The following is a 71,640-nucleotide window of genomic DNA, read 5'->3' on the forward strand; positions in this document are numbered from 1 at the left end:
AGATATATAACATTTATTTGCCGAGACGGACTAAAGGTTTTATGTTACGCGTTGTTATTATAACCTCTAACGCACATTTACCTGTCACAAGGTTATAGATTAAGTCAAGCATTTGGACTGATTGATCAAATCACGTGACAGAAACCTAGTTTGCACTTACGGGACTTTCCCTTTGTCAAAACTAACTTCGACATTGTTAGGATGACTTTGCGTTTTAATTACTGAAAGCTTCCGATCAGAGAGGAGTACTTGCTCGTAAAAAACTTCAATAGCGCAACAACTATATTACATATCTTTTACTGCAGTTAAACTTCGACATGGATGTTGTCTCATTTGGTGATGTGTTATTAATGCTTACTGTTGAACGTGATGTTACAAAAGCCGAGGACAGTGAATATTCAGTTAAAAAAATCGATGATTTTCAAGGTGAATTCCGGGTTAACATAGAAAGTAGGTTAAATTACTTTCGCCAAGAACACGAGAAAAAAGGAAAACGACTAAATTTGGAAGGTTTTGAATATTTCAAAGTGGAAGTTGAAGAATTTGTTGGAAAGCATTTTCTTCACCTCCTCATATGGATTACAAACAGCACCACCCTAATGAAAAATGGAAATTGTTTCGTGTTTTTCGTAAACAACGAGCCAGACACAGCGCTGACTGTTTTGGACAATCGTTGTTGGATTGAGTTTCGCAGTGACGGCGAAAAGGCGGCAAATGAAAGAGGAACGTGGGCCAAAGCATTCGATGACAAGACCTTGGACAAACAAAGAAATTACAAGAAGTTTGTGGGAAGGGATAAAAAATCTGTGCAAGAGTTTCGTTCTGGCTTACGAATCCAGTTTAAAAAATTCATGCAAAATGTAATAATTGAGACAGAGGCAAGATACCGCCATTTGTTTTGTGGAATTATTTGGGAAATCGCAAAATGTCACATTGAAAGCTGGAGGGTTCACAAATATCTAAAAGATTTTCCGACTTCAGCTTTGATCAAACTGGCGATAGACAACGGATTAAGTGGAAAATTACAACCAGTTTTCAACGACCACGTATTGGGACAAAATGCTCCAAACGACGATGACGATGCCGCGAAATGGGACCAATACTACGCAGCTAAAGCTGAACTACGTAAAAAGGGAGCAAAGGAAATCATTGATCAGTAAGTAGTATGTGATCGTAAAACAATGGAAATACAAATGAAGTTATCAACGTATAACCGTAATTTATGTGGTTCCAAAAACAATGCAAAACTCCGTTGCAAGGTTTTATGCTGGTTTTGTGTTTTTCGAGTTTTCCTACCGACACCAGACGGGAAATACAATGAGGCTGATATAAAGAAAATGGCGAAAGACATCGAGAAATTTTATTTGTGATATGTTAAATGATGTTTTTCTAATTTTAGTCATTGCAATTTTTGTTGAGAAGTATTAAAAACCTTGTCTTCTTGCATGTTAATTGCTTTTGTGAATATGCGTTACCGATCAGATGCTCGTATCCTGGTTCTTACATAAACAACATATTAATATTTACTCGATAACACTATGTGCCACGTATTGACTCACTTCATATACATCGACATTGAACTGTGTATGTGTGCGTGGTTCAGAGACTTTATCTTTCGCAAGTAAGTTACTGGTTTTATGTGTATATCATGCAGAGATATCCTGCAAGTTCGACACGTTCGCTTGGAATTGAACAAATGTGGTTTCTTGTTTTGTGAAATGCGTTTGGTTTTAAAACTTTTCCCACGAGCACGAACTTGGACCTTCTGGGCTACCAAGCAATGGGGCATTGTAAATAAATGCGATGTTACAAGATATGTTGTGACCGTGTATCCTATAAACGAAAAACGTTAGTTAGCTTACTGTTGAAGTAGTGATGATACTGACTGTGTTCCGAGCTCCTGATAGCAATTGTGTCGTGGTGTTTGACGACACAATTCCAAATCAGTTTGTGATGCAAATTTCGAACGACTAAATCTGAAAAGAATTTCTTGATTCTGTTTGAATGTTTTTGCAATGTTAGTGACAGAATTATGTTTTGAGTTGTTATTTTTATTTACAGTTTTGTGACAATTGCCTGATACACTGCATTACTTGGAAAAAAGTGTTTCCAAGATCTGTTTTCCTTGCAACATCATTCCACTCATGCGAAAAAACAATATTGCCAAGAACTATCATTTAAACGTCAACACAAGCATTTGCCTAACTCTACATTTGTTGTTTGAAGGCTGTGTAAAATATGACATACGGTCACGGCTTTTGTCAATGCGACTAAATATGCCCCACTGCATACGGTTCAAGTTACAAATCCGATGAAGCATTTTAATCCAAATTCCGATATTGATATACAGTTTCACTTAATATGATGATTAGCTTACTACCCGGGCTGAACGTTGGTATCTTTGTATGACCGAACGCAGAACTCGTCACCATGCAGGATGTGGTTGGCTATAGCAAATCATCATAAATCAAGCACTTATTACCAAGGATCCTGCAATCAGCCATTCGATGACGATGTTAAGTTTGCCTCGACCTTCAGTGGTTTGCCCTGCCATTGTGGTGTTGTTTGACATTAGTCAAGTTAACAAACTAACTTTAAACAAACCTTTGCTTTGCTGAAATAAAATCCTGAAAAAGGTAATTCCGTTAATCAAACATTTTAGCAAATAACTTCCTATTAAAGCACTAATATATTATTCTATTAAAACTAAACTATTTTTTAGCTACATCTGCACTATGAAAGCCTTTTTGGAGCATTTCAAATTTACATCTCAACAAATGTATCAAAGGCATTTTCCGAGTCATTATTAGACCCTAACCTGAATCCCTTTAACTTGACGTCCACGTTCAGCTCATATTACAAATCCTGTGCAAACCGCTTTCAATCGATAATTTTATAAATATAGTCTGCGGTTCACGGAAATTCTCATTATTGGAGAATTAATTGCAACTGACAAAACATTTGGGATCGATCTATTGTCAAAAATATTTATCGGTTATTGATTATTAATTATAAAAAAATCCAATTTTAGTTATAAAGCTACTTCATCAATTCCCTGTGACTGCGATTTAGCACTGATATGCTTGAACCTATCAGGGGCCCGCTTAATGTTGATACTAATATTACTCTTCACGCCTTGAAAAACCGAAAATCAAATCATTTTCATTTTCTATTTCACGACACAAAGCGTGTTCGCTTTCACTGTTCTGTGTTTCCTCAGTTTAATAATTCTTTTCTTTACCCAATTTTCCATGTTATTACAGTATCAGAAAACCACGCAATTTGAAAACAGTCAATTTAACAGCACGCCCAGGTGACCAGTCACACTCCACGTGCTTTGCCACTGCGTGGTTACACAATGTCGCTCGTCAATCATTTTTAATTGCAGTGAGCGGTTGCAATCGATAAGCTGTCCGTCGGTAATGCTTAAAAGAATACAGTTAATAATGCCGCACTTATTGACCTGTGAAATGTGTTTCGCCTTCCTACGTTGATTGCAAAAAAGTCGAACATATTCCTATTTGCTATCTTAAACCGTTTCTTGTATTCTTGGGTTATAAAAAACAGGTTTAACAAGTATGCGTTTAGCTGATCCTCGAGATGCCCTTGAAATAATTCGCGAGTTTTGAATTGACCTTGAGTGAAATTTTGATATTGAGATAATATGCTATCTATTTTTATCAAACGTTTTTGAAGAAAACATTCAATGACGTGTAAAATTAACGTATCGGCCTCACACCGCACATTTTTGACGAATGGACACTGGTTGATTCCACGAAGCTTTTTCTTTTTAGAAAACATCGCTAGAATTAATTACCCTTATACTCACTACACAGGAATGGATCTTGGTTGTAAAGGTGTCGGTTTGGCTTTTTCTATGTTTAATTTATTAAGTGTTGTAATACTGATACGATTTTATCCTATTTTGTTGGAGTCGTTATGACAATAATCAAATAATCATATTTGCTGCAGTGTCAGACAAAACAGTAAAAGTTAAAATTGATAGCTGGAAGTGAAGAAAATTAGCTAAATTGATCAAATCTTTCAAGGAATATCCGCTGTATTATAAATGTTTAAAGTTGTACAAACTGTAGTCACGTCCTTCGCAGTTCGCTTCCGACCAGCACACGACATAGTACCTCTCATTATCATTCCTCGCATATGCTTTGGCATGTCACTTGCAGCGAAACCAGATTAAACTAGAGAATAAAGCGCCAGATTAAACCAATATGAGATCTTATCAGGTTTTACGGTCTTCCCTATGTTGGAACAGATCACGTGACAGCAACCCAGCTTCCATCCAAGGGAGTTCCCCATTGTCAAAACTTTCATCCTACGGTGGAATATGATTTTTAGCATACGTGAGCATAACTGAACGGTGAAACTGGTACCAGGTGGAATTTCATCGTTAATGCTCCCTAACACTGTGCCGACCTTTTACGCTCGACTGATGCATCCCTCTCAACAACACAACTTTGCTTTATGCCCTTGTTGTGTTGATGACTGTTTGCTCTGGATGAGAAAAGCTTTTAGCAAACATATAACGTATATTTAGTGCGTCACACGGTAAAGCAAGCATCATACTATTTGGACAAAAGGGCAATGAATGCTTCTATATCGGCTTCGAATAAAAGCAGTTAAAACGTTTTCAGAGGAACTCAGCTTTTTCATGATTGTTATGTTTTTGGCTGTAAATTTGAATTTTGCAGTGACATTACCAACTGGGGATCATTGAAAGGATTACGCATTTACTATAACCGTGTTGCGTATAACAACTAAAACTTTGAAACACAGAAGTCGGATTGTCAGATAAGAGCTTCTAGCACTCGGCTTTGGAAATTCGATCACATCTTTGCCGGGAAGCAATAGCACTGATTTTGTATGTCAGTGTTAAAGTATGGATGTTAAAGAAATCTCGTTTGATGAACTCTTGTCGGAACTCAGTATTAACATTGCGATTAAACTTGCTGATGGATGTTTGATAAAAATTCAAGAAATCAGTGATTTTGAAAGTGAATTTCGCGGTGAAATTGAAAGACGGTTGAATAAGTCTGTACGGATGCTAAAGAAAAAGAAAGGAAATCCATTGAAATTCAAGAGTTTGACCTATTTCAAAATTAGCATAGACCACCTAAATGGAAAACAACTATTACATTTACTCATATGGATTACCAACAGCACCAACTTAATGAAAGATGGAAATTGTTTTGTGTTTTTCTTAAACAACGAACCAGACACAGCCTTGACAGTATTGCGCAATGACAGTTGGATTGAGTTGCGCAGTTACGGCGAAAAGAAGGTAATCGAAAAAGGAATGTGGGCCAAAGCATTCGATGACAAGGTCCTGAACAAACAAAGTGTAGATAAAAGGTTTTTGGGGGTAGATACAGAAACTGTCCAGAAATTTCGTTCGAATCTCGCATCTTAGTTTGAAAATTTCATGCAAAATGCAATATTTGAAACAGAGGCAGTCTACCGCCATTTGTTTTGTGGAATTATTTGGTAAATCGCAAAATGTCACATTGAAAACTGGAGGGTTCACAAATATCTAAAAGATTTTCCAACTTCAGCTTTGATCAAACTGGCGATAGACAACGGATTAAGTGGAAAATTACAGCCAGTTTTTAACGACCACGGATTGGGACATGATGTTCCAAATGACGATAACGTTGACGCGAAATGGGACCAATACTACGCACCTAAAGCTGAACTACGTAAAAAGGGAGCTAAAGAAATCATTGATCAGTAAGTAGTATGTGTTAGCTAAACAATGTAAATACGAATAAAGTTACTAATATATAACCATAAAATGCGATTCCAATGTTCAATTGTGGCGTAATTATTTTAGAGTTTTCACTGCAAGCGCTGATGGCAAGTACAACATAAACGATGTAAAGAAAGTAGCTGAAGATATCAAGAAGTTTTATCTGTGAAGGAATCGATAATCATGGTGCAAAATATTCGCACCGTAAGCATCAGATGATCCAAGTAGAATTTAATTATTTTGCAACGTGCAAAATTGTCTTTTACCACAATATATATATACAAAATTTTTCAATTGTTGGCATATTTTCCATTTGTTGATTGGTCAGCGATCCCATATTTGTAAAATTCTCAGCAACATCACGGGTTTACAAGACATTTGCCGGATCTGTATAAGGTTTTTGTTTAGTTGTACCTTTGTGTTTATCATAACAAGTATATTTGTCATTGTGAATTGTTCCCGAAGCCGGGGTTATAAAGAACGATATTACGTTTGAATTTAAATCCTATTCATTAATCACTGCGTTTGTATATACCAATAAATGTACAATAAACTTAAAAGCTTTAAATTTGTAGTGCATGGTAAAAAAATATGTTGAAACATCCAAGCATGGTAAATACTCCTGCGCTGAAACATCCATTTAGGATTTTTTTTGATTCCGAATTTAATATTCCCGTTTCCCTTTATATGATGATTAGCTTACTCCCTGAGCAATACGTTAGTATCTTTGTATGACCGAACGCAGAACTCGTTACCACGCAGGATGTGGTTGTAAATGCTCATTACCAATCGTGCCGAACATTTACGATTGACTATATCAATAACAACAGGCAACATTTGCTCTAGGGCCCCGTTATCTGGATGGCTATTTGCTCTCGATAAAACATTCTAGCAAACAACTAAACTATATGTAATACGTCACACGGTAAACTTAGAGGTAAGTTTAGGTTTTGTGGTGCAAGGTTTGCGACACCATACACATTTCTAGTTGAAGTAGAACCGAGAAAACGTGAATCATAATAAACCTTTACGACGAGACCATACGTGCTATTACATTGGTTAAAGTTGTGATCATTCTGCACCGTCTCATACAGTGACAAGCGGGACGTATAATGACCATGGTAATAAATACTTTATATTTGACCAGAATCGTACGGATACAAACGTTGTAAGGCTTTTCAGGTTGCTGGAATAATCACGTGACAGTAACATGGCTTCCACTCACGGGAATGTCCCCTTTTCAAAACTTTGCTTTCGGAAAAGCCTGCTGGTAGAGAATGTCGTGATAGCAACCTAGCCTCCATTTATGGGGATTTTCCAGTTTTACAATGTTGACTCTTTTCTGTTGCCTGGTGTGGTCGCCTATTAACCTCCAGGACAACATCGTTATACGACGAATTGGTCTTGAGACCATTTGCTTTGTACTATATCGTGGTCAATTTTTCATGTTCTGTGACTTAAACAAAAGCACAAGGCCTGCACAAAAGAAATGTTTTCAATGAAGGAGGTTATTAAGCTGCATAATTTCAGCATCGAACCAACTCAAATGAATTTTACTGAACGTGTTCATGGTTTGCCAAATTTTAAGGGTGAATTTTAAGTCAAGTTTCAAAGAGGAGTTCACCGTTTTACAGCTTGTAAAAGGATATTTAAGATTGTCAAATATACCCCAAGGTGGAAATTGGTGATCCTAACGTCACTACTGCTTTCCAACATATATCTTTAACTTCCTTGCAGGCCATTACACGTCAACATTTACGTGCGTGACGAAATTTATTTGTTTCCTTAATATTTCATTGATTCAAATACGCCATCATTAATTCAAGCGTCATTAACTTTTGAGTAAATGTGCAACAAAATTTGTATCATCTTGTTCCAGATCCGCCACCGATATATGTAAATGTAAAAGGCTGGTTGTGAAGTTTTGTTAGTAGCGTAAATTTTCCTTCAAATTGGCATGAAGCCGTCGTATCGAATGTATATGAAAGTATTTCTCCACCAAGCGTTCTCAGTAGTCGGTATGGTTTGTATACACGCACTTCGAGATTGATTTACAGAATCTATTTTCGCGTTTTTAGAATAGGATTAATTCTACATTATCAGCGTGATTGCGACAATTCACAAAAGGAATTCATCGAATTTCTCTTGTATTAAATATCTAATTGCTCACTACATTTTTACACCTGTATGATAATAATTATAGTGGTAAGGAAAGCTGAAATGTTTTCATGGTGAAGACTGAAATTTCGCCCACGCTTCAAGCTTCGTTACTTAATGAACAAAATGCCATTTCTTGTTTTGTGAAACGCGTTTGGTATTTGAACTTTTCCCACGAGCACGAACTTGAACCTGCTGGGCTACCAAGCAATGGCAGCTGTATTTTCATTATGCTATCGTCTGTTTTTGTCGTTAAAGTAGTTTCCAAGCGACTGCTGTGTGTTTTGTGCTACGGTACGATAGCTTTATTCCTTTTGTTTAGATTTCTAATAATGCCCTGCCCAATTGAGCGAGAGGCAGATGGGGATCCAATTTTATAATCAAAAGTAACTACATAATCGCCCACTTGATCATTGTAAATATTAATTTGTGAAAGTTTGAATGCCCTATAACGTGTGTGTAGCGAATTAACCTATACCCTGAGGCATTGTAAATAAATGCGATGTTACAAGATATGTTGTGACCGTGTATCCTATAAACGAAAAGCCTTAGTTAGTTTACTGTTGCAGAAAGTTAGCTCACTATTTGGCAAACCAAGCAAGTATACAAATGCTCAAGTCTCATATGATTCGTTACCACTTAGCTACCCAAAAGATGGACGGTTATCCAGAAGGTACCATAATGTACACTGGACATATGTGTCTACCGCTAGTCCAATGTCACAGTCACCAGCTGCACTGATGAGTCCTTTTAGGTCGAAACAGTTTACAAGTGCCTGCAGCTTCCAAGTTACACTAGGTCTGTTTACATAGAATGGTTCGTGAAAGAACTTTCGCCGTTGAAACATCAAGATGTAACAGACCATAGCGAGAGAACTTCGAGACTCGATTTACAGGCGATGATGTTTATGAGAAATGCACAAAATGGCTATTGTAGTGACGATCTGGTTGCAAAAAGTGTATACTTTTGTTAGATCCTAGTCCAAAATTTTATCGTAAACTTTTTTGGCATTCATTTGTCTTCATGTTATTCAATTCAAATGCCCAATTCACAGTGCTTTTTAGAATGCCCTATAGCGTGTGTGTAGCGAAATAAACTAATGTGGGGCATTGTAAATAAATGTGATGTTACAAGATTCGTTGTGACCGTGTCCTATCAACGAAGAGCCTTAATTAACGTTCAGAAAAATAAAGTTAGCTTACTGTTTGGCAATACAAATTCACAAGTCTCATATAATTCGTCACCACTTGGCTATTAACCAGAAGGCACCCCAAAGTGGAAATATGTGTGCCTGCTTGTCTAAACGCTAGCCCAGTCCCACAGTCACCAGCTGCATTAATGAAACCTTACAGGTCGAAACAGTGTGCACCTGCTTGCAGCTCCCATGTTGCTCCTATAGTCCTATAACAAACACACGAAATAATGCACTTGCCGAGAAAATAACTGTCCCGGAATTATTTCGGCAACCCAACGCTGCCTCCCTAATTCAGAAAAGACACGGACCCTGTATTAACGGCTCACCACTACAGCGAAAATACCTCACACTGGTTTCACCAAATGGGCGTCTGAATTTTTTCAACGAACCACTGATAAAAACGAAGACAAAACGTACATACAATACCAGTAAACGCCACTAAACGCTTCAATAAAAACTACTTGTTTGAAAACACTAAAAACAACCGGACAGCGCGACGCCCATCTCAAGACTAACCGATCATACACACAGCACTCCTTGCACCGGCCATTCAACCAAACAACGCCTTATTAAGTCATGTTTATTTTGCGAAAAGAGCAACTACGCAAAGAACAATATAAAAGGAAATTAAAAGGCATGGGTACCGATAAAACCATAAAGGTTATCGAGTCAGGCGCCCATAAACCAATGGAGCGTTACGTGATATGGCAAACATACAAAAATACTATAGTGCGGAAATAAACCAAAGGGGAATTTGATAAAACGTGAGTGCCAGAAACAGATAAAAACAAAAGAAGGGTGCGATATGTTGTGCGCATCTCATGTAATAAGGAGTGTTTTAAATAAACAACACAGATGATAAAACAAAGCATAAAGAACAGCATTAAATGTGTCATTTTCACCACACAACTTTCAACAATCTTTCATTTTTATATATTTTTTCCGCACCGGAATTCGGACCCCGGTTATCCTGGCCCAAAATCCTATTCAGGTGTTCTCTATGGGTCGGGCGCCTAGACCAATTTACTATGGTTTTCTCTAAGCAGCTCTCGGGTTCAAGAAAGCGGTAAGTACTCTGCAACTTGGATTCCGTATGGTGGCGTGATGGGTATTGATCGTAACAGCTAAAGTGTTTACCTCCACATAACCCACATGGATAGGTTAATTAGGTAAGTCGATACACTCACCAAACCTATTGCACAGGTTATAAACCACGTGCAAAGAGTTTCATTAAGGGGAGTCCATGTACGTAGTAACAGCATAAACATGGTTGACGCCAAAAGGAATTAGCACGCCGCAGTGCAGATGCGGTTGTTTAACTTCAAACCAAGTTCTTTGCAGAATATTTGGTAAATCGATGCAGCTGAAGAAAGATAGGAAATATTGACAACCAATATTCCGAAGATAATCCATTCAGTGTTGATACTAACTGTGTCCCGAACTCCTGTTAATTTTGTTCCAAAACAGTTCCAAAACAATTTGCAATTTCGATTGCAATATTCGCACAACTAAACCTAAAATGAATTCCTTGATGTTATTTAATTGTCTTTGTGATGTTTTTTATTTTTAAGTTATTATTTTCCTTTCCTTTTAATTGACAGGAAACCGTCTTATCGAATGTACGCAAAGTATTTCCGCACCGCCAAGCGTTGTCAATAGGCGGATACGCTTGTTTACGCGCAGAGACTGTGTCGATGATCCGACAACGACGAACTGCTCTAATATTTGCACTCCATGTAAACACCTGAATTGCAATTCACTTGGGTAACGAAGGATGAAATGTTTTGATGGTGAAAACTAAAGTTTCGCCCTTCATGGTTCCGTGGCGGTCACGCTTTGTTTTTCTAGCTTCAATGAAAGATACCAACCCTTTGTTATGCCCCGTTCGTCTGAGGCCTGCCTGTAGCGTGGTGTGGCTGCCCAATAACCTCCAGGACAACATTGTTGTATGACACACTTGTCTTGTGACTATTGCTTTATATTTATTGGGGAAAATTTTGTATGTTTTTTGAGTTATACAAGAAATATACAAGAGAAATGTTATCAATTAAGAAGGTTATTAAGGCGCTTAATTTCACCATTGAGTCGATTAAAATGAGTTTTGCTCAACATGTTCAGGAATTTTATGGGAGAGTTTCGAGACAAGCTTAAAAAAGAGTTGGCCGTTTTACAACTAGCCACTTCATGAAAGTTGGAAATTGCTTTGTGTTTCATGTACACGACGTACCAGAAATAGCATTAATTGTGCTTTCCAACATATACGTTGAACTTCCTGACAGGTTACACGTCAACATTTACTCTCGATAGTGCGTGACGAAATTTATTTATTTGCTTAATTTTTCGTTGATTCAAATACGCCATCTTTAATTGAAGTTTAGTCAGTACCATTACCTTCCCTTCAAATTGGCAGGAAACCGAATGTATGAATGTATATGAAAGTATTTCTCCACCAAGCGTTCTCAGTAGTCGGTAACGTTTGTATACACCCACTAAGAGATTGATTTACAGAATCTGTTTTCGTGTTGTAAGAATAGGATTAGTTCTAAATTTATCCGTGTGAATTGCGACAATTCACAAAAGGAATTCTTCGAATTGCTCTAGTATTGAATATCGAATTGCTCACAACATTTTTACATCTGTATAGTTATAATTCAATTTGGCGGTAAGGAAAGCTGAAATGTTTTCATGGTGAAAACTGGAGTTTCACCCACGCTTCAAGCTTCGTTGCTTCATACCCCCCATTGTTGTGCCCCGTTCGTGTCAGTGTTGGTCTGCCCTTTCAAACGAGTTGAAGTGGAAATAGGTGGTGTTATGTACGGCAAAGTTCTGAGTTGAGATCTAAAGCAAATGCCATTTTTGTGTTCTACCAGATATTTTCCAGCATTATGCCAAGTATTAATATCACTACTATCAGTGTGAAATGTGGATAATAATTTTGATCTGCTCTTTGATAGACATATGTAACATTTATTTGCCGAGATTGGCTAAAGATTTTGTGTTACACGTTATCATTATGAACTCTAACGCACATTTACCTGTCACAAGGTTATTAATACGTTTTTTGATAAGTCAAAGAATTTGGACTGATTGATCAAATCACGTGAAGGCAACCCTGATTACACTTACCGGACTTGTCCTTTGCCAAGACTAACTTCGATATTGTTAGGTTGACTTCATTAATTAATTACTGAAAGCTTCCTATCTGAGAGGAGTACTTACTCGTAAAAAACTTACGAATAGCGGAACAAATTCCATATATTTTGCTGCAGTTAATCTTCGACATGGATGTTAAACAAATCTCATTTGATGATGTGTTATTAATGCTTACTGTTGAACGTGATGTTAAAAATACTGAGGACAGTGAATATTCAGTTGAAGAAATCAATGATTTTCAAGGTGAATTCCGAGTTAACATAGAAAGTAGGTTAAATTACTTTCGCCAGGAACAGGAGAAAAAAGGAAAACAACTAAGTTTGCAAGGTTTTAAATACTTCAAAGTAGAAGTTGACAAACTTAATGGAAAGCAATTTCTACGTCTCCTCATATGGATTACTAACAGCACCAACTTGATAAAAGATGGAAATTGTTTCGTGTTTTTCGTGAGTAATAAACCAGACACTGCGATGACAGTATTGCGCAGTTACTGTTGGATTGAGTTGCGCAATTATGGAGAAAAGGCGGTAGAGCCAGACACAGCGCCGACAGGTTTGGACAAACGTTGTTCGATTGAGTTGCGCAGTGACGACGAAAAGAAGTTAATTAAAAAAGGAATGTGGGCCAAAGCATTCGATGACAACACCCTGGAAAAACAAAGAAATAACAAGAAGTTTGTAGGAGTGGATAAAAAATCTGTTGAAGAGTTTCGTTCTGGTTTGGGAAACCAGTTCAAAAAATTCATGCAAAATGCTATAATTGAGACAGGGGAAATATACCGCCATATATTTTGTGGAATTATTTGGGAAATCGCAAAAGGTCACATTGAAAGCTGGAAGGTTCACAAATATCTAAAAGATTTTCCAACTTCAGCTTTGATCAAACTGGCGATAGACAACGGATTAAGTGGAAAATTACAGCCAGTTTTTAACGACCACGGATTGGGACATGATGTTCCAAAGGAGGATAACGATGACGATGACGCGAAATGGAATCAATACTTCGCACCTAAAGCTAAAAAGCGTGAAAAAGGAGCTAAAGTAATCATTGATCAGTAAGTAGTATGTGTTTGTAAAACAATGTAAACATGAATAAAGTTATCAACATATAACCGTAATTTTGTGGTTCCAAAAACTATGCAAAATTCTTTTGCAAGGTTTTATGCTAGTTGTGTGTTTTTTAGGGTTGTCCCACCGACCCCAGACGGAAAATACAATGAGGCTGTTATAAAGAAAATGGCGAAAGACACCCAGGAATTTTATTTGTGATATGTAAAATAATGTTTGTCTAATTTTAGTGCTTTTAGTCGTTTACAATTTTTCTCTTACAAAAAAAATAATCAAAAGATTTTGTTCAAACGCCTTGACTTGTGGCATGTAGTGTTTTTGTGAATATGCGTAACCGAAGAGACGCTCGTATCCTTGTTGTTACATAGACAACACATTCATATTTGCTCGATAACACCGTGTGCTACGTATTGACCCACTTCATGCACTTTACATGGGGGTTGAACTGTACACAATGCGGTTCCTTGTTGGTTTTAAAGAAAAACGGGTTTGGTTTTTAAATTTTGCCAACGAGCACGAACTTTTTTCCCTTTCTAATCGTACCTGTATTTTGATTAAGCTATCGTTTGTTTTTGTTGTATCAGTCGCCTCCAAGCGCCTGTTGAATCTTTATGTGTATACGTGTGTGTAGCGAATTAACCTATACCCTGAGGCATTGTAAATAAATGCGGTAAAACAAGATATGTTGTGACCGCATATCCTATAAACGAAAAGCCTTAGTTAGCTTACTGTTGAAGAAAGTTAGCTTAGTATTTGGCAAACCAAGCAAGTAAGTATACAAATGCACAAGTCTCATATGATTCGTTACCACTTGGTTATCCAAAGGATCGACGATTAACCAGAAGGTACCATAAAGTGGACATATGTGTCTACCGCTAGTCCAGTGTCACAGTCACCAGCTGCACTGATGGGTCCTTATAGGTCGAAACAGTGTACACGTGCCTGCAGCTTCCACGTTACACTAGACTTGTGATACATAAGAGAGAGCCTCCGCCGTTGAATCATTAAGAACTAACAGACCATAGCGAGCGAGCTTCGGGTTTTAATTTACAGGCCATGCTGTTTATGAGAAATGCAAAAAATGGATATTATAGTGAAACGACTGTCGTAGTTCATAATGATTAAATACGATCCAGTTGCAAAAAGTGTATGCTTTTGTTAGATCCTAGTCCAAAATTTTATTATGAACTTCTTTTGTATTCATTTGACTTCATGTAATTCAATTCAAATGCTGCAGTATTTGTTGCATTGCTAGATATGCTTTACCCAATTAAACTGGTTTTTGCACAGCAGGTAAGGACGAAATGTTTATTGCTACGGCGTTTTTAATTAAATAACCACGAGGCTCCACGTGCGGCCAAACTCCCGGTTACTACGTCACATTAATCGAATACCCATGATGGTGAACTAAACATTAAGTTGAACATTGGCGATAAACATAACAATATTTTGTGACAGGCAACATCCCTGCAGTTGCTGCTAATTCAGTTGCATGAAATCTACATACCTACTTTATAATTGAGAACATTACAGCACGAACCAATTGACTGTCATAAATCCTAAAGTTATCCATAATGTCATTTCTGTTAGTTTTTCGATATTAAGCGCGAAAATTTTTTATTTGCATGGTCATATCGTAAAGTCTTATAACAGCTACCAAACCGCAGCAAGTCGTGCAGTGCCAAATTGATTTTTACATTGACGATATATGCATTTGCCGAGAAAACAACTTTCAAGAATCTTTTATTTTGATATAACTTTTTCCACACCGGGATTCGAACCCTGGTCATCCTGGCCGGAAATACCACTCAGGATTTTTCCGTATATGGGGTGGCGCCTTGACCAAGTTACACTTTTTTTCCCAAGCTGCTCTCGGGTTCATCAAAGCGGTAAACACTCCGCACCTTGGATTCCGTATGGTGGCGTAATGCGTTCTGTTTTTGTGCAGATGTATATTAATGCCCTTAGTAAGCGAGAGGCCGGTGGATTTTTATTACCGAAAGTAGTTACTTAATCGCCTCGTTGATCATTTTTAAATGTAAATATATGTTTGAACGCCCTATAACGTGTGTGTAGCGAATTAACCTAATCTGAGGCATTGTAAATAAATGTGGTGTTACAATATATGTTGTGACCGAGTATTACTATTCAAGAAAAGACCTGGTAGAATTATTACAGTTTTGTGAAATAAAGTTAGCTTCGTGTTTAGCAAACCAAGCAAGCGAATATGCAAATGCACAAGAGTCATATAACAAGTTATAACTTGACTGCCCATCGGATCGACGATTGCACAGGTGAGTAAAACAAAGTTGTGTTCCTTCTTGACACCAGCTGCATTAGTGAGGCTCAGTGGGTCAAAACAGTTACCCCTGTCAGCAGCTCTCACATTACACTGGTCTTGTTTATGGTTCGCGACAGAGCTGCCGACGCTAAACCAAGAAGAAATAGCGACGATAACCAGCTAGCTTCGGGGCCAAATTCATATTTTTTTATTCGAAATGCGCAAAATGGGTAATGTAGTGAAAAAAAATATTCGTAGTTGACAATAAATAAAGAGATGCAAGTTAAGATAAGGTGATTCCTGTGACATCATAGTCCGTAATTTTATCATATATTTCTATTGCATTCAACTGTCTTCGGGTGATTTAATCCAAAAAGTCCAATTTCCAGTTGTTTTTCACATTCATTTTACTGATATTTTTAAAAATTAATTCGATCTTTTACTTTAAAATTAGAAAAAAATGAACCTATCCCTATTAAGCTACTTCTTTGAAATCGCTTCCGAATTAGCTTGGGTTATGATGCGTAACACTTTTACCGATAATTTCGGGAAGTGTGCTGTGAACCTGCTTTAGACGTCCAACTGTAATACCGCTAGAAGAAATTCGCAGAGATGTTTATTGCTTCGGCGTTATAAACTGAATAAGCACGAGGATTCACATAGGGCCAACACCGGGTTATTGCGTGTCACATAAAAATAAAACCCAATATGACTGAACTAAACACGAAGTTGCACATTGGCGGTAAACACAACAATACACAGCTCTGCAGTCGCCGCTAATGCAGTTGCATAAAATTTACAAACCTACTTTGTAATTGAGAACATTATACCACCGTCTGCTGGACCGTCGCAAATCCTAATGTTATCCATAATGTCCTTTCTTTATATTTTCGATGGCAAGAGCAATTTTTTATTACCATGGTCATCTCCTATAGTCTTATGACAATCACCGAAACGTGGGAAGTTATGCAGTGCCAATTTGTTTCATTACTTTGACGAAATAACGCCCTTGCCAAGAAAACAACTTTAGAGATTATTTTGAAATATTTTTTTACCATACCAGGATTCGAACCCTGTTAACGCTGGCCGGAAATCCCAATCAGGTGTTTACTCTATATTGGTAGGGCGCCTTGACCGATTAATTATGTTTTTTTTTAGCTACTCTCGGGTTCAATAAAGCGGTAAATACTCTGCAACTTGGATTCCGTTGGATGGCGTGTCGGGTATTGATCGTAACAGCAAAAATGTTTACCTCCACATGTAGGGCTAGCGATGTGTAACATAGCATTTCTGACGCAAAGTGCGCCTTTGATGACATACTGCGTAAAACAACATTCATATTTAATGCATTCGCCAGGTTAAACATAATCTGATTATGCCTAAAGCACGTATGTTAAGCGGTAATATCCTGAACATGATTTCAGACACCGCACTTGATTTGTTCAAATCTGCATTGTTTGCCTTTTCTTGTCGACAATGAATTTTACCAAATTTTATACATGCCTAATTTATGTTTGCCTTATTCAGCGCACAAGAAAACAAACAACTGAAAAGAATACGAAAAAAACACCACTATTATAACAGAATGTGAGCACATAATACATGGCATTAATGTTGCAAAAAGCATATAGATACTTTATTGTTCAATTAACCTGTTTCTTTTTTGTGTTTGTTACGGTGGTTTTAGCAATTACTTCATAAAATACATGATTTTCATTTCGCGGTGTTGATCGGTTTAAACACAATCATCTCCATCTTAGTGTTGGACGTATCTTCTTGTTTTGTGATGATATTTCCATGAACTGGACCAGACGTGATGCAGCTGACCTTCGAACTTCGTTTCAAATTGATCATCGCGAATGGAAACAGACGTTTTTTTCCATCGGGAAACGAAAACAATAGAGCTAGTATGTTTCCGACCGTGCAAAGTCTGTAAGTGCCACCGAATACCGGTTCGGTCAACCAACCCCAATCTATCACTTTAGACTTGAGATACAACAATATAATCAGTTTGGAAATGTCAAGTAAAAAACAGGCCACGGCATAACGGACACAACGTTTGTAGACTTTGTCGATGCCACTTAAATACCCGAAATAGTTGATCAACGGTAGAAAAAGCAGAATAATTAATCCAAGCTGGGCAACGAGAACGCCAACTGTGCACACTGTCCCAAGAGCCGCCAGACTATCGTCTTTCACGCAAAGATCCCTTTCCACAAATTCTGATCCTATCTGGAAAGTTCCAACAACTTGTAACAGAAGAAATATTGTTAGACCACCTAAAATGAGTTTGCCACTAATATTTGCCCGTTTAACCCAAGCGTCCTCGGATCCAACGTTGGCATAGGCATTATTTAGCCGCACCCACATGGATAGATAAATTAGGTAAGTCGATACACTCACCAAACCTATTGCACAGTTTGTGAACCACGTACAAAGAGTGTCATTGAGGGGAGTCCATGCAAGTTCCAAGAGCATAAACATGGTTGACGCCAAAAGGAAGAAGCACGCCGCAGTGCAAATGCGGTTGTTTAACTTCAAACCACGTTCTTTGCAGAATATTTGGTAAATCAACGCAGAGAAAGTTAGATAGGAAACACTTGCAACCAATGTTCCGCAGATAATCCATTCAGTGATGATACTAACTGTGTTCCGCACTCCTGTTAATAGTTCTGTCATGGTTTTTATCGACACGGTTCCAAAACAATTTGAAATTTCGATTGCAAATTTCGAACAATTAAATCTGAAAGGTTTTTCTTGAAGTTATTTATATGTCTAATACAATGTTAGCGACAGATTTAGTTTTTCAGTTGTTATTTTTATTCACACTGCATTACTTGGAAAAAAGTGTTTCCAAGATTTCCTTGCCTTGCAACAAGTACTTCTCTTATTCGAAATAACGATATTGTCAGTAGTTATCATTTAAATGTCCACACAACACCCGCATAACTGTTCTAGGGGTGTGTAAAATATGACATACGGTCACGGCTTTTGTCAGTGCTGCACAATATGTCCCACTGCATACGGTTCAAGTTACAAATCCACTGAAGCATTTAAACCCAAAGTTCGAATTCTGCTACAATCACCTAGTGGCAATGTATTCGTTTTCTGTTATGAGATTGCTCATTCAGCGCCTCACACACAAAGCTGGACTCAAATCAAATTTAAAATATAATGACTTGTTCCTTTAATTAAATCACTCGATGTGATTTTTGTGTTTTCTTCAGATTTTTTGTTCTTTCCGTACGCACTCTTGTCACCGTGAACACAATTATTAACCTGAAGCTTTATTTTTCAATTAATATCAATCTTGCCAGATTCTGTATCATAGGACCGCTTTGTAATCAAATAGGGCAACTTTTTGTGTGATTTGTCTACAGAAAACACAACCAATTATGTTCTTCACAAAATCTTACAAAAAGGATTTTGAGCACTCTTTCTCGAAATAATTTGCGAAGGTCAGCTGTTTCTGTATCAACAGAAATCAATTGAAAACGTGTTTTGTAAGATATATATTACTATATTATGGCACACGTATGCTTCTAGATAAAATATAGAGCCACGAGATGATAATCCGATTACAACGTGAATCACAAAGCGCGTTTTTAATGGGTAACAGTTGGTCCTGTTAAAATTATCACGGCTAATTTTGTAAACCTAAGCTTATTGTTTATTTGATGACGCCCCTGTAGGCCTTTCCCGTACTAAAATTTACAGATTATCGACCGATTTTTTCTTATACAGAGTTTATTCACACAATCTAAGATTAAAAAACCTGTTAGGCGCTTACTGATTCCTGTGGTGTGTTGTGTGCAAAGTTAAGATAGCCTTTTTCTTTTGTGCACATGTCTAATAATGCCTTGCCTAATAAGGGAGAGGCAGGTGGAGTTTTAATCCAATTTTATAATCAAAAGTAACTACTTAATCGCCTCGTTGATCATTGTTAATGTTAATTTGTGAAAGTTTGAACGCCCATAACGTGTGTGTAGCGAATTAATCTAATCTGAGGCATTGTAAATGAATGCGGTGATGCAAGATATGTTGTGACCGTGTATCCTATAAACGAAAAACGTTAGTTAGCTTACTGTTGAACTAAGCTTACTATTGGGCAAACCAAGCAAGTAAGTACACAAATGCACATGTGTCATATGATTCGTTATTACTTGGTTACCCAAAGGATCGACGATTAACCAGAAGGTACCACAAAGTGGACATATGTGTCTACCGCTAGTCCAGTGTCACAGTCACCAGCTGCACTGATGGGTTCTTATAGGTCGAAACAGTGTACACGTGCCTGCAGCTTCCACGTAACACTAGGCCTGTGATACATAAAATGGTTCGTAAGAGAGCCTCCGCCGTTGAATCATCAAGAACTTACAGACCATAGCGAGCGAACTTCGGGTCTCAATTTACAGGCGATGATGTTTATGAGAAATGCAAAAAATGGGTATTATAGTGAAACGACAGTCGTAGTTCATAATGATGAAAAACGATCCGGTTGCAAAAAGTGTATGCTTTTGTTAGATCCTAGTCCAAAATTTTATTATGAGCTTCTGTTGTTTTCATTTGACTTCATGTAATCCAATTCAAATGCTGCGGTCTTTGTTGCATTGCAAGATATGCTTTACCCAATTAAACTGGTTTTTGGACAGCAGGTATGGACGAAATGTTTATTGCTACGGCGTTTTTAATTAAATGAACACAAGGCTCCACGTGCGGCCAAACTCCAGGTTACTACGTCACAATAGACGAATACCCAATATGGTGAACTAAACATTAAGTTGCACATTGGCGACAAACATAACAATATTTTGTGACAGGCAACATCCCTGCAGTTGCTGCTAATACAATTGCATGAAATCTACAAACCTACTTTATAATTAAGAACATTATAGCACGAACCAATTGACAGTCATAAATCCTATCGTTATCCATAATGTCATTTTTGATAGTTTTTCGATATTAAGCGCGAAGTTTTTTTTGTTTCCATTGTCATATCGTAAAGGTTTTAACAGTTACCAAACCGTGGCAAGTCGTGCAGTGCCAAATTGGTTTTTACATTGACGAAATATGCATTTGCCAAGAAAACAACTTTCAAGAATCTTTTATTATGATATAATTTTTACCACACCGGGATTCGAACCCCGGTCATTCTGGCCGGAAATCCCATTCAGGTGTTTTCCTTATATGTTCGGGCGCCTTTACCAAGTTACGTTTTTTTTCTTCCAAGCTGCTCTCAGGTTCATCAACGCGGTAAACACTCCGCAACTTGGATTCCGTATGGTGGCGTGGTGCGTGTTGATCGTAATGGTAAAAATGTTTACCTCTACTACGTGGATAGATAAATATGTCGATACACTCACCAATCCTATTGCACAGTTTGTGAACCACGTACAAAGAGTGTCATTAAGAGCATAAACATGGTTGACACCAAAAGAAAGAAGAACGCCTCAGTTTACCTTCAAACCACGTTCTTTGCAGAAATCTGTGCGAATTTTGATGATTAGGCGTAAACAGGGCCACCGCCTGTTATTTTGTTTATAAATTTGAATTGAAATACACGAAATCGTAGCGTTAATATTCGCACAGATTTCTATATTACATAGGCTTATTTGTAGATCAAGTTTGGAAAAAACTTTGTGACCCGGTGTAAAAGTATCTTTCGTGTTGGTGACGCATCAATCGTAAACAAGCTTGTGACGTAGTAGAGTCAATTGTAAAGCATTCGACATCCATTGTTTATGATTCATTCTATGTTTGAGTGGCTACTGTGTGGACCTGTGATACTTCTCATTAAAAAGTTGACTTGACAATTTACCCGCGACAATTGGAAAACACGTAACAAATATGACATACGTTCACAGCTTTGGTCAGTGCTGCACAATATGCCCCACTGCATACGGTTCAAGTTACAAATCCACAAAAGCATTTTAACCCAAAGTTCAAATTCTGCCACAATCACCTAGTAGTCTTGAAATATGTTGTGAGACAATATCAGTTGTTGTTGACTTATCAGATTGCTCATTTAGAGCGTTACACACAAAGCTGGTCCAAAATCAAATTCTAAATATAATGACGTGTTTTTGTACCGGAAGCTTCAGAGAAAGACATGTCGAAGCATGCATTTGAGGATTTCTTTAATTCCGATATCAATATACAGTTTCACTTAATATGATGATTAGCTTACTCCCCGGACTGATTGTTGGTATCTTTGTATGACCAAACGCAGAACTCCATGTAGGATGTGGTTGTAAATGCTCATTACCAATCGTGCCAAACATTTACGATTGACTATATCAATAATAACATTGCAACATTTGCATTAGGAACCCCTCATCTGGATGACTTTTTGCTCTCGACAAAATATTCCAGCAAACATTCAAAGTTTATCCAATACGTCACACGGTAAATTTAGGGGTACGTTTCGCGTTGTCAGATTTATGACACCGTGCACATTTCTAGTTAATGTTGGACAACCTTTCACTTCCTTTATCAAAACCAAGATTTATTTTAAAAGTCCGCTTGAAGAGATCTCGTGACAGTAACCTAGCTTTCATGTATTGGAATTTCTAGCGATTTGACAAAAGATTTTGTGTCACGCGTTATTATTATGAACTCCAACGCACATTTAACAGTTACAGGGTTGCGAAATACGTCGCTTTTTGTGACAAATCAAAGCAAATGTTTTGAAGCATTCGGACTGGTGGAGCAAATCACGTGACCGAAACTCAGCTTAAACTTACGGAACTTTCCATTTGTCGAAACTAACTTCGATATTGTTAGGTTGACTTCGTGTTTTAATACTGCAAGTTTCTGATCTGAGAGCAGTACTTACTCGTGAAATAGTTCTGTTGCATATTCCATATATTTTACGGCAGTTAAACTACGACATGGATGTAGAAAAAATTTCGTTTGATGAGGTTTTATCAATTCTTAACAGTGTGGTGAGAAATGGTGATGACTGTAACTATATAGTTGAAGAAATCAGTGATTTTCAAGGTGAATTCCGGGTTGACATCGAAGGTAGATTACATTCCTTTCGACAAGAACACGAGAAAAAAGGAAAACAACTAAATTTACAACGTTTTGAATATTTGAAAGTAGAAGTTGACAAATTTAATGGGAAGCAATTTCTGCGTCTCCTCATATGGATTACAAACAGCACCACCTTAATGAAAGATGGAAATTGTTTTCTGTTTTTCGAAAGTAACAAAACAACCGCATCCTTGACTGTGTTGCGCAATCGATGATGGATTGAGTTGCGCAGTTACGGCGGAAAGAAGGCAAATGAAAGAGGAATGTGGGCCAAAGCATTCGATAACAAGACCCCGGAAAAACGTAGAATTGACAAGAAGTTTGTAGGAGTGGACAAAAAATCTGTGCAAGAGTTTCGTTCTGGCTTGAGAATCCAGTTTAAAAAATTCATGCAAAATGCAATAATAGAGACAGGGGCAAAATACCGCCACATATTCTGTGGAATTGTTTGGGAAATCGCAAAATGTCACATTGAAAGCTGGAGGGTTCACAAATATCTAAAAGACTTTCCAACTTCAGCTTTGATCAAACTGGCGATAGACAACGGATTAAGTGGAAAATTACAACCAGTTTTTAACGACCACGGATTGGGACATAAAAATGAAGATGACGATGACGATGACGCAAGTTGTAATAAATGCTACGCACCTAAAGCTGAACTACGTAAAAATGGAGCAAAGTAAATCATTGATCAGTAAGTAGTATGTGTTAGCTAAACAATGCAAATACCAATGAAGTTACCAACGTAAAACCATAATTTGAGTGGTTCCAAAAACAATGCAAAATTCTGTTGCAAGATTTTATGCTGGTTTTGTGTTTTTAGGGTTTTCCCACCGACACCAGACGGAAAATACAATGGGGCTGGTATAAAGAAAATGGCTGAAGACATCGAAAAATTTTATTTGTGATATGTTTGATAATATTCGGTCTAATTTCATTACAGTTTTAGTTAAAAAAAAGTCTTGAAAGCCTTGTCTCCTTGCATGTTAATTGCTTTTGTAAAGATGCGTTACCGAACAAACGCTCGTATCCTCGTACTAACATAGACAACATAATCATATTTACTCCATAATGCTGTTTTCTACGTATTGCATTGCTTCATACACTTTACATGGGCATTGATATGTACGTGTGCGTGGTTGGTGCCAGAGTCGTCACTTCGACTAGTTAGTTCTTTGGCTTACAGACATATCCTGCAAGTTCGACACAATCGCTTGGAACTAAACAAAATACGGTTTCTTGTTTGGGGAAATGCGTTTGGTTTTAAAACTTTTCCCACGAACACAAACTTGAACCTTTCTAGGCTACCAAGCAATGGCTGATGTATTTTGATTATGCTATCGTTTGTTTTATCAGTAGTTTCCAAGCGCCTGATGATTCTTTTTCTGTATATCGTGTGCAAAAGTACCATCAATTTTTTCTGCTTTGTGCAGACGTATATTAATGCTCTTCCTAAGTAAGCGAGAGGCCGGTGGATTTTTGTCACCAAAAGTAGTTACATCGCCTCGTTGATCACTTTTAAATGTAAATACATCTTTGAATGCCCTATAACGTGTGTGTAGCGAATTAACCTAATCTGAGGCATTGTGAATAAATGTGGTGTTACAATATATCTCGTGACCGAGTATTCCTATTAATGAAATGCCTGATAGAATTATTACAGTTCTGTGAAAGAAAGTTAGCTTCGTGTTTGGCAAACCAAGCAAGCGAATATGCGAAAGCACAAGAGTCATATAAGAAGTTACCACTTGACTGCACATCGGATCGACTATTGCACAGGTGAGTAGAACAAAGTTGTGTTCCTTCTAGGCACCAGCTGCATCAGTGAGGCTCAGTGGGTCGAAACAGTTACCCCTGTCAGTAGCTCTCACATTACACTGGTCTTGGTTGTGGTTCGCGACACAGCTGCCGACGCTAAACCAAGAAGAAATAGCGAACGATAACCAGCTAGCTTCGGGGCCAAATTTATAAGCTAGGATTTTTATTCGAAATGCGCAAAATGGGTAATGTAGTGATTCGTAGTTGATAATAAATAAAGAGTTAAGATAAGTTAAGATAAAGTGATTCGTGTGACATCATGGTCCGTAATTTTTTCATACATTTCTATTGCATTCAACTTCATTCGGGGGACGTGGCAAGTCATGCAATGCCAAATTGTTTCATTACTTTGGCGAAATAACGCCCTTGCCGAGAAAACAACTTTCGAGATTATTTTGATATTTTTTTTACCATACCAGGATACGAACCCCGTTTACACGAGCCTAAAATCCCAATCAGGTGTTTTTTCTACATTGGTAGCGCCTTGACCAATTCTCTTTTTTTTTTATTTGACCACACCGGGATTTGAACCCAGGACATCCTGGGCACGAATCCCGATCAGGTTTTATTCTTGGTATATAGGTCGGGCGCTTGATCAATGCTGCCAATCACGTTTTTTTTCTTAGCTACTCTCGGGTTCAACAAAGCGGTGAGTACTCTGCCACCTGGATTCCGTTTGATGGCGTGTCGGGTATTGATCTTAAAATCAAAAATGTTTACCTCCACATGTAGGGCTGGCGATGTGTAACATAACATTTCTGACGCAAAGTGCGCTTTTGATGACATACTGCATAAAACAACATTCATATATAATGCACTCGCCAGGTTGAACATAATCTGATTATGCCTATAAAGCACATATGTTTAGCGGAAATAAACTAAACATGATTTCAGAAACCGCACTTGATTTGTTTAAATCTGCATTGTTTGCCTTTTCTTGTCGACAATGAATTTTACCAAATTTTGTACAAGCCTAATTTATGTTTGCCTTATTCAGCGCACAAGAAAACAAACAACTGAAAAGAATACGAAAAAACACCACTATTATAACAGAATGTGAGCACATAATACATGGCATAAATGTTGCAGAAAGCATATAAATATTTTATTGTTCAATTAACCTGTTTCTTTTTGTGTTTGTTACGGTGGTTTTAGCAATTACTTCATTGATCGGTTTAAACACAATCATCTCCATCTTAGTGTTGGACGTATCTTCTTGTTTTGTGATGATATTTCCATGAACAGGACCACAAGTGATGCAACTGACCTTCGAACTTCGTTTCAAATTGATCATCGCGAATGGAAACAGACGTTTTTTTCCATCGGGAAACGAAAACAATAGAGCTAGTATGTTTCCGACCGTGCAAAGTCTGTAAGTGCCACCGAATACCGGTTCGGTCAACCAACCCCAATCTATCACTTTAGACTTCAGGTACGCCAATATAATCAGTTTGGAAATGTCAAGCAAAAAACAAGTCACGGCATAACGGACACAACGTTTGTAGACTTCGTCGATGCCACTTAAATGCCCGAAATAGTTGATCAACGGTAGAAAAAGCAGAATAATTAATCCAAGCTGAAGAAAAAGAGCGCCAACTGTGCACACTGTCCCAAGAGCCGCCAGACTATCGTCTTTCACGCAAAGATCCCTTTTAACAAATTCTGATCCTATCTGGAAGGTTCCAATAACTTGTATCAGAAGGAACATTGTTAGACCACCTAAAATGAGTTTGCCACTAATATTTGCCCGCTTAACCCACGTGTCCTCGGATCCAACGTTGGCATAGGCATTATTTAGTCGCACCCACATGGACAGATAAATTAGGTATGTCGATACACTCACCAAACCTATTGCACAATTTGTGAACCACGTACAAAGAGTGTCATTGAGGGGAGTCCAGGTAAGTGTTAAGAGCATAAACATGGTTGACGCCAATAGGAAGAAGCATGCCGCAGTGCAGATGCGGTTGTTTAACTTCAAACCACGTTCTTTGCAGAATATTTGCTAAATCAACGCAGACAAAGTTAGATAGGAAACACTTGCAACCAATGTTCCGCAGATAATCCATTCAGTGATGATACTAACTGTGTTCCGCACTCCTGTTAATAGTTCTGTCATGGTGTTTATCGCAATTTCGATTGCAAATTTCGAACAACTAAATCTGAAAGGTTTTCCTTGATGTTATTTATATGTCTAATACAATGTTAGCGACAGATTTAGTATTTCAGTTGTTATTTTGCTTCACACTTTTGTGGCAATTGCCTGATATACTGCATTACTTGGAAAAAAGTGTTTCCAATACCTCTTTACCTTGCAACAAGCAATTCTCTTATTTGAAATAACGCTATTGTCAATAACTATCATTTAAATGTCCACACAACACCCGCATAACTGTTCTAGGGGTGTGTAAAATGTGACATACGGTCACGCCTTTTGTCAGTGCTGCACAATATGCCCAACTGCATACGGTTCAAGTTACAAATCCACTGAAGCATTTTAACCCAAAGTTCAAATTCTGCTACAATCACCTGGGTTGTTAAACATTGGCGGTAAACATAACATAATTTTGTGACAGGCAACAGCCATGCAGTTACAAACCTACTTTATAATTGAGAACATTATAGGACCGTCTGCTGGACCGTCCCAAGTCCTAATGTTATCCATAAAGTCATTTATTTAAATTTTCAATACTAAGAGCATTTTTTTAATACCGTGGTCATCTCCTATAGTCCAATAACTATAACCGAAACGTGGCAGATCATGCAGTGCCAAATTGTTTCATTACTTTGACGAAATAACGCCCTTGCCGAGAAAACAACTTTCGAGATTATTTTGATATATTTTTTTACCATACCAGGATTCGAAACCCGTTTACGCTGGCCGAAAATCCCAATCAGGTGTTTTTTCTATTTTGGTAGGGCGCATTGACCAATTTATCATGTTTTTTTAACTACTCTCGGGTTCAACAAAGCGGTAAGTACTCTGCCACCTGGATTCCGTTTGATGGCGTGGGTATTGATCTTAAAATCAAAAATGTTTACCTCCACCTGTAGGGCTGGCGATGTGTTAAATAGCATTTCTGACGCAAAGTACGCTTTTGATGACATTTTGCGTAAAACATCGTTCATATTTAATGCACTCACCAGGTTGAACATAATCTGATTATGCCTAAAGCACATATGTTAAGCGGTAATATCCTGAACATGATTTCAGAAACCGCACTTGATTGGTTCAAATCCGCATTGTTTGCCTTTTCTTGTTGAATTTTTCTAAATTTTATACTTCCCTAATTTATGTTTGCCTTATTTAGCGCACAAGAATATAGCAAGTAGCGATTCCTTTAAAAAAACTTGCAAAAAAGATTTTGAACGCTCTTTTTCTAAATAATATGCGAAGGCCAGCTAAAATCGTATACCAACAGAAATCGATTTAAAACGTGTTTTGTAAGATATGCATAACTATATTGTGGCACGCGTATGCTTGCATTTAAAATATAGAGCCACGAGATGATAATCCGATTACAACGTGAATCGCAGTTGGTCCTGTTAAAATTATCACGGCTAATTGCTTCTCGTACGTAATATTTCTGCACTCACTAAAATTTAGTTTTTTTTTTTTGTTTAACAGCTTATCGACAGATTTTTGTCTTTTAAAGAGTTTATTCACACAATATGGTATTAAAAAAAACAGTTGACGGTAGAGCAAGTAGTCAATCAATAATAATACTGAATAATTTAGTAATATATCATTACAAACAGTGTGAAAGATAGCACTTTCTGAATTTAAAGACATCTTCAATTATTTCAAAATTTAAATATTATGTCAAAGTCTTCTCAAGGCATAATTGCAATATAAAATTATTTGGTAAACTCTCTATGGATTGCGCACACCTCCCACAGCAACCATTTTTACGTAACGGACAATACTTACATGGCAGATATGTGGCGAACAGTAACAAACTATTTAAATATTATTATCAATTGTTTTCTTTGTTTCATCGCTTTTTAAACTTTTCTGTATTTGTTAAACTTTATTGCACTTAAATTGAAGCACAAAGAAATCATGTTCGTAATATTACAACACAACATGGTATTTTAAATCTTCTACTTGGTAAACATATGACTACACCACACGATTATACAAGGTTTTGGAACAAAAATCCTGCTAGCCGACTGACTTCATTGGTGAGATGTCGAACCGGTAGCACTGTCTGCAATTGGTTCATTAGGATAGTTTTGATCCATTTCACGCACAGTCATCTCCAGCGGTGGATTGTTGACTGTTTTTTGGTTTGTGGCGATATTTACACCATCTGTAACAGAAGTAATACAGATGACCTTTGAATTTCTTTTGAAGTTGATTAACGTGAACGGAAAGAGGCGTTTTCTGTAGTCCGGAAACGAAAAAAACAGAGCCAATATGTTCCCGACAGTAAGAAATCTGTAAATACCACCCAAAATCGGCTCAGTCAACCAATTCCATTCTGTAACTTTTGCCTTGAGATACGTAATAACCAAGATTTTCAACATATTTACTATAAAACAAGCCGCTGCATAGCGGACACACCGTTTGTACACGTCATCGATTCCACTTATAAAATGAAAATACTTGAATAACGGCAGAAAGAGAAAAATCACCAACACAAGCTGGAAAAAATTCATCCCGACCGAGAAAAACGTTGTAAACCTTGTTACTGTGACATCGACCACGCAGAGATCCTGCGGTACATATTTTGTTTTTGTAAAAAGAGTTGCAATGATTTGTAAGATCAGGAACAGGGTTAATCCGCATAAAATGATTTTGCTACCAATCTTTGCCCGTTTTACCCACGCGGCTGTCGACCTGACGTTTGGATACGCAGCATGTTGCCGAACCCACAGAGACAGGAAAACTAAGTAAGCTGAAATGGTCATGGAAATGATTGCCAAGTGTGCGAACCACGTGCAAAGAGTGTCGTTTAATTGGTTCCAGGCAATAATTAAAAACATAGACACGACCGAAAGCAAAAGGAAGAAGCACGCTGCAGTGCAGATGCGGTTGTTTAAATTTAAACCATGATGACTGGAGCAGATTTGGTAAATCAAAGCAGCCAATGTGAGATACGAAAGAATTGCAAGCAGTGATCCTCCCAAAAACCATTCAGTGACGATACTAAATCTGTTGCGCAGTTCGACCGTTTCTTGTGTTATAGTAGTGTTGTTTGAGATGGCTTCCATTTTTCAAATGTTTACAGCTGCTATGGTTCTAAATACTTCTGGATAAACAAATGTTTGCGTCAACAATTCAAAATTTTTTGATTTGTAGGGTAAGTATATCGGCACTCATCTGTATACGTTTGATTGATTTATTTACATTGCCTTGCCATACACTGCTTGTAAACCTGTTTTAGGTGCGAGCCTAATATTTACAAAAAATACATATATCAAGTTTCAAAACTAATACAAGCCAAATCATTATTTGCTGATCAAACCAGTTTGGCATAATTCTAATGCAGCTGTTCTTTCAACGTTGCAATGCATATACACATAAGCATGCATGCTTCGTGTTGGCTTTGTCAGGGTGGCAAAATTATCGCCACCATCGGAAAGTAAGTTTGGCTCACATTACTAATCCTATAGACTTTTTACATTAAATATAAATTAGGTCTACCAATAGTCCACGAGGTACTGATGAGTGGAAAAACCTGGCCTGCGTATATGTGTGATGGTTTCGAATGCCAATATAATACATTGCAACAGTATACTGTATATATACATTTTAATATCAATCATATAAACTAAGATCACGTGATAAAAATCATTCGTTACCCTACGTATATGTTTAGTGAAAATGGCTGCAGATTACCAGCAGGAGGTGAACACATGGCAGGTGGCACGGTGACCTACCATTGCAACACTGGCTACAATGTCGACTCGACCGCACAAGGACTTTCAGCGAGGCACCTGTTCGCATGGCGTATGTTTACACCTTGCTATGTTTTATTTGAAATACATATTGAAGATCGTAACGCTAATGAATGCAGAAATCTGTCTCTTTTTCAATTGCATCGACAACGTAAGCAGATAAACGTAAGTTTTTCAAAATTGTTAAAAAAAAGGCACTAATGTAGCTTTAAACAACCCAAACGATTAATTTTGTCAGTTTGTGCTTTAAAACCAAGCGATATCTTTCATCCAAAATCAATATTGCATTATACGTGTATATATATTATCAAACGTGTTTTAATTTAACACCTCCAACAGCAGATCCTTTAGTGGCAGTGCCTCAAACGCAAAACCCAGTGGAGAACTTGATCGCAGTGCACAAGTACATTGAGGTCCGATACAAAGTGATGGAAAGTAAAATTTGTATCACCTGTTCTACGAACAGGAAGTCTTGTGTGGTCATTGGATGAAATATGGGTTAATTCAGGGCCTTTAGAAAAAAAGGTCATTTTTTCTTTGTTGACTTTGTACCTTTTTCCTTGACAGCTCGTAAAAGTCCTGCTCCTCCTATAATACCCATTGGATGGCATAAATTCTGAATCCAGGGCATACTATGACCTTGAAGTGGCGCAGTAGCAATGCCAGCAAGATTACATACTTGTGGGCGAAAGCAACAATCAGCAGTGCAATGAGGCTTTTGGACAAATGTTGTTTCAGCTTGTGTTCACGGTAACGTTGCAGAAAACTGAATCACACTGCATTTTATCATTTCAAAAGAGGAGTGGCCTACAAAAGTTGCCCGTTGCATAAGAACCGGGGACACAGTAGCACAAGCCGCGTCCGTGAAGCCTGGTTAAGGACAACAAATTCTTGTGACACTTTGGGGAGTGACCAAAAACTATTTGGTTGAATTTCTATTCTGTGAAGATGCTATTTTATTTATTATTTGACCACACCGGGGTTTAAACCCATGATATCCTGGACAAGAATCCCGATCAGGTTTTCTTTTTGTCGGGCGCTTGACCAATTTGTTAAGGTTGCGCAACACAGTGGTGCCACCACGTGGCATTAAGAAGTAATTTTTCTTTTATGGTCGCAACAGAAAGTAACATTGGTTGGCGTCATGACCATCTGAGGGATGTTTCTTGTAATAAAAATTTGGCCCATGAAATTGTGCTAAAATTAACATTACGAAATGTCAATTCCAAGCAGGTCACCATCTGACAGTGATGCGTCATCAACGTCATTATGCTATAAATTTTGTGCAGAAGATTTTTTTTACGCAATTAACTATGTAAGCAAACGTTGTAATAAAACCTCAAAGGTTATCGAGTCAGGCGTCGAAAATATTGCGAAGGCTAGGCAAGAAACTGAAATACCAGAAGCGGTGTACCGCAACACCTCAAATGCGTTGCAGCGAAGAGTGACGCTGTTTTCAGAACCAGCAAAGTAGATAAGAGACGGGAAATTTTCACCGACGTTTTTTTCACGGCTCTTGGCTTCAAGATTGATACAGATAACAGGAACTGTGTCATCGTATATTTGTGGTTTTCATTTTGTCATACATACAAAAGCTGTCATGAAGGGTTTGCGTTTGAAAGTGATTTCCTTTAAGTTAAGGTATGTTATTAAACACCAAGAATACTGCGAAAATTTTCGAATTAAATTCGGTGGATCACAATGAGACGACTTACAAAATATGGTGGTTGAGTCACAAACACCGTTGCGTTGCTATATTAATTCAGGCGACTATACGCTGCTGTCAAAATAGAGCAACGATTTCCAAGCTTTCTACGCTTGGTACATTTTGAAAACGATTAATGCCGGTAACTGTTTCATAAAATCGATAGAAGTCCTTGCTTTCGAAATGATATGACTCAAAGTCGGATGGCGGAGCCACCATCCCTTGCTAATATTTGTTTGTTAAATTGCAACGAGAGCGGGATGCATTGCATTGTTCCAAACATGGCTTTTAGGCAAATATTGCACTGCTAGTTCCCACCAAAATGTACGATACAACAGCTTAAATAATCATAGCCTGCCATTTCCCCGATAAGTTCGCTTTTGCATGAGATGATTGAAGGGAATTGATCACCATCAAGACTAAAACAAACCTGTAACTAAACATAACAAAAATCCAAAGCACAGTATTATGACTTTACCCATTGGATTGTCGGTCATGTTATTACAGAGACCTATGTATATGAAATAAGTCCCGACTGAAGAGGGGTAAGCTGTATTGAAACATTATCGATTCTTTTGGATTTGTGTGATTACAGCCATAATGAATGTATGTTGCACTAAACGTCGAATTCCAGACGATAAAGCAGTGGGCACTGAAATATCAGAAATTGTTTGCTCTCGAGATTGTTGCTGCAGCAATCAAATACGGTATAGGTGTTCAATTTCAAATATCCATAGCTGGAATTAGTTTATTGCCACTAAGCATGTCGACAAACGAAGCGCTGATATTGTTTTCAATGTTTTTGTAATGCTCAAAACTGTTTGTGTCCGTTTATTACCTAACTTTTGATTGCTTTTATCCGTATCACCATCATATCCGTACATGAACCGAAGCGGTCGGCAATTATATTATAGGATGCTCTGGGCCTGAGGATGCTTGACGGCATGAAAACGACCGCGGTTGCCTGTAGGCCAGTTGAGCGCAATCAACAACCAAATTTCCCCCTTTTTTCGCTAAGGGCACTCGATGAGCGATGTGCTGACAACAGCACGCAGTTTGCTGTTGTACGTTGCTTTGCGTGTTATTCAGATCGGTAGGTTTGTTGGTCAGTAAATTCAATGCAAACAAAAGCTTGCAACTTAGTTTGGAAACGAGATAAGTTAAAGTGAGTTGACGCACATGTGGCTGTATTTCTTAACAAAACTTGTTAGCTGTTTGGTTGAGTGAAACGTGTTTGGTTGAGTGAAATCGTAGTTGCCTCTTTAAAAAAGGCCAATGCTTTTGTACAGTTGAATTAAAATGGAGTTTATTGCTATATATATTTATATATTCTTGTGTATTTGCATAGTAAACTAACTTGTGATAACTAAGAAGCTTAAGCTAACCGTGTGGGACTGCCCGAACTAACTTAAGTTTTTATTCTAACAGTATTTTCTGCAAATAGCTGATATTTGTTAAGTGTTGACACAATCATTCAAGCTAAAATGACGAGCAAAGCTGTTTCCCAAAACCCTCGGCTTCTTAAACGCAACACGCTTAGGGAAGAAAAGTCACCAGCTGTCAGCAAAACAAATGAGGGTGCCTCCGATGGAGACGATGCCAATAAGCATGAAGCTATCATAAAATGTGAGGTGTCTACGCTTGGAGATAGGAAATTGGAACCTGTTTTGCAGGTAAGGTTTCGTTCTTATAAAAATTAGTTTAGTGGAAATCAATTTTCGGCTTGTTATAAAAAAGCTCAAAATGTATTTAAAACTGACAATCTATTTGAAAAACAATGAAGAATCGGCTTATTTTAAAGCGATATCGATCCGAAAGCGAATCGTATTAGTGACGGCGTCGGGATGCGCACTGCTATCTTATTTTCCGTACGCTTTGTGCAGGTTTACAATGAACTGAAGAGTAGGCGTTTTATTCTACCTTGGCGCAGCAAAAAATTTACATTTGAACGGCTTGAAATAAAATCTTGATTGCTCAACTGGTGAATAGACATACAGCCTATGTATAAGCCCAAGTGCGTCAGGTTCACGGCCGACAAAAGCGAGAGCATTAAAATTTAATTTTTGCTGTTCTTGCAAGAGGTTAACAATGGGACGATTGCAGTTAAAACGCAATAAATTATTGAGGAACGTAATTGTGTGGCGCTACATTAGATGGTCTCCAATCGTTGACTAATTACTGCAAAACGCGTTGTTTTTCATTGCAGAAAAAGTCGCCTGTGCAGTTGCAAAGAGAGGTATTTGACGGCATGCCAAATATTGCTCTATCGAAAGGTAAATCCCTTTTATTGCGTGTGTAAAGTGAACAACGTTTGATTTTTAAGACTTAAAATTTGTGAAACGCAACCGCAGCGCAAAATCTTAAAAAACATTTGTGTCTCGTATTGTTACAGGTATTGCTGCGATAAAACCAATTTTGTCGCAACTATTGTTGTCATACGCTAACTATGATTCATTCATAGATGCCCACAAAGGTTCACTTTTGAAACTGGCGTGTGAAAACGACATGCGCACTCGAACACCCCTTACCCTCCCGACTCCACAAACATCACCGCCCCAGTACCCGGCGAGGCCTGCCAGCACCGGGAGAATACTACCGCATATTGGTTACCGGGGGTTCAAAAAGACCCCCAACACCATATCTAGTTTGAAACCCGAGAGACAAACACTCGACGGCGCAAGAAACCCATCACAGCAGCCCGCAGTACCATCTCGTCGCCATCACGTGACGCAATGTACGATTGATGCCAACAACCTTCAAAACCTTACTGTGGGGGGACGTCTTTTGGCGACCCCCCCGTTAAAGTCAAGCCCTTCCAACTCATTTCCAACAAGGTCAGTCACCTTGCAAAGCGCCATGAAGCACAACAAACCGCCACCGGCTGCAGCTGGTGGAAAGTTCGATCCCGAGCCACCGGCACAGAGCCGAGTGTTGAGCGTCCATAATTTGGAGATGGACCAGCAGACGGGTCCCAGGCCACCGACAGGCGACCAGCACAGAGGCGGAATTAAACAGAGGGCGAAAACTTTTCACGGCGCCCGTCCGAACTCTACAAAACGTGACGTGAACGTACGGAACACTCATCCGCCTTTTCCAAGTCGGTCGGGGGTTGATTTAGCATTGCTGTCTCACGACCAAAGATAGTTGAATTTGTGGCTTAAATTAAGGTAATTTTTCGCAAACCTTCAAAGATGTCAGTAGATGTGTTCACTTTGTGTCAAGTAAACTAAATTATATTTTTTTTGTAAACGTTAGGCTACACTCAGGCGTATATTGCTGGTTGGGTACCATTGACTTGTAACTTTTCCTTTATTTGTCTTCTATCACTGTAACTTTCATGTCCGTGACTGCTTCTCGCTTTCATGTGGTGTGTGTTGTCTATCACAATGTAACCAACTTTTCGAGTGCGTTTTTGTTCTCTAGATTTACCTTAAATAAACCGGAGTGTTGTTTGTACTGCAATCGAAAACTTCACTTTGTCCGAAATTCAGTCCTTTGTAAGCAAAACCAGACATCTTTAAATCGCAAATAATTGAACACAATACAAGGTACTTAACAACTCGAAGGGTAAAGGGCACAAGCACGTTACAATTACAATAGCAGAAAAGGCACTTCATTAACCCTTTTTGCCAAGCTTAGTGCTCTTTAGTCTTGGACATTGCCAACTTGATAATTATACCTATCGATTGGTTAAGACAATGTATTTTAGCTTTTGCTCTTCTGTTTTTCCTGTTTACCCTTAAAATTGTCCGAAAAAACCTTAGATTTGACAACATTTAGGGCATCTGGTTCCCTAATCTTAGCTTAATCTTAACAAAGATATGTGTCAAAGTTATGGTAGTCAACTGTCCGTTACCCCATTGACGCAATTTCATTAGCCATGATTACGTTAAAATAATTGCACTTTCTTTGCTTTACGAATATTTTGTGGGAAAGAAAAAAATATAAAGAGATAATTTGAAAATTCACATACGTATCGTTGCAACACAAATTTTATGTAGACCTTTGCTTTTAAAGTATTTTTGTGGCAATCGACCAAGCGTGAAAAAAAACGCAACAGAGCGGAAAATCTTTTTTCTCGTCTGGAGGCGTCCTTAGCTACGCACGAGCGAACAAAAGGGTGATGTATCGTTTGTGATGTATAATTTTACACTCACTGGAACGTGTATAGGGTTAGTGTTCCCCTAATAGGTAACTCTGCACCGGTAAAGTTTTGTAACAGTTGCTTATGAAGAATGTCAGACACGCTGCTGGTTTAGTTTGAGTCTTATGATTGTCAATTAGTCTTGGATGTCCTATAGTGTCAGGCAAACAAAAGCAAAATAATCTTAAGTTGTTTTGTCTGGATAAAATCTATGTGGGGAAATGTTATAGGAGTCAACGTATACGTATGTAAATGTGGACTTCCTTTTTAACGCAAACAAACAGTGTGGGCAGTAGGGCATAAAATTAGTGAAAATCTTGCACAGGTGTTAAATCATTTCAGGCATTTTGCAACATCGATATTTTGCAGCATTCTAATGTCAGCAATGAACAAATGTAGTCAATGCTGGCTGAAAGAAGTTCAATCTACACTCGTATAACTTGGAAATCCCTGTGCTATTGATATAGTAGTGTAAACATGCCTGTGAGCGACGCCAGTCTGGCCGTCGAGCGAAGCAAGTTGGAGTGGGCGGCCCGACTTTCCGCTGTGCTACTGAACGACGCGACCGACGCAGTGAGATGGTTTCTGATGGAACACTCGCCTTTCATGGGCAATAGGATTGCCACCCTCACAGAGGTATTCATTATATAGCAGTGTTGTTTTTGCTAAAGAATCGTAAAAGGGGTATATAGTTCGTGGTGTTATGCTGGGTTGGAGTTGTCATGATTATTAAGTGTAAATATAATTAGACGCATTGTTAGATTCTACCTTGTTTTATTACTGTATTGAATGATCTTTTCGACTACTATCTGCTGTAACAAAAAGTATATGTAAGGAACCGGGTGTTTAGGAACTTAAATACGAATTAACTGAAACTCAATAAACCCCTAAATTGCTCACCACTCGCCATTGCCAGGTTTTGGAAGAGAATCGGCCACTTCTCAGCGCTCTTAGAGATGGAACCGATACGCGAAAGTTTATTAACAACGAAGTGTTCGATATTCTTTACCGCCCAGACGGAAAAGAAGTCGATCCCGCCGACCTGGAGCTCAGTGTTTTATTTATCCTGATCAGGTAAGTGTGACCAAACACTGGGTACGCTGTTTTTCGCACGTTTTTTTCTTTTCAACAGGTTCCTGTGCAAGATCAAGCATCCATCCTGGAAATATTGGGACGAAGAACCGGGAAACCACCAGGTACTTCCCCTGTTTGATGTCATTCGTCTTGTGCGCTTCAAGGACAGAATGAAAGGTGATGTCACTTTACTTTATTTAGGTTGAGGAACTTATTGACTATGAGCGGAATGTAAATCTGTAAATCGCAATAACTTGTTCCTCGTTTAACACCTCTGGGACCAAAGTGTTTTGAGACAACTTACTTTTAAATGGTCAGAGGAGAATATGGTTTTACTTGTTTATGCCCAGTTTAACAGCTTGTTGTAAAAATGGAAAGTTTTCAAACCTTTTGCATATATAGGCATTGTCCATTCCTACGAAGTAACTCAGCAATCATTTGCTGCTTCGTGGCGTTACATTACTACTGTGCTCGATCGCTTGCGGTGCTACCAAATTTCCACGCGACGCTGGATCGATGACGTAATAGCCGACCGGGAACCTCCGGAAGTCGAAGGCATGTTTCGGAAGTTCGTTGACGTCATGAGATGGCAGACAACGGAGTTGTGGGAAAGGGATAAGGTGTATCAAAATTTAAAGGAAAGCAGGGTGCTGAAACTACGTGAGGTATATCTAATCACCAAAATGTTGTAATTTAGTATTTGTGTAATAATACGTGATATATCAAATATATGTTCATGGGACAAATATCCATAAAATTTCGACATGTTCTCCCCAACTGTTTATTATTATCAAAAAGGAATTCCTCTTCCGGCACTTAAGTTTCAAAAGTATTGAAACCAACGTTTCGTCCACCATCCGGCGAGACTTGAGTGCCAGAAGAGCAATTCCTATTAATTACTATGCCTGGCAGCAAAAATAGCCTATAGAAGATATTATTGTTTGTTTTTTTATGTGGCGTTATAAGTTCACCACAAACAAAAAACCTATTTCTCAGTAGTTCCACTTTACGCAGAACAAGAAAGGCTTGGAAACCTGGGATCAATTCTTATCACGGTTTGGACAACATCGAAACCTAAAGCTTTCCGCTCTGAATAAACCGAAAGATTCTTACCAGCCGACCGTGGATGAAAAAGGGATATCAAAAAGTTCAATCAAATGGAGCTCCGCTCTTGAAATTAACTCAAAACATAGAGAAGCAGCCAAAGGTAAGAGTTAGGGTCGTGGGGAAGTAACCAATCCTTAAAGATTTATTGCCTAAAGGGCTTCGACCTTCTAAATGCGATGAATCACAAAGGAAACTTTGTGCAGAATGACATTATTTCTTAAATCGTACTGATGTTTACCGCGCATTAAATTGTACATTTAGTTGACCGCGCAAAAAAGTTTGGTCAGAAGAATAAGAGGGGACCGGTCAAAAACAGCATAGAACCACAGTTGAAATATTACGACGATTTGCTTGTTTTGGACAGGATTGACAATCGAGTTTACATCCATGGTAAGATTATGATAACCCCACATTTTCATAAAAACTTACTTTCATGATTATATTCTAAACAAAGAACAAGAAGACTTAGATTCAACACAAACCCTGAGAAGAGCGCTAAAGTCCCTCTACATTTCTAAACGAGGAAAAATTATTCCTCTGCCAACGAACCCTTCATACATCATACCGATGGATCGCACAGTCATCAACGTGTCACGACTCGATGAGTCTGATGACGTTGTTCTTCGCGTCAGTGACGTCACAGAAGCGCGGCCGGCAATGGTGCCGTTGGAGTCTTGGAGAGAGATGCTCGACTTTTCCACTTATAAGAGAAAGATTGTTTTTGGAAGTTGGTCGAGTGGAAAATCGGTGCTTCTGCACAAAATCGCTTACGATTGGGGGACCCAAAATCACCTGACATTGTCCTCACATCGGTTCGTGTTCAGTTTGGACCTTGAGCTGGTGAGATTGGAGCGCCCTTACACTCGACTTAGTGATGTTATTCTAGAGCAATGTGGTAAGTTTAATGTGTGTTGTTTGGAGTTGTATGTTATGGGTAATACAAGGATTTAGTATATCGATAACTTTGTCCTATACATATGTATTATATCTCAATCATTGTTGGATTGTGTTCAGTTAACAGATGTGTATTTTCAGTTCTTTCTAACGGCATTGAAGAACTCAATACTGTGACGTCAGACAACATCGAGTCTCTCTTTGCTAGTTCCAACGGTTCTGGTATCCTTTTGCTTTTGGACAACTTCGATCGCATGGCGTCCATCGATAATGAGCAGTTATCCGAAATCTATGACGTCATAAATGGTTACATTTGGCCAGACTGTTGCATTGTAATGACGTCATCTCACTTGCCTCGTGAGGCTCGAGAGGAAAAAGGTGCTCGCAATTTTCTTGCGTTGAACAACAGGGCAATACTCTGGGAGTATTTCGCAACAAACGGATTTAAGCAGCACGACGTAATCATGCATTCCAAACACTACATCTACCAAATGCTAGAAACGGAAAATGTGTCGGATTATATTGATTTCCTGAGGGTTTATCAAAGAGACGTTTGCCACGGTATAATGACGTCGCCCGTGATGACATACGTTCTATGCGATGCGTGGGGAGCCGTCCTGCAACGTAAGTGACGTGTTCGAGCTGCGAGTTATTTCTTATCGTCATGCAAAAAAATCTGAGCCTCGCACAAATTGTGTGTGACGTTGTAATTTAGACATTTGGAGTTTAAACTAATCGATTTCAAAATTGGCCTGGGGAAAGGCTTAAACCAAATGACCCGATATTAATTTACCCTATATAGACCTGATAGTAATGGCTTTTATGGTCTAACTCCAGTCGGAAAGAGTGTTTAGACACAAAACTTCGACACTATATATTGTATTTTCTACTTAAAAATACTTTTCATTGCGCAGGATCCGGGAAGGCGGTAAGTTGTCCAAGTATGGAAACTTTACACGACGTTTTGAAAATCTCAACACGCAGGTTGATTGATTATAAATGACTTCTTTTTTAAATATATGCATTAAACACATGTATATTTTATTCTGCAGATTCTTACCTTGTCTATCCAAAAACCACGACCCGAACAACGCGAGCTTCTCTCGTGAAGTTTTGTGCCGCAAAGTGAGAGGCGAATTTTGCAGCGTGTTCGACTGTGAAGTATTCGACTGTAACGTCATCAAAGTTATGGTGGAACACGGCATTGTGAAAAGCTATAAGTGTGTCGATAGAAACTCACAACATCCCAAACACTTCGTTAAGTTTTCTCACGTTTTCTTCGAGGACCTGTGCGCGGCAAGGTATGGGACGTTCCAGCCTGGAAAGTTTATTTATTTTTTATTTTTTGTGTTAAATGGAGAGAATCACAAAACCCATGTTCAGGGCTTTAATTTTTGCCATTACGTTGGTGAATTATCATAGCTTGCACTGGTTGCCTCTACTTTCTACGTCCTATGTGGGCTGTGCCATTTTTCCAAAAGCAAACTCATACTCACCTCATACTTTTTGGAGTGCAATATATGATACTTTGTATTACGACGACAAGTTTATAAACATTACATTAAAAGCCAGTACACATTCTAGGGCTGCTGTGGACGGAGAGGTGTTATCGCGCCAGAAGCTGCTTTCCTTGTTGCAAGAAGATGTTACAACATTACTAAAGGCCAACAAACTGCGTTACTTTTTCCAATTATGCTGCGCCTCCAGCGGTGATATTGTAAAGTTGCTGGTCCAGTTTTTGACAGATTTGCTTCATACACAATGCCGAAGGCTGACTCCTAGTGGTAAGAAAACGTATGCTTATTTGTAATAGCAGAATTTTTTATCGCAAATTAGGGTTCCGTAATGTTGTTTTACATAAAAAAAAACTTTTATATGTTTTTGGTGAATGTTTTGGTATTTGTATACCAGCAATTTAGTGTTTGTATTTCAACGTACAAGTTGTAATAATGTCGTTGAATTCACAGATCTTCGCGATACAAGTTTATTCGAGTCGATTAAACTCGTCATATTTCAATGTTTCTACGAGGCCAAATCCTCGCACGAGGATGTTGCTAAAATCTTAAGCTCAGCGAAAGAAAACTTCACATCGTTGGAGGTGGAATATCCAATACGAAATCTCATCAAGAACTTTAACGACGACCACAGGTGGCCCGAGAGGTTTCGGGGTCACCACTACAGGCAGGACGGCAGCAGTCTACGTTTTAAATACGCCGAGTGTTTTTCCAACAAAAGCCTACAGGCAATTCTGTTCCACGCCGACAGATGTAGGCCGCACTTGACCCCTTCGGGTTCCGTCAGGGCCAACATGACGTCATCACAGTATTGGTTACGCCATTTATGCTTAACAGGACTCCAAGGACAAAACATGCACTTCGTTGCCCTTGTTCTAGGGAAACTTCCTTTCTTAGAGGAACTTTATCTTCCGAACGCCAAACACGTGTGCAATGATCACGTGTCCGCTTTATGTCGTGGCTTCGACTCCAAGCCACTGAATCTACACGCTCTCCTGTTTACACTGGATACCTTGACGTCAAAGTTTAATATAGGTGACGTTGCAACCTACGCCGAAGTTGGCAGGGCATTGACGAACTTGCCGCATTTGGAATATTTGTATCTCAGTATAAACAACGAACCGGATTTATTTTTCTCGCTGTTTGAAGATCGCTCCACTTGCGTCGTTCCCTTGACAGAACTCAAACTTTCGTCTTGTGGTGTCGATACGCAACAGTGCGCACGTCTCACGCCTCTGCTCAAGCGTTTAATTTTTCTTCAAAGATTGGATCTGTCGCGAAACCCGCTGGAAAACGGCTTTGCTGAGATTTGTGAAGGCTTCCATTATTTTCGTGACTTGCAGGTATAATATTTCACAATAATCTGACAGTTATAAATGTTAAGTTGCTCTGTAGAGTAAGTTAAGGATAATAAAATATCGACCGTATCTTTTCAACACAAACCTTTTGCATTGAAACAGATTTTGACCCTCCAGCAAACATGTTTGAGACGCAAATCAATGTTAAGACTCTCTGTCGCCATCTCGCACACCAACTTAGCACATAGTTTGCGCCACTTGGATGTGCGCGAGAACTACTTACAGGACGAGGAGGCCATGAAGATTCTCGCCGAAAGTTTGAAGTCACTCGTTGCTTTGGAATATTTCGACGTCAGTCACAATTACGTTGGCGACAGAAACGCCTGCATAATGGCCAGGGCGTTTCAAGGTCATTCAAGATTGTGTTGTTTGCGCATGACTTGCGTCCAGATCGGCGAAGTCGCTCTCTCGGCACTCAAATATCATTTACGAGACTGTGCCGCTTTGGAAATTTTGGACTTGGGCGAGAATTATTTTGGAAGTGCCTGCTTGGATTTTGCGCAAGTTTTCAAGTCATTTGAAGGTGCGCATTGGCAAAGATTTTAATATGAATTAAATTTCCTTTTACGTTTAGAGCAAATGTGCAAAAACAGCAACGAAGGTTATTGTACAATTTATCTGTAGAATTTAACAAGGCTACACCAGTACTTGCCGGAAAAACTACCAATGCATGTGGACTAACTGCACTGCGAGATCTCGACTTATCTGGTAAGCTTAGTGCAACTGACATAAAACAAGTACGTTTACCAGGCAACCTAACTATTTACATTGCATTGACAGGGATCGGCGAGAGCATGGTTACGGAATGCAGCCCATCGTCGGTGACGTCATTCATCGAATGCATTGGAGTCCAAGGGAAACTGAGGCATCTGACTTTGCGGGATGTGAAACTGGATTTTGACAGTTTGGTTGTCCTACTTGACGCGTGTGAAAGTCTTTCGTCAATGCAAAGTGTCATGTAAGTTGTATATTTCAATCTGCTCTTTGTTCATGCGAATTATGAATGAGCTCAGAAAATCGAGCGTGATTTGTAAAAACGAATGTTTGTAGAAATATAGTCTAATAAGAAAAACTGCCAGAAAACTTAAATATGTCATTACAATGCATTTATAGGAAAAGAAATGGTTTGACTAATTCTGAAAAATATCTAAGTACATTTTTTTACAGATTCAGTAGAAGTTGCAACTCACTTTCAGAAAAACAATCTCAGAATTGGGCGTGTCTTAATCTTGTATAACCCACAACAGAAAAAATACTGTTTTGCTCTTTCAATATGCTGTTGTTTTCCTAAGTATGTTTATGATAATTGTTGTTGTTACACGAATCTTCTGTATTTATTGTGCTGTGGCGATGTTTAAAGCGCCAACAAGTAAATCTGACCGGACACTGCCACGAACAGCATAAAAACGAGACGCATGTCACGGTTCGGTGAAGACGTAGCAGTCGCTACAGTGCAATGATTTTGTTACAACTAGTGAAAAAGCACGGGTTTCTCACAAACCAAGATGTGATTCTTTTTAATTTCGCTCTGTATTGTCACTAGACACCCATACACTGGACCGATATGGAAACAGTTTTAATTTGTATTATAACATTTACAAGTATGCGTAAAATATACATCATTTATATAACGTGAAGAATGGGCGCTCTACTTTCAATATGCATTATACCACCTATGCAAAAAAACAAAATTACAAGCATGAATACATTTTTGCATTACTATGACAACATATAATCACACTATTTCTCATTGTAAAACGTTTTGTTTTCTTCAGCCGCCTCTTTCACTTTGGTTTCTCCATACTTTCCGTTACAATCGGGGGGAAAAATCCTAAAAACAAAAAAATAAATGAATACAAATGGTTAAGAATGTAATTGTAGTAAACACTCTCTAAACACCATAAGTTGCCTTACTTGTCAATAATTTCCTTGGCCCCTTCTGCACGGCGTTCAGCTTTTTTTTGGTGAATCTTCTTTCGAAATTCTTCAGAAGATTTAGCTTCCAATTGCCCGAAAACGCTGTGCATACCATGGTCATTGAAAACCTTTTGTAGATTACCGCTTAAGTTGTTGTCAATTGCCAGCTTAATCAAAGATGCAGTGGGAAAATTCTTCAGGTGTTCGTAAACCTTCCAGTCTTTAACGTGACGTTTTGCAATCTCCCAAACAATTCCAGTAAACAAACGACTGTAGTTTGGGTCTAAAGATGACAAACTTTGCGTCATGTATCTTTGATATTCTGAAGAAAGTGTTGATCGAAACCTCTGAACCGTTTGATCATCCACAAACATGACGAAAGTTGGGTCTGTACGCCTTTCCTCCAGAGTTTTGTCGTCGAATGCTCTTGTCCACATGCCTTTGTCTATATCCGAGTCCATCGGTTTGCCTTGAAATTCAAGGAAATGCTTGTAAAATACAAACAACGATGATTCTGGTTCGTTGTTTACATAAAAAACGAAGCAATTCCCATCTTGAATTAAGTTGCCGTTGTTTGAAATCCATATAAGCAAACTAAGAACTTGCTTCCCGTTAAGATCTCCAATTTCCACTTTGTGATATTTGACACTCTCAAACTCAAATTTCCATCCGCGAGATTTAAAGCGTTCCATTCTTTTTTCAAGTTTTTCTCGAAACTTTCCTCTAAAATCCAACATCACTTCAATACGATCAGCAAAGTTCATCTGCAATACTGTGATGTCGACATTTAGCAGCTCCAACACTTCCTCAATGGATAACATTTCGTCTCGATGTTTACCTTGTGAGTCACAATACGATACAAATTTACCACAATGAAGGCTAAAACAATAGATGGCAAAAATTATTGTCTACTCAGTTATAGCATTAGCTGAGAGGGCTTAAGTTAAATAAAAGTAACTTCATTATTGACGCTATTAACAGGGGGTTTTCCCGGAATTAATAGTCATGTGAAAAAAGGTTAAAAATATACATTATATTTCGAATAATGCTTCAGTCGAAAGCTTATTGGACCTGAAAGTTGGTTTTATACAATATTTGACAGGTTTTCCAGTTTATCAAATGAAACTGCTTGACCTTTTGAACGTTACAGCAAGGCATCCTTACCATCAGTAAGTAAAACATAATTAGTGCCAATCTTAAAAATTCAGCCAAACATGTAAGCTTTACGTATCAGGCAGTCTGAAATCCTGAAAACCATGCCTACCCTCTAAACGATTTCAATATCCCACAGCCCTATTCTCTAAAATCATACTCTAGTCTTCAACTCGGAAAACCCCACCTAATTCTGGCGACCCTGATATTCCTATTATTTCGTAATACCATCATTTCAGTAAATTAGAAATGAAATGTTTGGTCGCTTCGCAAAAACCATATTCTTTAAATTCATTGTTAAGCGCCTATCAGTTCCACGGATACTCCTACAAATAGCGTCAATAGTCGCAACTGCCAGTAGCTTCAAATGAGTCAATTGCGCAACAGGTGCAACGAAAAAGTCCCCAGATCGAAAGCTAGGTCGTTGTCAGATGGTTATTTGAAGAAGAAGATTTTCGTCAAACCAACACAAAATTGTCGTAAATTATAACTTTGCACAATAGTGCATGTGCGGTAGGATTCGTTTTATCATCGCGTAAAACTAAATAATCTATCAATTTAGGCAAAAAATTTTAGATCTACAACTCAACACCTTACTAAAGAAACCCTACTGTCAGTGATGTTGAATCTATGCTAAGCTTAATGTCAACAAGTTACATGGTCTCCCGAAATACAAAAAAATACGTCTGATTATGGCCAGAACCGCTTTTTGCTGTATGTAACCACATCTGTTACCACTACGCAATTTTAATTCATTAAAATGGTGGGTCGAAACGTACAAACATACCAAAGTGTGGAACCAAATGGCGTGACCGCGTTAGTGAACCGTGGATGGCGAAACCTAAGTTTGCATTGTGAAAAACTGATGCTGTGGATCGTAATAAAAATGTCTGGGTGAAACGGGGGTTGTGCTACCCATCTTGTTTTTGTTTTGTTTTGGAGTTTCGATGACGTATATCACAGTGAACTAATTGTAACATGTGTAAACGCTAAATATTACAACATAATATTTACCACGTTTCGGTACCTAAACATGTAATGGGTAAGTCTAAAATATAAACACCTGCAATTTTGTAAGATACAACACCCTAAAAGTTTCATTGTAATGCCCGCTTCAAAAAATATACTACCAAAGTGGCTAATGCTTTATTCAGGAAGTTACACGAAAGGCGATCAACACAAAAACGCATTTATAAAGTAGTAACTGCAACGCTTTGATACGCAGGTGAACAGTGCGGTCGCCACATGACTTCCTTCACAAGCGGATCACGCTGGATAACGTTGCGCCGCGGTGTTTCCCTGACTGGATAGACTGCAACCGGAACGGGAACTGTTAAATCGACATGAGTCGGTGATCGAGATCATTTGTGGACGACCTCCCTTGTCCAAAATGAAAGGTTTGTCCGACTCTAGAAATAAATGTCAAGAAGTTTAATAAATTATCGACCGTATCCTTTTCAACACAAACCTTTTGCATTCAAACAGATTATGACCTTCCAGCAAACATGTTTACGACGCAAATCACTGTTTAGCCTCTCTGTCGTCACCTCGCATTCCAACTTAGCACTTAATTTGCGACACTTGGATGTGCGCAAGAGTCCTTTCAGGACGAGGAGGCCATGACGGGTGATCGGCAGCATTGACCAAGCGCGCTACCCATATATCAAGAAAAAAACTTGATCGGGATTCGTGCCTAGGATACCAAGGGTTCAAATCCCGGCGTGGTTAAAAAAATCTCGTCGAAAGTTTAAATTCACTCGTTGCTTTGGAATATTTTGAAGTCAGTCACAATTACGTTGGCGACAGAAACGCCTACTTAATGGCCCGGGTTTTTCAAGGTCATTGAAGATTGTGTTGTTTGCGCATGGTAGCGTCCAGATCGGCGAAGTGGCTCTCTCAGCACTCAAATATCATTTACGCGACTGTGCTGCTTTGGAAATTTTGGACTTGGGCGAGAATTGTTATGGAAGTGCCTGTTTTAAGTCATTTGAAGGTGCGTACCCAGCTTTGGCAATTCTTATATGTAGTAAATTTCCTTTTACATATAGAGCAAATGTGCCAAAACAGCAATAAAGGTTATTGTACAATTTATATGTAGAGTTTAACAAGGCTACTCCAGTACTCGCCGCAAAAACTACCGATGCATGTGGACTAAGTGCACTACGAGATCTCGACTTGTCTGGTGAGCTTAGCGCAACTAACATATACCAAGTACGTTTACCAGGCAACCTAACTATTTACATTGCATTTACAGGGATTAGCGAGAGCATGGTTACGAAATGCAGCCCATCGTCGGTGACGTCATTCATCGAATGCATCGGAGTCCAAGGGAAACTGAGGTATCTGACTCTGCGGGATGTGAACCTGGATTTTGACAGTTTGGTTGTCCTACTTGACGCGTGTGAAAGTCTTTCGTCCATGCAAAGTGTCACGTAAGTTGTATATTTCATATATATGTTCATACGAATTGTGAATGAGGTCAGAAAATCGAGCGTGATTTGTAAAAACGAATGTTTGTAGAAATATAGTCTAATAAGAAAAACTGCCAGAAAACTTAAATATGTCATTACAGTGCATTTATAGGAAAAGAGCTGGTTTGACTAATTCTGAAAAATATCTAAGTACATTTTTTTACAGAATCAGTAGAAGTTGCAACTCACTTTCAGAAAAACAATCTCAGAATTGGGCGTGTCTTAATCTTGTATAATCCACAACAGAAAAAATACTGTTTTGCTCTTTCAATATGCTGTTGTTTTCTTAAGTATGTTTATGATAATTGTTGTTGTTACACGAATCTTCTGTATTTATTGTGCTGTGGCGATGTTTAAAGCGCCAACAAGTAAATCTGACCGGACACTGCCACGAACAGCATAAAAACGAGACGCATGTCACGGTTCGGTGAAGACGTAGCAGTCGCTACAGTGCAATGATTTTGTTACAACTAGTGAAAAAGCACGGGTTTCTCACAAACCCAGATGTGATTCTTTTTAATTTCGCTCTGTATTGTCACTAGACACCCATACACTGGACCGATATGGAAACAGTTTTAATTTGTATTATAACATTTACAAGTAGGCGTAAAATATACATCATTTATATAACGTGAAGAATGGGCGCTCTACTTTCAATATGCATTATACCACCTATGCAAAAGAACAAAATTACAAGCATGAATACATTTTTGCATTACTATGACAACATATAATCACACTATTTCTCATTGTAAAACGTTTTGTTTTCTTCAGCCGCCTCTTTCACTTTGGTTTCTCCATACTTTCCGTTACAATCGGGGGGAAAAATCCTAAAAACAAAAAAATAAATGAATACAAATGGTTAAGAATGTAATTGTAGTAAACACTCTCTAAACACCATAAGTTGCCTTACTTGTCAATAATTTCCTTGGTCCCTTCTGCACGGCGTTCAGCTTTTTTTTGGTGAATCTTCTTTCGAAATTCTTCAGAAGATTTAGCTTCCAATTGCCCGAAAACGCTGTTCATACCATGGTCATTGAAAACCTTTTGCAGATTACCCCTTAAGTTGTTGTCAATTGCCAGCTTAATCAAAGATGCAGTGGGAAAATTCTTCAGGTATTCGTAAACCTTCCAGTCTTTAACGTGACATTTTGCAATCTCCCAAACAATTCCAGTAAACAAACGACTGTAGTTTGGGTCTAAAGATGACAAACTTTGCGTCAAGTAATCTTTGATATCTTTGAAGAAAGTGTTAATCGAAAACTGTGAATCGTTTGCTCATTCACAAACATGAAGAAAGTTGGGTCTTTTTGCCTTTCCTTCAGTGTTTTGTCGTCGAATGCTCTTGTCCACATGCCTTTGTCTATATCCGAGTCCATCGGTTTGCCTTGAAATTCAAGGAAATGCTTGTAAAATACAAACAACGATGATTCTGGTTCGTTGTTTACATAAAAAACGAAGCAATTCCCATCTTGAATTAAGTTGCCGTTGTTTGAAATCCATATGAGCAAACTAAGAACTTGTTTCCCGTTAAGATCTCCAATTTCCACTTTGTGATATTTGACACTCTCAAACTGATTTCCGAAATTTTTTAAGCGTTCCACCCATTTTTTCAGTTTTTCTCGAAACTCTCCTCTAAAATCCAACATCACTTTAATACGATCAGCAAAGTTCATCTGCAATACTGTGATGTCGACATTTAGCAGTTCCAACACTTCCGCAATGGTCAGCATTTCGTCTCTACGTTTGCTTTGTATGTTAAAATACATTTACCACAATGTAGGCTAAAACAGTATATAGCAAAATTTATTGCCTACTCAGTTATGATGTCAGCTGAGCGGGCTTAAGATAAATAAAAGTAACTGCATTATTGACGATATTAACAGGGGTTTCCCTGGAGTCAACCGTCACATGAAATAAGTTCAAATATACGTTATTTTTCTCGTATAATGCTTCGGTCGAATTCTAGTTGTAATTGAAAAGTTGGTTTGATACAATAATTGACAGTTTTTTTAGGTTAGCAAGTGAAACTGCTTGACATTTTAAAGTTAGTTTAAAAGTAATTGTTTTGAACCAATTTAACACTTGCAGCCAAAACTAGGCTTGGAGGGTGCTATAAACGTTATACAGCAAGTTGTCCTTATCATCAGTAAGTAATACATAATTGGTGACAATCTTAAAAATTTAGCCAAACATTTAAACTTTGGGTGCCGGACAGTCTGAAATCCTGAAAACCATGCCTATCCTGTAAACGATTTCAATATCCCGTCGTTTCGCAAAAACAATCTTCTTTGAATTCATTGTTACACGCCTACCAGTTCCTCGGATACTCCTACAAATAGAGTCAATAGTCGTAACTGTCAGAAATTTCAAATACGTCAATTGCGCAACAGGGTCAACGTGAAAGTCCCCAGAGCGAAAGCTAGGTCGTTGTCAGATGATTAATTGAAGAAGATTTTTGTCAAACCAACACAAAATTAACGCAAATAATAACTTTGCACAATAGTACATGTGCAGTAGGATTCCTTATAACATCGCGTAAAACTATATAGTCTTTCAACTTAGGCAGATTTATAACTCAACACCATGCTTAAGAAACCCTACTGTCTGTGCAAAGATTAATGTCAGCAAATTACATGGTATCTCGGAATACAAAAAAATACGTCTGATTAAGGCCAGAACCGCTTTTTGCTGTATGTAACTACATCTATTACCATTCATTCAAATGGTAGGTCCAAACGTACAAACATAGCAAAGTGTGGAAAAAGATATGGCGTGACTGCGCTAGTGAACCGTGGATGGCGAAACCTGAGTTTGTATTGTAAAAAACTGATGCTGTGAGGGGCGCAATAAAAATGTCTGGGTGAAACAGAGGTTGTGCTACCCATTTTTTGTGTGTTTTGGGTTTCGATGACGTATATCACTGTAAACTGATTGTAACGGGTAAGTCTAAAATATAAACACCTGCAATTTTGTAAGATACAACACCCCAATATCATTCGTTGTAATGTCCGCTTCAATAAAAACACTATTAAAGTGGCTGATGCTTTCTTCAGGAAATTACACGAAGGTCAAACAACACAAAACACGCATCTATAAAGTAATAACTGCAACGCTTTGATGCGCAGGTGAACAGTGCGGTCGCCAAAGGACTTCCTTCAGAACCGGATCACGCTGGATAACGTTGCGCCGTGGTCTTTCCCTGGCTGGAGAAACCGCAACTACGACGAGCACTGTTAAATCGACATTAGTCGGTTTTAGGCGGTGATCGAGATCGTTTGTGGACGACCTCCTTTGTCCAAAGTGAAAGTCTTATCCGACGCTTGTAATAAATGTCAAGAAGTTTGTTAAATTACCGACCGTATCTTTTCAACACAGACCTTTTGCATTCAAACAGATTTTGTCCCTCCAGCAAACATGTTTGAGACGCAAATCAATGTTAAGCCACTATGTCGCCACCTCGCATACCAACTTAGCACTTAATTTGCGACACTTGGATGTGCGCAAGAGTTTCTTCAGGACGAGGAGGCCATGACGGGTGTTCGGCAGCATTGACCAAGCGCGCTACCCATATATTAAGAAAAAAACTTGATCGGGATTCGTGCCTAGGATACCAAGGGTTCAAATCCCGGCGTGGTTAAAAAACAATTCTCGTCGAAAGTTTAAATTCACTCGTTGCTTTAGAATATTTTGACGTCAGTCACAATTACGTTGGCGTCAGAAACGCTTCCATAATGGCCCGGGTATTTCAAGGTCATTCAAGATTGTGTTGTTTGCGCATGGCATGCGTCCAGATCGGCGAAGTGGCACTCTCGGTACTCAAATGTCATTTACGCGATTTTGCCGCTTTGGAAACTTTGGACTTGGGCGAGAATTATTTTGAAAGTGCCTGCTTGGATTTTGCGTAAGTTTTTAAGTCATTTGAAGGTGCGTACTAAGGTTTGGCAATGGCTTTTGTATCTAGTAAATTTTCTTTTACATCTAGAGCAAATGTGCCAAAACAGCAACAAAGGTTATTGTACAGATTGAAATATATGACATACGATTTTCGCAAGCGTCAAGAGTCCAAGGAAAACTAAGGCATCTGACTTTGCGGGATGTGAAACTGGATTTTGACAGTTTGTTTGTCCTACTAGATACTTGCGAAAATCTGTCGTCCATGTAAAGTGTAACGTAAGTCATTTATTTTAATCTGCTCTTTGTTCCTACAATTTATGCACGAATCAAGACTATCGAGCGTTATTTGTACAAACGTGTGTTTTAACATGTTTCACAAAAACCGCAAAATTAATGTAAAATTAGAAAAACTACTAAACACCTAAATACGTTTTTCCAACAAATTGGTGTAACTGACGCTGATATACCAGTAGCCAGTATGTCTTTTTACAGAATCAGCAGAATTTGCAACTCACTTTCGGAAAAGCAATCCCAGACTTGGGCGTGCCTTAATCTTGTATAATCGACAAAAACAATGTCGTATTGCTTTTCCTATTTAATATGCTTTTCACAAAGTCCCTTGTCCATTTCTGCACGAACTGCTGTTTCCTTTGTGCAATGTTTTTGTTGACATTAGTAAAAAGTATGTGGTTTCCCACGGTTTGATTCTTTCGCATTTTCAATCAGTAACGTCACTGGACACCCTTAATTGCATTAACCAATGTGGAAACAGTTCTCCTTGTATTTCACTATTTGCAAGTATATGATATATATACAGCAGTTATATAACATAAAGAATGGTCGCTCTCCATTTCATGTGCATCATATCACGCATGCATAAAGATAAATATTTTCAACCATGAATATATTTTTGCATCACTTCGTCGAAAAACAACCATAGCAATTTTAGTTGTAAAACGTTGTAATTTCGTCAACCACTTCTTTCACTTTGGTTTCGTCATACTCTCCATTACTATTGGGAGGGAAAATCCTTAAAACATATTATGAATAAATACAGATGGTCAAGTAAGTAATTTTAGTAAATACTCTCTAAGCACCACTGACTTACTTGTCAATAATTTCCTTGGCACCTTCTGCACGTCGTTCAGCTTTTAATTTATGCACTTTATCCAGTCTTTCTGCTCCAGAGAACTCGGCCTTCAGTTGGTTGATTTCTTCATCCATACCGTGTTCATTGAAAACCTTTTGTAGATTTCCGCTCATGTTCTTGTCAATTGCAAGCTTAATCAAAGATGCAGTGGGAAAATTCTTCAGGTGTTCGTAAACCTTCCAGCGTTCAACGTGACATTTTGCAATCTCCCAAACAATTCCAGTAAACAAACGACTGTATTTTGGGTCTAAAGTTGACAAACTTTGCGTCATGTATCTTTGATATTCTGAAGAAAGTGTTGATCGAAACCTCTGAACCGTTTGCTCATCCACAAACATGACGAAAGTTGGGTCTGTACGCCTTTCCTCCAGAGTTTTGTCGTCGAATGCTCTTGTCCACATGCCTTTGTCTATATCCGAGTCCATCGGTTTGCCTTGAAATTCAAGGAAATGCTTGTAAAATACAAACAACGATGATTCTGGTTCGTTGTTTACATAAAAAACGAAGCAATTCCCATCTTGAATTAAGTTGCCCTTGTTTGAAATCCATATAAGCAAACTAAGAACTTGTTTCCCGTTAAGATCTCCAATTTCCACTTTGTGATATTTGACACTCTCAAACTCAAATTTCCTTCCGCGAGATTTAAAGCGTTCCATTCTTTTTTCAAGTTTTTCTCGAAACTTTCCTCTAAAATCCAACATCACTTCAATACGATCAGCAAAGTTCATCTGCAATACTGTGATGTCGACATTTAGCAGCTCCAACACTTCCTCAATGGATAGCATTTCGTCTCGATGTTTACCTTGTGAGTCACAATACGATACAAATTTACCACAATGAAGGCTAAAACAATAGATGGCAAAAATTATTGTCTACTCAGTTATAGCATTAGCTGAGAGGGCTTAAGTTAAATAAAAGTAACTTCATTATTGACGCTATTAACAGGGGGTTTTCCCGGAATTAATAGTCATGTGAAAAAAGGTTAAAAATATACATTATATTTCGAATAATGCTTCAGTCGAAATCTTGTTGGACCTGAAAAGTTGGTTTTATAGAATATTTGACAGGTTTTCCAGTTTATCAAATGAAACTGCTTGACCTTTTAAACGTTACAGCAAGACATCCTTACCATCAGTAAGTAAAACATAATTAGTGCCAATCTTAAAAATTCAGCCAAACATGTAAGCTTCACGTATCAGGCAGTCTGAAATCCTGAAAACCATGCCTACCCTCTAAACGATTTCAATATCCCACAGCCCTATTGTCTAAAATCATACTCTAGTTTTGAACTCGGAAAACCCCACCTAATTTTGGCGACCCTGACATTCCTATTATTTTGTAATCCCATCATTTTAGTAAATTAGAAATGAAATGTTTGGTCGCTTCGCAAAAACCATATTCTTTAAATTCATTGTTAAGCGCCTATCAGTTCCACGGATACTCCTACAAATAGCGTCAATAGTCGCAACTGCCAGTAGCTTCAAATGAGTCAATTGCGCAACAGGGGCAACGAAAAAGTCCCCAGATCGAAAGCTAGGTCGTTGTCAGATGGTTATTTGAAGAAGAAGATTTTCGTCAAACCAACACAAAATTGTCGTAAATTATAACTTTGCACAATAGTGCATGTGCGGTAGGATTCGTTTTATCATCGCGTAAAACTAAATAATCTATCAATTTAGGCAAAAAATTTTAGATCTACAACTCAACACCTTACTAAAGAAACCCTACTGTCAGTGATGTTGAATCTATGCTAAGCTTAATGTCTACAAGCTACATGGTCTCCCGGAATACAAAAAAATACGTCAAAAAAGATTATGGACAGAACCGCTTTTTGCTGTATGTAACCACATCTATTACCACTACGCAATTTTAATTCATTCAAATGGTGGGTCGAATCGTACAAACATACCAAAGTGTGGAACCATGTGGCGTGACCGCGTTAGTGAACCGTGGATGGCGAAACCTAAGTTTGCATTGTGAAAAACTAATTCAGTGGATCGTAATAAAAATGTCTGGGTGAAACGGGGGTTGTGCTACCCATCTTGTTTTTGTTTTGTTTTGGAGTTTCGATGACGTATATCACAGTGAACTAATTGTAACATGTGTAAACGCTAAATATTACAACATAATGTTTACCACGTTTCGGTACCTAAACATGTAATGGGTAAGTCTAAAATATAAACACCTGCAATTTTGTAAGATACAACACCCTTAAAGTTTCATTGTAATGCCCGCTTCAAAAAATATACTACCAAAGTGGCTAATGCTTTATTCAGGAAGTTACGCGAAAGGCGATCAACACAAAACACGCATTTATAAAGTAATAACTGCAACGCTTTGATGCGCAGGTGAACAGTTCGGTCGCCACAGGACTTCCTTTAGAACCGGATCACGCTGGATAACGTTGCGCCGTGGTCTTTCCCTCGCTGGAGAAACTGCAGCTGGAACGAACACTGTTAAATCGCCATGAGTCGGTTTTGGGCGGTGATCGAGGTCGTTTGTGGACGACCTCCCTTGTCCAAAGTGAAAGTCTTATCCGACGCTTGTAATAAATGTCAAGAAGTTTGGTAAATTACCGACCGTATCTTTTCAACATAAACCTTTTGCATTCAAACAGATTTTGTGCCTCCAGCAAACATGTTTGAGACGCAAATCAATGTTTAGCCACTATGTCGCCACCTCGCATACCAACTTAGCACTTAATTTGCGACACTTGGATGTGCGCAAGAGTTCCTTCAGGACGAGGAGGCCATGACGGTTGTTCGGCAGCATTGACCAAGCGCGCTACCCATATATCAAGAAAAAAACTTGATCGGGATTCGTGCCTAGGATACCAAGGGTTCAAATCCCGGCTTGGTTAAAAAACAATTCTCGTCGAAAGTTTAAATTCACTCGTTGCTTGAGAATATTTTGACGTCAGTCACAATTACGTTGGCGACAGAAACGCTTACTTAATGGCCCGGGTTTTTCAAGGTCATTCAAGATTGTGTTGTTTGCGCATGGTAGGGTCCAGATCGGCGAAGTGGCTCTCTCAGCACTCAAATATGATTTACGCGACTGTGCTGCTTTGGAAATTTTGGACTTGGGCGAGAATTATTATGGAAGTGCCTGCTTGGATTTTGCGCAAGTTTTTAAGTCATTTGAAGGTGCGTACCCAGCTTTGGCAATTATTTTTATATGTATTAAATTTCCTTTTACATGTAGAGCAAATGTGCCAAAACAGCAACAAAGGTTATTGTACAATTTATATGTAGAATTTAACAAGGCTACACCAGTACTCGCCGGAAAAACTACCGATGCATGTGGACTACCTGCACTAAGAGATCTCGACTTGTCTGGTGAGCTTAGCGTAACTGACATATACCAAGTGCGTTTACCAGGCAACCTAACTATTTACATTGCATTGACAGGGATTAGCGAGAGCATGGTTACGGAATGCAGCCCATCGTCGGTGACGTCATTCATCGAATGCATCGGAGTCCAAGGGAAACTGAGGCATCTGACTTTGCTGGATGTGAAACTGGATTTTGACAGTTTGGTTGTCCTACTTGACGCGTGTGAAAGTCTTTCGTTCATGCAAAGTGTCACGTAAGTTATATATTTCAATCTGTTCTTTTTTCATACGAATTATGAATGAGGTCAGAAAATCGAGCGTGATTTGTACAGACGAATGTTTGTGGAAAAAAATCTTAAATATGTAATTACAATGAATTTACAGGAAAAGAAATGGTTCGACTAATTCTGAAAAATATCTAAGTACATTTTTTTCTTTACAGAATCAGTAGAAATTGCAACTCACTTTCAGAAAAACAATCTCAGAATTGGGCGTGTCTTAATCTTGTATAACCCACAACAGAAAAAATACTGTTTTGCTCTTTCAATATGCTGTTGTTTTCCTAAGTATGTTTATGATAATTGTTGTTGTTACACGAATCTTCTGTATTTATTGTGCTGTGGCGATGTTTAAAGCGCCAACAAGTAAATCTGACCGGACACTACCACGAACAGCATAAAAACGAGACGCATGTCACGGTTCAGTGAAGACGTACAGTCGCTACAGTGCAATGATTTTGTTACAACTAGTGAAAAAGCACGGGTTTCTCACAAACCAAGATGTGATTCTTTTTAATTTCGCTCTGTATTGTCACCAGACACCCATACACTGGACCGATATGGAAAGAGTTTTAATTTGTATTATAACATTTACAAGTATGCGTAAAATATACATCATTTATATAACGTGAAGAATGGTCGCTCTACTTTCAATATGCATTATAGCACCTATGCAAAAAAAAAAAAAAATTTCAAGCATGAATACATTTTTGCATTACTATGACAACATATAATCACACTATTTCTCATTGTAAAACGTTTTGTTTTCTTCAGCCGCCTCTTTCACTTTGGTTTCCCCATACTTTCCGTTACAATCGGGGGGAAAAATCCTAAAAACAAAAAAATAAATGAATACAAATGGTTAAGAATGTAATTCAAGTAAACACTCTCTAAACACCATAAGTTGCCTTACTTGTCAATAATTTCCTTGGCCCCTTCTGCACGGCGTTCAGCTTTTTTTTGGTGAATCTTCTTTCGAAATTCTTCAGAAGATTTAGCTTCCAATTGCCCGAAAACGCTGTCCATACCATGGTCATTGAAAATCTTTTGCAGATTACCGCTTAAATTGTTGTCAATTGCCAGCTTAATTAAAGATGCAGTGGGAAAATTCTTCAGGTATTCGTAAACCTCCCAGTCTTTAACGTGACATTTTGCAATCTCCCAAACAATTCCAGTAAACAAACGACTGTAGTTTGGGTCTAAAGATGACAAACTTTGCGTCAAGTATCTTTGATATTCTGAAGAAAGTGTTAATCGAAAACTGTGAATCGTTTGCTCATTCACAAACATGAAGAAAGTTGGGTCTTTTTGCCTTTCCTTCAGTGTTTTGTCGTCGAATGCTCTTGTCCACATGCCTTTGTCTATATCCGAGTCCATCGGTTTGCCTTGAAATTCAAGGAAATACTTGTAAAATACAAATAACGATGATTCTGGTTCGTTATTTACATAAAAAACGAAGCAATTCCCATCTTGAATTAAGTTGCCCTTGTTTGAAATCCATATCAGCAAACTAAGAACTTGTTTCCCGTTAAGATCTCCAATTTCTACTTTGTGATATTTGACACTCTCGAACTCAAATTTCCTTCCGCGAGATTTAAAGCGTTCCATTCTTTTTTCAAGTTTTTCTCGAAACTTTCCTCTAAAATCCAACATCACTTCAATACGATCAGCAAAGTTCATCTGCAATACTGTGATGTCGACATTTAGCAGCTCCAACACTTCCTCAATGGATAGCATTTCGTCTCGATGTTTACCTTGTGAGTTACAACACGATATAAATTTACCACAATGTAGGCTAAAACAATAGATGGCAAAATTTATTGTCTACTCAGTTATGGCATCAGCTGAGCGGACTTAAGATAAATAAAAGTAACTTCATTATTGACGCTATTGACAGGGGTTTTTCCCGGAATTAATAGTCATGTGAAATCATTTTAAATATACATTATATTTCAAATAATGCTTCAGTCGAAATTTTGTTGGACCTGAAAAGTTGTTTTTATACAATATTTGACAGGTTTTCCAGTTTATCAATGAAACTGCTTGACCTTTTAAACGTTACAGCAAGACATCCTTACCATCAGTAAGTAAAACATAATTAGTGCCAATCTTAAAAATTCAGCCAAACAAGTAAGCTTTACGTATCAGGCAGTCTGAAATCCTGAAAACCATGCCTACCCTCTAAACGATTTCAATATCCCACAACCCTATTGTCTAAAATCATACTCTAGTTTTCAACTCGGAAAACCCCACCTAATTTTGGCGACCCTGACATTCCTATTATTTTGTAATCCCATCATTTTAGTAAATTAGAAATGAAATGTTTGGTCGCTTCGCAAAAACCATATTCTTTAAATTCATTGTTAAGCGCCTATCAGTTCCCCGGATACTCCTACAAATAGCGTCAATAGTCGCAACTGCCAGTAGCTTCAAATGAGTCAATTGCGCAACAGGGGCAACGAAAAAGTCCCCAGATCGAAAGCTAGGTCGTTGTCAGATGGTTATTTGAAGAAGAAGATTTTCGTCAAACCAACACAAAATTGTCGTAAATTATAACTTTGCACAATTGTACATGTGCGGTAGGATTCGTTTTATCATCGCGTAAAACTAAATAATCTATCAATTTAGGCAAAAAATTTTAGATCTACAACTCAACACCTTACTAAAGAAACCCTACTGTCAGTGATGTTGAATCTATGCTAAGCTTAATGTCAACAAGTTACATGGTCTCCCGGAATACAAAAAAATACGTCAAAAAAGATTATGGACAGAACCGCTTTTTGCTGTATGTAACCACATCTATTACCACTACGCAATTTTAATTCATTCAAATGGTGGGTCGAATCGTACAAACATACCAAAGTGTGGAACCATGTGGCGTGACCGCGTTAGTGAACCGTGGATGGCGAAACCTAAGTTTGCATTGTGAAAAACTCATGCAGTGGATCGTAATAAAAATGTCTGGGTGAAACGGGGGTTGTGCTACCCATCTTGTTTTTGTTTTGTTTTGGAGTTTCGATGACGTATATCACAGTAAACTAATTGTAACATGTGTAAACACTACATATTACAACATAATGTTTACCACGTTTCGGCACCTAAACATGTAACGGGTAAGTCTAAAATATAAACACCTGCAATTTTGTAAGATACAACACCCTAAAAGTTTCATTGTAATGTCCGATTCAATAAATATACAACCAAAGTGGTTAATGCTTTGTTCGGGAAGTTACGCGAAAGACGAGCAACACAAAAAACGCATTTATAAAGTAGTAACTGCAACGCTTTGATGCGCAGGTGAACAGTGCGGTCACCACATGACTTCCTTCACAACCGGATCACGCTGGATAACGTTGCGCCGCGGTGTTTCCCTGACTAGATAAACTGCAGCTGGGAAGAGCACTGTTAAATCGACATGAGTCGGTTTAAAGTGCATATGACACGTAAAAATAAAACATGTTAATAATCAAACTAAGAAATGTTCATATCTTTAGAACATTTTTGGCGAAAAAAGTAGCTTGATACGGCGACTGGTTTCTGAGATAAAGCTGATCAAAGTCGCACTTTTGCCGCTGCGAACAAAATTGTGCGAAAGCGAGATATTGTTGCTTGACGTCATAGAAGGCGCTGCGGTCGTGCGTGAGTGCTGGCAGCAATCCTTATGCGTAGGAATGGAAAACATTGTAAAACTGGTTAAGCATTATATTGCATTAAACAGGGGACAAAATGTGAACAAGTGCAATAAACGGATTTTTATGTTAATTTAAGCTGAAGACAGATGGCCACTCTTCGACCTATTATGTCTTATTTAGTTGTGTAATAATTAAACAGTTACTGGGACAGGGTGTTCTTGTTGTTACAGCATTTATGATAGCTAACGTAATACATGAACTTTGGCCGACCAAATTAGCTGTTATTCTGTCGTAATACCACTTTTTGCCCGACAGTATGACGTTGCCGACGAGTTCGCGTCATAAATGATTTACTTACTAGTTCGAAACAAGAAATGTTGGAATCATCAAACTAAAGTCAACACAAAGGGGAGGTTAAAGTTATGACATCAGACCCAAAATGGCGTCATGTAATGTCACTCAGCAAAGAAACGCACCATTCCCGTCTTATCAGAGTACAGAGTAATGTCGTTTCTGCTATACAACCTATGGTCTTCCGTTAATTAGGGACAAATAAGCCTTTGGTTTGTGACGTCACAGCGACATATTTTTGTGTGATGCATAACCCTGTCCTGATCTTTAAGGTAAATTAAATTTTTAAATTATCCGATATCTGCAAAAAAAGGCGCCTTCTCCTAACTAAACAATGCATTATTTCGACGCGAGTCTCTTGTGTGATGTGCTTTTCTCCTCAGCGCTGAAGGTTTACGATTTTTGGTCGCCGTTACTTTTCGTGCAGTTTTCTACATTTTTTAGTTGGCGTAGAACCGTAAAACTTTGGATATATGTTTTTTGTAGATGTACCTTTGGTTTTACGCAAAGTTGCCATGGCCGTGGCATATGCACTTTAAGTCGATGATCGAGGTCGTTTGTGGACGACCTCCCTTGTCCAAAGTGAAAGCTTTGTCCGACGCTTGTAATAAATGTCATGAAGTTTAATAAATTATCGACCGTATCCTTTTCAACACAAACCTTTTGCATTCAAACAGATTTTGTCTCTCCAGCAAACATGTTTACGACGCAAATCAAAGTTTAGCTTCTCTGTCGCCATCTCGCATATCAACTTAGTACTTAATTTGCGACACTTGGATGTGCGCAAGAGTCCCTTCAGGACGAGGAGGCCATGACGGGTGATAGGCAGCATTGACCAAGCGCGCTACCCATATATCAAGAAAAAAACTTGATCGGGATTCGTGCCTAGGATACCAAGGGTTCAAATCCCGGCGTGGTTAAAAAAAAATTCTCGTCGAAAGTTTAAATTCACTCGTTGCTTTGGAATATTTTGACGTCAGTCACAATTACGTTGGCGACAGAAACGCCTACTTAATGGCCCGGGTTTGTCAAGGTCATTGAAGATTGTGTTGTTTGCGCATGGTAGCGTCCAGATCGGCGAAGTCGCTCTCTCAGCACTCAAATATCATTTACGCGACTGTGCTGCTTTGGAAATTTTGGACTTGGGCGAGAATTATTATGGAAGTGCCTGCTTAGATTTTGCGCAAGTTTTTAAGTCATTTGAAGGTGCGTACCCAGCTTTGTCAATTTTTATATCTAGTAAATTTCCTTTTACATGTAGAGCAAATGTGCCAAAACAGCAACAAAGGTTATTGTACAATTTATATGTAGAATTTAACAAGGCTACACCAGTACTCGCCGCAAAAACTACCGATGCATGTGGACCAAGTACGTTTACCAGGCAACCTAACTATTTACATTGCATTGACAGGGATTAGCGAGAGCATGGTTACGAAATGCAGCCCGTCGTCGGTGACGTCATTCATTGAATGCATCGGAGTCCAAGGGAAACTGAGGCATCTGACTTTGCTGCATGTGAAACTGGATTTTGACAGTTTGGTTGTCCTACTTGACGCGTGTGAAAGTCTTTCGTCCATGCAAAGTGTCACGTAAGTTATATATTTCAATCTGCTCTTTGTTCATACGAATTATGAATGAGGTCAGAAAATCGAGCGTGATTTGTGCAAACGAATGTTTGTGGAAATAAATGTTAAAAAAGAAAAACTTAAATATGTAATTACAATGAATTTACAGAAAAAGCAATGGTTTGACTAATTCTGAAATATATCTAAGTACATTTTTTTCTTTACAGAATCAGTAGAAGTTGCAACTCACTTTCGGAAAAACAATCTCAGAATTGGGCGTGTCTTAATCTTGTATAATCCACAACAAAAAAAAATACCTTATTGCCTTCCAATGTACTGTGGTTTTCTGTTTGTGATAATGTAAAAAAAGTCTATATTGTTGCACGAATCTTTGTATTTATTGTGCCGTGGCGATGTGTATACATGCGCTAACAAGTAGGTCTGACCGCACACTATACCACGGACAGCATAAAAATGAGACCCATGTAAATAAACGCCTGTCACGGTTCGGTGAAGACGTAGCAGTCGCTACAGTGCAATGATTTTGTTACAACTAGTGAAAAGGAACGGATTTCTCACTAACCAAGATGTGATTCTTTCACATTCCGCCCTGAAATGTCACAGGACATATACTTGCACTGGACCGAGATGGAAAGAGTTTTAATTTGTTTTGTTTTGGAGTTTCGATGACGTATATCACAGTAAACTAATTGTAACGGGTGTAAACACTAAATATTACAACATAATATTTACCACGTTTCGGCACCTAAACATGTAACGGGTAAGTCTAAAATATAAACACCTGCAATTTTATAAGATACAACACCCTAAAAGTTTTATTGTAATGCCCGCTTCAATAAATATACTACTAAAGTGGCTAATGCTTTATTCAGGAAGTTACGCGAAAGGCGATCAACACAAAACATGCATCTATAAAGTAATAACTGCAACGCTTTGATGCGCAGGTGAACAGTGCGGTCGCCACAGGACTTCCTTCAGAACCGGACATCACTGGATAACGTTGCGCCGTGGTCTTTCCCTGGCTGGAGAAACTGCAGCTGGGACGAGCAATGTTAAATCGACATGAGTCGATTTTAGGCTGTGATCGAGGTCGTTTGTGGACGACCTCCCTTGTCCAAAGTGAAAGCTTTATCCGACTCTAGAAATGAATGTCAAGAAGTTTATTAAATTATCGACCGTTCAATTTCAACACAAACCTTTTGCATTCAAACAGATTATGACCTTCCAGCAAACATGTTTTGTTTTAATATACATTTTTTTGACCGCATCGGGATTTGAACCCAGGACGTCCTGGGCACGAATACCGATCAGGTTTTCTTCTTGGTATATAGGCCGGGCGCTTGACCAATGCTGCTAATTAGTGATGTTCCCAGTTCCAAATTATCCGGCCCGGCCCGGCCTGATCCGGATAGTTATCACTCAAATCTGGTCGGATAATTTTGATCCGGCAGTTTGTTTACACCGATTCGTGTATTTTGTGGTTATGGAAAAAATGTTTAATTAATAATAATAATAATAATTTTGTTTTTTCCCGTCGTGATAGCAGTGTAATGCGCTGTAAACATGTGCAGTGAACTGACGAGAACCGAACAGCTTTGAACCGTAGGCGGTTATCGAGAAGCTGCCGGAAGAAGGTGGAGGTATTTTCATATTGAAACAAAATACAACACATAAACATACGCATGAAAAAGAAGAAAGCGCAAGGCAAAAACTTGCGTACACTAGAAAACCTGAAAACAGAAGGCGAAAACATTTGCGACCCAATCGTTGTGAAAGAAATATTAAGACATGTGCCATGTGAGCAAGTGCCCCTAGCAAAATGTAATTAGTTAGTTGATGAGGTGATTTTGACGCAAGCCCAAACAGACCGCGAGGAATGTTTACAAAAAAGCACGTGGCGTTACTTGGCGAGAAGATATTCTTTCACAGCATGTTTGAACCCGGTGATGCTAAAATTTTTGATGGTTTTGGGCAATTTATTCCACACAGCAACACAGTAATATTTTAATGACTGTTGTGCACGTTTGGTCCTAACGCGAGGAAGAATGAAACTGTGTGAAGTAAAACTTCGTGTATGGTGTTTGTGTACTGTAGATATGCTTGAAAAGTATTCATGAAATGTGTGAGGTAAGCGTTTGTTTGTGAACAGGTACATAAATTTTGCCAAATCAAATTCATGCATTTCAGCAATTTTTAATATCCTAGTTTGTTAGTAGAGATTTGCAGTGTTGCAGCGATAAGGACTGTTTGTAACTAGTTTCAGAGCTCTGTTTTGTAGGACTTGAAGATGATGGAGGTTCATCCTGTTGGCAAAACCCCATGAAAGTAATCCATATGACAAGTGAGGGTGAATTAGGGCATGATATACAGTTCTAAGTGTTTGCTGAGAGAGTTTGTGCATTAATTTAGCTAGGACACCAATGCCTTTGGCCACTTTGCTGCAGACCAAATCAATATGTTTTTTCCAGGTGAGATCGTGATCTATCATGGATTCCAAGATATTTGGTGAATTGTACTTGTTCCAATTGATGACCATTGAGTGTTAGATGAAAGGTAGGTGTGGATTTGTGATGGTTTCCAAACAACATGTACTTTGTTTTGAGAAAATTTAGAGAAAGTTTATTTGTATCAAGCCAATTTTTCACTTCCTTTATTTCCTTGTTTACAGATTCTTGCAGGGTATGTAGGGTTTTGGCTGAGACAAGTGTCATCCGCAAATAATCTGGTGTTGAATGAAGTGGAGTTCGGCAGGTCATTTATGTATATTAAGAAAAGCAGGGGACCAAGGATTGAACCCTGTGGGCGGCCACATGAGATGTCTTGCAACGTTGATCTTTCTTGATGCACCATCGTATACTGTTTTCTTTGTTGCAGGTAGCTTTGAAGAAAATGGCAAGTTGTCCCTCGAAAACCATAGAACTGTAATTTTTGAAGTATGGTGTGGTTTACTGTGTCGAATGCTTTGGCTAGGTCTAGGAAAATTGTGCATGTTACATAATTTTTATCATTGGCTTCAATAATATTCTCATGTATTTCAGCTACAGTCATGCTGGTGGAGTGGGATGACCTAAATCCGTTTTGAAATTTTGACAATACCTGATATTTCTCCAGGTAGTTTACCATTCGTTTGTATATGAGTTTTTGAAAAATGTTTGCAAGTATTGGAAGAATGGAGATTGGTCGATAGTTACTTTTTGTTTGCATATCACCCCCTTTGTGTAGGGGCAGCACTTTTGCCACTTTTAAACAGTCGGGAAAAGTACATCTGGCTATGCAGGTATTGTAAAGATTACATAAAATTGGTGTCAGTGTCGGAGCTGCTAGTTTTATGAGCTTTATTGGGAGGTCATATGGACCAGTAGCCTTATTTGTGTGTAGCATTGAAATTGTGTTGAAAACTTCGTTCTCCTCTATGTCCATAAAGACAAAGGAATTTGATGTAGAGTTCTTTAAGTAGTTAAGTGGTGACAGAAGTGTAGGTTGGATTGATGATGCCATGTCATTTCCAATACTTGCAAAATAATTGTTAAATGTAAATGTAATTGCCAAACAGAATGCTATGTTAAGGTTAGCTTATCATAAGTGGAACAACAAAAACGTGGCCATTTATTAATATGTTATAATACGTCACAAAACACCTTTATAACAAACAACAGAAAAATCGGAAGCCGGCGAGTATCACAGACTGGGTCCCAAAAACAAGTAATTTGCGAAATGTTTGTGCGTTTTTAAGGCAAAAATGCTTTTCCAACTATCCGGTAAAATTAAGTGCAATATCCGGCCGGGTCCGGGTACCCGGATCCGGTGCAAGACATCACTACTGCTAATCACGCACGGCTCCAGCAAACATGTTTGAGACACAAATCAATGTTTAGCTTCTCTGTCGCCATCTCGCACACCAATTTAGCACATAGTTTGCGCCACTTGAATGTGCGCGAGAGCTACTTACAGGACGAGGAGGCCATGAAGAATTTTGACGAAAGTCTAAAATCACTGGTTGCTTTAGAATATTTTGACGTCAGTCACAATTACGTTGGCGACAGAAACGCCTGCATAATGGCCCTGGCGTTTCTAGGTCATTGAAGATTTTGTTGTTTGCGAATGGCTTGCGTCCAAATCGACGTAGTCGCTCTCTCGGCACTCAAATAGCATTTACGCGACTGTGCCGCTTTGGAAATTTTGGACTTGGGCTAAAAATTATTTTGGAAGTGCCTGCTTGGATTTTACGCGTTTTTCAAGTCATTTGTTTGGGAAATGATTGTGATATATTGTAAATTCCGATTTACATTCAGAGCAAACATGCAACAAAGATATGCTAAAACAGCCATAAAGATACGCATGTTTAAGATATTTGGTCCGGTTTTACTAGATAAGGCCTTGCTTAAAAATGCCAATTGGTGCTGGAAATGGACAAAACATAGGAGACCACATCTCTGCAATGAGTAGACCACAATATCATATTGAAAATAATCACTCCGAAGCTGCACTGATCAGACCTATTAGGTTTGTACCAGTGGCTCCGTCTGTAGGTCACAAGTAAAGGAAATAGTTACTACCACACAAACATTTTTGGGACAATCTTGATGTTTGTTAGAATATAGGTTATTGTACCGTTTTTACGTAGAGTTTAACAAAGCTACACCAGTACTACCTGCATTACGAGATCTCGACTTGTCTGGTGAGCCCATGCAGCGTAACAAACATATTACAAGTACGATACCAGGCAACCTAACTATATACAATGATTAAACAGAGATTGGAATGCACCAGAGTCCAAGGGAAACTGGGCTTTGATTTCGGTGGGAATGTTTGTGTCGTCGAAACTTATGGGGATGCACGCTGGTATGTAACACAGTAAGCAAGCACATGTAGCGTTGAACCTGCGATGAGCGCGTTGGATTGATGTTTAGCTTGGTTAAACAAAACTAGAACAAATGATTAATGTTGTTTGAGTACTGCTACTTAACTAACATATCGTTCTTCATTCTCAGCCCACCTGCAGCAGACGTTACAATTGCGTTTATCTCAAGTTAATTTTCGGCTGCTTTGGTTTAATTCTTTATTGCGGTAATTTTAATCCATTTATGTGCGTTTTATTAGGCACACATCAGAGAAATGCTGTCGATTAAGGAAGTCATTAAGCTACTATATGTTAACATAGAACCAGTTAGATTGCGCTCCACGTGTTCAAGTGATGTATAATTTTAGCGGAAACTTTCGTAAAAAAAACTTGAAAATCGTGTTGATCGCCTAAAAACTCTTTTTTCAGTTTAAGCACAATGTATTAGGAATTCTTTGTAAACGCTAGAGCAAATAATTACATTCCAAATTATTGTGTTTGTTTTTCTTGCAATTTCTTAGTGGGTGCTCTGGTATTCCGCTATTTGTCTAAAAAACACAAGAGTGTCATCAGTATCAAAACACAAGTGCATGCTAAGGGAAAAGTAATGGTATGCACTTGATAAATATCCTTTAAAATCTGTGTTATTTTACTTTTAATTAGGAATTATTTTCTCACAATTTTTTCAAATAAATTCAAGGATGAACACTGCTGTTAATACTCAAAATGTTATCAAAATTGTACCGACTTGCGGCGTGTGGATCAGAAGGGTAGTGGCTCCACGAATTGACCTTTGCGTAAAGCCTGATTTCTTTGAGCCTGCAAGAAAAAAAATCACATATTTTGTCATCCAACTGAACTTACAAAATAACCCACTTTGAAAAATCAAAATCTTGGCAATTGAGTCCCGATATAACATCATTTGGGTCAGTTGGGCAGACGTAACTATCAGACTTCGGAAGTGTGATCAAGTAAGTAGCATACGGACTTTTGCAAGGTTTGGACCCAGAAAAGTCCGTACCATCGCCATTGCAATACTGGTACTCCTGGAACGAAACGTATACACCAGCAACAATTTAAAAACTAACACTTTTATTTTCGACTTTTGTCCAATCGTTGGTTAATCAAATGTTCTACTGCAGTGTACCCTGTTTTATGGACTTAAGTTTAAAACTTGAAATTTGCTATTTGTTTTGTTGGACCCAAACGTCATACCCTGAAGAGGTGTGTGCCGTCTTATTCTTTACTATGTTCGAAGCAAGCGACATGTTAGTGATAATTTAAAACAAATTTAAAAAAGTTATCACTGACAAAACAAGTGCACGTTACAGGGCGTAAAAACTTGATTTGGAGAGCTGGGTCATCGATGGAGGACACCAGCTGCGTTGAATCAAAACTCATCATCTTTCCTAACGTATCGGATACTGGAGTTTGTTGATAGTTTGCCACGCCATTGTTTCCACTCGGAAGATTTTCCATGATACGAGAATCTCCCTGGTGTGAAACCATTACGTAGGTCCTAAAACAAAAACGAAACCAGAACATTGGTATCGGTTTATAAGATTTGCCAATAACTTACGTTGAAGGTACGTCTTGAGCTTGAGGATCGCCGATAATCTCTATGTATAAACCGATCAATCGACCGTTGTAGCAGCTTGAGCACCGGGTGGTTGCTGGATCGTTGGGGTCAATGTCCAGAGTGATGGTCGTTTGTCCGTTGGCTTGAAGCTCGCTGATCACCGAGGAGGCTGTTTTCTAACCAAATGACAGGACAGGTGTGAAACAATTATGGCATGTTAAATTTGCTGTTCAAGAAAATTGAATTTAATTTTAATCCATCAAATTTTATTATCAATACTTGGTTAAATTCCCAATAGCCAGTAAATATGTGAGAAGCTGGTCCAGCATAGATAGATGTGAAATCCAGAAAAGTTGCTCTTTGTGTTTGAAGATCTTCGTAAATCAAGTTTAGTTGTACCATTCCGTTCAGGGAACCTACATTAGACACCACATTCTGCGGAAAAAATAAATATCAAAAATAAACATAAAGTGCTGTAAGCAATCACTTATAGCAATACATCGTTTAAAGTCGAACGTTTAAAATCCACATAATTATTGGTATTAAACTGGATTTACGAGTATAATTCGACACCAACAAGAAGCACCAAATCTGATTTGTTGTGGCAGTTAGGAAAGCGGCCTTTCTGCATATTTTTTAAACTTAGAGCAGGACGCCTCTTGATTACCTTATCGCTGAAACTGACGGCGAATTTTCCAAGGGCGTCAAAGTCCCACAAACTTTCGAATTCGTAAGCTTTCGAAAGTTCGTAAATAGATTCCATTATTAAGTTTTCTTGCAGCTGAAACATACTATAATATGTATGTATATAGTATGTTCCTATAGGAACACGCATGTGAGACGTAATTTCTAATAATTAACGCTATGCTTACTTGAGCAGCAAGTCTGTGAATGATGACTTTGCGTTCATAGGTACGCTGTTTTCAGCTGCATCCAAAGCCTCATTGGTGGATGCTTGAACTTCAGCTAAAACTTGTCGATTGTAACCAATTTGCTGCGAAAAAAAGCGTTATTTTTTAAATTTTTGTTAGGAATATTTTACGCTTAAACTGCTTTAAAATAATGATAATGAAATATATCTGCAGATCTTTTTGTACACTACCATTCCTGTACTTTTGATTATTGGTGATTATCTTTAAACAAAAAGGCAGAGTAGTTGCCATCAAAAATGCGCAAGAACGAATGGTTTATTTGCGAAATGCGGTGAAAAAATTTAAAGTGCATATGACACGGTAGGTAAAACATATTAAAATTAAATTTAGAGATGGTCATACTTTTGAAATATTTTTGGCAAAAAAAGTAGCTTGATACGTCGACTGATTTCTGTGATACAGCTGATCAAAGTTACGTTTTAAACCGTTGCAAACGAAATCGTGGAAACGCGAGATTGTTGTTGCGTGACGTAATAGAAGGTGCTTTGTTCGTGCGAGTGCTGACAGCAAGGCTTATGCGTAGGTATGGAAAACATTATAAACTTGTTTACTATAGTTCTGCATTAAACAGGGCACAAAAAGTGAACAAGTGAAACAAACGGATTTTGATGTTAATTTGAGCTGCAGACAGATTCGACCTATTAAGTCTTATTTAGTTGCGTAATAATAAAACAGTTACTTGGATGTTCTTGTTGTTAAAGCAATTATGATTGCTAACGTGATGCATAAAATTTGAAAACACGACAGACACAAACCGTCAATCAAGCATTGTCATTTTGTACACCACAGCAAAACATATTAGTAAATTTTGAGGCTTGGAAAGACAACCGAGAAAAACCAACTAAATTAGCTGATTATGCAACACATTTATTCTGTCATATTTTCATTTTTTGTCTGGCAGAAGCGTTGTCTACGAGTTCGCGTCATAAATGATTCCATTAATTCGCCACAATCAACCACCACCGCATTTTCGCAATATAATTCGTGACTAGAAGTGTTGGAATCATCAAATTAAAGTCAATACAAAGGTGAGGTTAAAGTTATGACATCAAACCCAAAATGACGTCATGTAATGTCCCTGAGCAAAGAAACGCTCCATCCCCGTCTTGTCAGTGGTGTCGTTTCTGCTAAACCCTATGGTCTTCCGATAATCAGGGACAAATAAGCTTCTGGTTTGGGACGTCACAGCGACATATTTTTGTGTGATGTAAAACCTTCTCCCGACCTTGGAGGTAACGTAATTTGTGAATTCCTATATGTTTGAAACTATTCGATATCTGCAAAATAAGGCGCCTATTCCTATGTAAACAATGCATTTTTTTGGGGCGAGCGCCTTGTGTGATGTCAAATTCGCCACATTGCAAAAGGTTTACGATTTTTGATCGCCGCTATTTTTCGTGCAGTTTTCTACATTTTTTAGTTGACGTAGAACCGAAAAACTTTGGAAATATGTTTGTTGTAGATGTACCTTTAGTTTTACGCAAAGTTCCTATGACCGCGTCATATATGCACTTTAAGTGGCAGTGAAATCACAGTAAAGTAAAAAAAAATGTATTCTGCCGTACCTTTAGTTTTGCGTCCATGTTCATCATTTGAGCAATAAGTATGACACGAAATGCGCCGTCCCGGAAATAACTGTCAATTATTCTTTGCAGCGTCAGTGCCTAAAATTTAAAAATAATGTAACATACATTAGTTGTAATGTGATCAAAAAAACCTACAAGCTCCGAATTGGGGTCCTGGAAGAGGCACCTCAACTCCTGCAGCAGTTCTGCTTTGTTCTTGGCAAGATCGCTTAGCATAATGACCGGTACAGCCGATGCATCCATTGTAGAGTAGTCAAAGTTTTCTGGCTTAGTTGCTTGGTAATCGAAGGCGAACTCGAGACTATTCAAACAAAACACAATTCAGAATTTTCAGATACATTTTGCTACAACACTTCCGTTTATTACTTGGACTCCAACGAATCTTCCATGTCTTCGATGGTTGGCAGCTCGCAATCATATTCTTTCATGCCACGAATAAGCTAAAAAGCATTGAGTTCTGTTTGTATGGAATTCTATCGTGAATGTGTTTTGAAAAAAAACAGCAGTTACTTTAACTCTACAGAAGGAGGTTCGACAAGAGGTTTTAATATGCCTTACCGACATAGAGCTATTGAAGGCATCCTTAGGATTTCCAGACAGGATTCCGACAGCACATCCCACTATTCCGCCCAGAAGATTAGAAAGATACTTTACTTGGTCTTTAAGTTCCTGTTAACAATATTTGTTGGATGCAATGGCCCAGACTCATGTTCATGTAAGTACCTCGTCGTAATGAACCACTTGTGAGTATGAGCTGATAGCAAC

The 71,640-nt window shown here is 38.4% G+C and overlaps 7 protein-coding genes across 8 annotated transcripts; 4 read left to right on the plus strand and 3 right to left on the minus strand.

Annotated features, from left to right (window-relative positions):
* Window positions 1-313: 313 nt before the first annotated feature.
* On the plus strand, window positions 314-23,560 carry LOC145895444 (uncharacterized). Its single transcript, XM_082984253.1, has 2 exons — window positions 314-1,156; window positions 23,476-23,560. The coding sequence occupies exons 1-2, from the start codon at window positions 318-320 to the stop codon at window positions 23,558-23,560; spliced, it is 924 nt and encodes a 307-aa protein (XP_082840379.1). The 5' UTR covers window positions 314-317.
* LOC145894704 (uncharacterized) lies at window positions 11,979-13,982 on the plus strand. Of its 2 annotated transcripts, XM_082983346.1 has the most exons (3): window positions 11,979-12,796; window positions 12,872-13,323; window positions 13,453-13,982. In XM_082983346.1, the coding sequence occupies exons 1-3, from the start codon at window positions 12,398-12,400 to the stop codon at window positions 13,535-13,537; spliced, it is 936 nt and encodes a 311-aa protein (XP_082839472.1). In that variant the 5' UTR covers window positions 11,979-12,397; the 3' UTR covers window positions 13,538-13,982. The 2 variants fall into 2 exon arrangements, with proteins under 2 accessions (XP_082839472.1, XP_082839471.1); XM_082983345.1 differs by having other exon boundaries at window positions 11,983-13,323.
* A 10,003-nt stretch (window positions 23,561-33,563) lies between the features above and the next one.
* Window positions 33,564-35,223, plus strand: LOC145895445 (uncharacterized). The gene is made up of 3 exons (XM_082984254.1): window positions 33,564-33,752; window positions 34,286-34,352; window positions 34,472-35,223. The coding sequence occupies exons 1-3, from the start codon at window positions 33,564-33,566 to the stop codon at window positions 35,221-35,223; spliced, it is 1,008 nt and encodes a 335-aa protein (XP_082840380.1).
* Window positions 35,224-36,700: 1,477 nt separating this feature from the next.
* Window positions 36,701-43,475, plus strand: LOC145895446 (uncharacterized). The gene is made up of 16 exons (XM_082984255.1): window positions 36,701-36,859; window positions 37,140-37,297; window positions 37,356-37,474; window positions 37,700-37,962; window positions 38,312-38,504; window positions 38,666-38,794; window positions 38,859-39,299; window positions 39,440-39,922; window positions 40,213-40,282; window positions 40,351-40,599; window positions 40,883-41,082; window positions 41,266-42,155; window positions 42,273-42,693; window positions 42,795-42,878; window positions 42,951-43,128; window positions 43,338-43,475. The coding sequence occupies exons 1-16, from the start codon at window positions 36,701-36,703 to the stop codon at window positions 43,405-43,407; spliced, it is 4,107 nt and encodes a 1,368-aa protein (XP_082840381.1). The 3' UTR covers window positions 43,408-43,475.
* A 392-nt stretch (window positions 43,476-43,867) lies between these two features.
* LOC145894411 (uncharacterized) lies at window positions 43,868-44,945 on the minus strand. The gene is made up of 2 exons (XM_082982995.1): window positions 44,085-44,945; window positions 43,868-44,001 (listed from the first exon to the last, which is right to left on the minus strand). The coding sequence occupies exons 1-2, from the start codon at window positions 44,906-44,908 to the stop codon at window positions 43,911-43,913; spliced, it is 915 nt and encodes a 304-aa protein (XP_082839121.1). The 5' UTR covers window positions 44,909-44,945; the 3' UTR covers window positions 43,868-43,910.
* A 7,607-nt stretch (window positions 44,946-52,552) lies between these two features.
* Window positions 52,553-53,542, minus strand: LOC145895447 (uncharacterized). Its single transcript, XM_082984256.1, has 2 exons — window positions 52,716-53,542; window positions 52,553-52,637 (listed from the first exon to the last, which is right to left on the minus strand). Exons 1-2 carry the CDS (start codon window positions 53,540-53,542, stop codon window positions 52,553-52,555), a joined length of 912 nt encoding a protein of 303 aa, XP_082840382.1.
* A 3,566-nt stretch (window positions 53,543-57,108) lies between these two features.
* Window positions 57,109-58,106, minus strand: LOC145895448 (uncharacterized). Its single transcript, XM_082984257.1, has 2 exons — window positions 57,283-58,106; window positions 57,109-57,199 (listed from the first exon to the last, which is right to left on the minus strand). The coding sequence occupies exons 1-2, from the start codon at window positions 58,104-58,106 to the stop codon at window positions 57,109-57,111; spliced, it is 915 nt and encodes a 304-aa protein (XP_082840383.1).
* Window positions 58,107-71,640: the final 13,534 nt, after the last annotated feature.

This window comes from Ascidia mentula, chromosome 3 (assembly GCF_947561715.1).
Source record: "Ascidia mentula chromosome 3, kaAscMent1.1, whole genome shotgun sequence".
Classification (NCBI taxonomy): domain Eukaryota; kingdom Metazoa; phylum Chordata; class Ascidiacea; order Phlebobranchia; family Ascidiidae; genus Ascidia; species Ascidia mentula.

Coding starts and splice junctions, on each gene's coding strand:
- LOC145895446 (XM_082984255.1), top strand. CDS start 36,701: ATGCCTGTGAGCGACGCCAGTCTGGCCGTCGAGCGAAGCAAGTTGGAG. Junction 37,298..37,355: donor GTTTTATTTATCCTGATCAG/GTAAGTGTGACC, acceptor TCTTTTCAACAG/GTTCCTGTGCAAGATCAAGC. Junction 42,156..42,272: donor ATTATTTTCGTGACTTGCAG/GTATAATATTTC, acceptor GCATTGAAACAG/ATTTTGACCCTCCAGCAAAC.
- LOC145894704 (XM_082983345.1), top strand. CDS start 12,398: ATGGATGTTAAACAAATCTCATTTGATGATGTGTTATTAATGCTTACT. Junction 13,324..13,452: donor GCTAAAGTAATCATTGATCA/GTAAGTAGTATG, acceptor TGTGTTTTTTAG/GGTTGTCCCACCGACCCCAG.
- LOC145895447 (XM_082984256.1), bottom strand. CDS start 53,542: ATGCTATCCATTGAGGAAGTGTTGGAGCTGCTAAATGTCGACATCACA. Junction 52,638..52,715: donor GCCAAGGAAATTATTGACAA/GTAAGTCAGTGG, acceptor ATATGTTTTAAG/GATTTTCCCTCCCAATAGTA.
- LOC145894411 (XM_082982995.1), bottom strand. CDS start 44,908: ATGTTATCCATTGAGGAAGTGTTGGAGCTGCTAAATGTCGACATCACA. Junction 44,002..44,084: donor GCCAAGGAAATTATTGACAA/GTAAGGCAACTT, acceptor TTTTGTTTTTAG/GATTTTTCCCCCCGATTGTA.
- LOC145895448 (XM_082984257.1), bottom strand. CDS start 58,106: ATGCTATCCATTGAGGAAGTGTTGGAGCTGCTAAATGTCGACATCACA. Junction 57,200..57,282: donor GCCAAGGAAATTATTGACAA/GTAAGGCAACTT, acceptor TTTTGTTTTTAG/GATTTTTCCCCCCGATTGTA.
- LOC145895444 (XM_082984253.1), top strand. CDS start 318: ATGGATGTTGTCTCATTTGGTGATGTGTTATTAATGCTTACTGTTGAA. Junction 1,157..23,475: donor GCAAAGGAAATCATTGATCA/GTAAGTAGTATG, acceptor TTGTGTTTTTAG/GGTTTTCCCACCGACACCAG.
- LOC145895445 (XM_082984254.1), top strand. CDS start 33,564: ATGACGAGCAAAGCTGTTTCCCAAAACCCTCGGCTTCTTAAACGCAAC. Junction 33,753..34,285: donor AATTGGAACCTGTTTTGCAG/GTAAGGTTTCGT, acceptor TTTTCATTGCAG/AAAAAGTCGCCTGTGCAGTT. Junction 34,353..34,471: donor AAATATTGCTCTATCGAAAG/GTAAATCCCTTT, acceptor GTATTGTTACAG/GTATTGCTGCGATAAAACCA.